This window comes from Peromyscus californicus, unplaced genomic scaffold (genome assembly GCF_007827085.1).
Source record: "Peromyscus californicus insignis strain IS unplaced genomic scaffold, ASM782708v3 Scaffold_8__1_contigs__length_139910024, whole genome shotgun sequence".
NCBI classification, from domain to species: Eukaryota; Metazoa; Chordata; class Mammalia; order Rodentia; family Cricetidae; genus Peromyscus; species Peromyscus californicus.
This window is the reverse complement of record NW_026294606.1, coordinates 38,436,874-38,508,962: the sequence shown is the minus strand read 5'-3', so window position 1 is coordinate 38,508,962 and position 72,089 is coordinate 38,436,874. Positions and strand designations below refer to the sequence as shown.

The 72,089-nt window shown below is 39.2% G+C and overlaps 1 long non-coding RNA gene across 1 annotated transcript; it reads left to right on the top strand.

The window, feature by feature from the left end:
- The first annotated feature begins 38,774 nt into the window (after window positions 1–38,774).
- Window positions 38,775–47,277, top strand: LOC128103124 (uncharacterized). The gene is made up of 3 exons (XR_008215624.1): window positions 38,775–38,848; window positions 46,094–46,273; window positions 47,044–47,277. It is a non-coding gene; the product is annotated as an uncharacterized LOC128103124 (long non-coding RNA).
- The last annotated feature ends 24,812 nt before the right edge of the window (window positions 47,278–72,089 follow it).

The window sequence follows — 72,089 nt, the reverse complement described above, 5'->3', positions numbered from 1 at the left end:
ACCTCTTATCAGCTTAGAAATGTATTTGTAGGCCAGGCTGGCCTCAAACTCCCAGAGATCTCTCTGCCTCTGCTTCCTTTCTGCCAAGACTCCAGATTCCTAACATCACCTCTTTTCTGTCCCTTTTAAGGCTACCGGCTCCTAAGTGTCCATGTTACTTCTTTGAAACCCTGGCTTTGATCTGGGCCTCTTCAGGATTTTTTTCACTTAGGGTAAAGTCCTCTCCTGAGGGTGACTTCAAGTTCCACCGCATCCCTCTTCTCTCTATAGTTTGACTCAAGCCTCCTGGCTCTCCACCAGCCTGGGCTGCATTGTGTGCTCCTCACAGCTGGTTAGCTTTCATGTATGTAGAGTTCTTTACTTCTGGAACACTCTGAAGGCCTGAGATCCTTTCTGTCTAGTTGATGTGTGGAGTGTTTTGGAGCCTATGTATGAGTGTGTGTGTGTGTGTGTGTGTGTGTGTGTGGTTTGTCTGAAATGATGTTGAATAACTATACCCTTTCTGTTTAAAAGATGAGGTAACTTTTTTCTTTCTTTCTTTCTTTCTTTCTTTCTTTCTTTCTTTCTTTCTTTCTTCCTTTCTTCCTTTCTCTCTTTCTTTTAAATACATATTGAATAACCTGCTCTCCTTGGTATTTTCCTCCTGTGAATATTTGTCCTCTCCCTGCTTCTTCTGCCTATTTGCTCACCTCCATCTTCTCCATTTTTCATCTTAGTTCTTCCATTGTACAGTAAAATAGAAACAGCCGCAGTGATTACACATGAATCTCCAGGCTTTCGAAGAGCTCTGGGCTCAGTAGGAATGAGAATCTCTCTCTCAGAACCTTCCATGTTTATGCTAAAGAAAGAGCTTGCAATTTGAATTCTGTAGTTAAGGAGGGATTACAGGATATAATAGATGTTGCAAAAAATGTACTGTTTTCTTCTTCTGAAAGAAGGGAATGCATTCTGTAAAAATCAACACTCAGGTGTGAGTAATACTTATGCATAGGTAAAGGGGATTTAAAAAACCTGTAATGTTTACCAAATACCTGCTGTGAATTAAGGACCAAATCAGCCAATTTCACATTATCGAATTCAATCCTTTCCACATTTTGCATGTCACACATAAGAATTACCCAGAGCTCCAAGGAGGGGAGATGATCGCTCAGCAAGGGTCATTTAGGTGGTCAGGGAAGTTCCTGCTAGAGGCAAGGCTAGCACAGCCCAGACCTTCCTCTTCTCATTAGCTTTGCAGAATGGGTAACTAGACCTGATAAGGTCTCTAATTATTGCATTTGTCTAAAAAAGTCAAAAAAAGGAGGTCATCTGTCTTTGTGCATCTGCCTGTGTGTGTTAGATGAACTTTCTAAGATGGTTTTAGATGCTGTTAGATGTAATCCCAGAGAACAAGGAAGCAGTGTTTTGAGAGCTTCCTTATTGAGGTATTTCTTATCTTGTCTACTGCAGGCTATAGCATCTAACCCTCTGAAAGTCCCCAATAGATTTTAGGTCAAAATGAAATCGCGTTTGTTTTCTGTGTTATTCCTTTTCAAGAGAGCAATTTATGGTGCAAATGCCACCTGGGACTGTGAGTGACAAGAAGTCCCATGCTGAGAAAGAAATATGGCCAGACCCTGTTACTACATTTGCGACTGTAAAGTCCTGTTTCTGATAGGGTCCATTCTTGCTTTAATGCTTTCCTTTATGTATTTTTTTTTTTTACAAACCTAACTAGGACTGAATGTAGTTCATATATCACTGTTGATGGAGTTTTCCATGCTTAAAATGTCTGAACCACATGCAGTTTAATGAAAGCACATGCTGTTCAGAAGAACGGCAAGACCTCTACATAGACATGATGAACCCTGCTGAATCCATGGCTCACGGGGGTGTTATATTTAGGTCTATTTCTGTCAATAGCTATGATGATTGTACAAGATATTTCTTACTCATAAGAATTAAAATAAACAATTGATTGTGAAGGCAGAAGGGTCAGCAGTTCAAAGTCATCTTAAACTATATGACAGGTTCAAGGCCATCCAGATCTTGTCTTAAAAACAAAAATAATTAAAGAACATGAGAACACCAGTGATTTTATTTTTATGAATGGATCCTAAAGTTTTATTTTTAAATGGTCCTATAATTCTCCTGATATCTAATGTATACCCACCAGAAAGAAAGAATTGTTTTTATGGCTATATCATAGGCACTGACAGAGTATGCATGCATAGTGAATGAATTATCAATAGGAAACATCTGCTGGTGGGAACACAGGGAAAAGTTGAAAAGTAATAAGTTTAAACTTAGTCAGCAGGCTAACTTTGTCTGCATATATGACTGGAACAGACAGCTTCCTTCGAAAACCCCCAGGCCCTATCACAATTGCTGTAGACTTCACTGAAGCCATGATAAATCCCAGTGACCTTGACAACTTTTCCAAGATTAACGAACACCTACCTGGTAAGTCTGCTTGGAAAGGAGCATCCTCCATACTGAGGTAGCTAAGGCAGTGGGATAGTAGCAATAGTACACATCTTAGTGGGGTCTGTAGTCACAGCGCCTGGGGTTAAATCCATACTGCCTCTTTTAAGTTTTATAATGTTGGTCCTGCTACTTTGCCTCTCTGTGCCTCAGTTTCTACATCTGGAAATTGAGTGTTTTGAAATAACACTATTTTCATCGGGTTGAAGTCAGTTAGCCATGCTGTCATTTGTAAAGTATTATGTACTATCTAGATCACAGCATGGTATATACTCAGCATAGCTTAACAAATTTCAGTCATCACTATTATTTTTGAATCTAGTCATTAGAAGTGCTAGGAACCGTCAATAGAATGTTCTCCCTGCCCTGCTGCTGTGGTTAGAGTCAGCAAATCAAGTGTAACCCAAGATATGTAGCTACTTAAGAGTTCACATAGTAGCCAAATGCAGTGGTCAATATATGTAGTTCCAACACTTAGAAGGCTAAGGCAGGAGGATCACAAGTTCAAAGATGACTTGGGCTTTGTAGTACTTACAGATTGGTCTAGGCTATATAGTGAGTCCCCATAACAAACAAACAAATAAACAATTCTCTTAGTGAATTGCTCTGGTCAATAAATCTTTAGCATTATTTCAGCACTAATAAATTCTCATCACTAACTCTGACCATTCCAGACTTCTCAAAACCATGTATAGAGACAGAAGCAAGCAAAAATGTTTGTGAACATTTGTTCACTGATTTTCATCTATGTATACTGATCTTCATTTATATATACACATTCATATCTGTCCAGTAATTTATACAAGTAATTCATGATGATGGCTTATCATAGCTACCTCTACTTAGCTATGAGAAGTCTGTTATTCTAGTTCCAGGGGATCTGGCACCTTAACACAGACATTCATGCAGGAAAAACACCAATGTGCAAAAAAATAAATAAATCTTAAAAAAAGAAATTTTGACAAACGGGCAGAATAACACTTCACAAGCAATTACTTGACTAATTTACATAAACTCTGTGAAACCAGTATTATTTTATATGCAAATGTCAAAACTGAAATAACAAAACCTTACCCTGGTCCACAAGATTGAGGTCCTCTGGTCTACCAGAAGCAATTGTGGGACTCTAACTTGATCTGCCCTAATCCAACTCCTTTCCTCATAGAAATGATGCAGATAATATCAAAATCATCCCCAAGTAGTCGAGACTTTCCCCTTCATTTGGTGTGAATCAGTATGCCATCAATTGTACCCAGCTTTCTAAAAGAGTATGGGAAGAAGTTAAGGTAATATGTATAGAGCATTATGAATTCTGTGCAGAAGTTCGAGATGAAATGTTATCATAATGGGTTCATCTTATCTGACATATTAAAGTAACTATGACATTAGGAGGGCAGAGCTGTCTCATTACTGCATGTTTAATGGAAGCCTTTGGCGGCCAGTGTGTAAAAGAGCAGAGTTTCTCAATGTGATGCTGGTGGGGAATTGTTTAATTATAACAGAATTTAACACAAAAGATACGATTATTGCCCGGGAATGGCCTGAGATCTCGTTCCCTTCTGCGGTCTTTGAAAGCTCCTATTATTGGCTCCAGTGGTGTGCTTTGGGCTGTTTGAGATGATGATGATGATGATACCAATTCATTACACTAGAATTCGAAAAAAGAAACTGAACATGCTGCAGGTGGTGAGCACTGACTGACCAGATGAGAAGTGGGTGGTCAGCTCTCACTTGCGTTTTTTGCTACAGGGTTTGATCTGTTACCAGCTGCTCAGTAACACTTCCTTTGCTGGCTTCACTGACAAATTAGAGTCCCCGCCTCTCTAAATTATGGCATAGCTCAACCTTCTTCAAGATTGGCACAGTATACCAAACTGACTGTGCCCTCAAAAGGTATAATTATTTTTTTCTTGGTGTGTGGTGTTAATGTTTGCTAATGTAGGCGTGTGTGTGTGTGTGTGTGTGTGTGTGTGTGTGTGTGTGTGCGTGCGCACGCGCGCACGCATGTTTATACATGTGGAAGTAGAAGTTAGGTGTCTTGATCATGTCTACCTTGTCTGTCTATCTATCTATCTATCTATCTATCTATCTATCTATCTATCTATCTATCTATCATCTATCTATCTATATGTCTGTCTATCTATCTATCTATCTATCTATCTATCTATCTATCTATCTATCATCTCACCGAACCTGAAGCTCATTGACTCAGCTGACTTGACAATGAGCTTCAGAGATCTGCCTGCCTCTGAGTTCTGCATGGGTGGGGTTACAGACACACATACCACTGTGCTTGTTTTTTTTTTTTTTATGTGGGTTTGGGTATCTGAACTCAGGTCTTCATGTATGAAACAGACATGACAGACACTTTACTGACTAAGCTATCTCCACCTTCTCAAATGAGTTTTTTTTTTAATTAAAGGAAACAATGCTTCTTAGATCAATGATGATGTGAACGTCACTAGGAAACCAGCTCTTTTATTTCAGCTCCTTTTCGTAAAGTCATTTCTTACATTATAAACACATATTGAAATTCCTTCACAAATTACTGCAAATTCAGGGCAGACTTATTTATTACATATACCTCTGGGTCTGCTGCTCATTAGAAGCTTATACTCATCACTTCATAGCTGATAGATTATTTTCATTACGTGGTATCTTTAAAGGCTATTTGAAAAGAAGGGGTTATCTTCAGCTAATGAGCTTCCAGTGACCAGAATGCCATCCTTCGTTAGGATACTTTGGAATTTGATTAATTGGGGACCAGCCCCAGTTTTTCTGCTAGTGTCATTCATAAATCATTTCTCATGGTCTGCAGGGAAATTGTCCACACTCTATTACAGGCGGGCTGCTCTGCAAAAACCATCTGAAATGGTCTCGGTTCCTCACAGGTTCAATTTTTTCTCTATAACTCTACCTACCTGGAATTAGGGAACCTAGATACTTTGCCTGGGATTTAGTGTAAATTGTTTCATTGAATAACTTATTGGTGTGGAGAGCATAACATGAAGACTAAAACAGAGTCATGATGAGCAGCAAGCCTTGATTTAAGCGCTGAAAAGTCTTTTGAAATCTTCGTGGCATTTTTCTTCATTTTTTAGAGTGCTTTTCAGTGTTTTTTTAAAAACAAAACCTATAGGTGAAGAATCAACTGAATGTGTGTGTGTGTGTGTGTGTGTGTGTGTGTGTGTGTGTGTGTGTGTGTAGGTGTGTGTGTGTAGGTATATGTGTGTGTGTGTAGGTGTGTGTATGTGTGTAGGTGTGTGTATGTGTGTGTGTGTGTGTGTGTGTATAGGTGTGCATGAATGTCGGAGGACAGTCTTGGGTATCATTCCTCTTTTTTTTTTTTTTTTTTTTTGGTTTTTCGAGACAGGGTTTCTCTGTGTAGCTTTGCGCCTTTCCTGGAACTCACTTGGCAGCCCAGGCTGGCCTCGAACTCACAGAGATCCGCCTGGCTCTGCCTCCCGAATGCTGGGATAAAGGGTGTGCGCCACCACCGCCAGCTCATTCCTCTTATTGGGCTGTGGTGTTCAATGACAGTCAACACTGGCTGGCCAGGGATCGCAGGGGATCCATCTGTCCCTGATCCAGCACCCAGATAACAAGCACATGCTACCATTCCTGGATTTTTTTTTTTTTGTGGATTGTAGGACTACAACTTGGGTCTTCCTTGCAAGGCAAGCATTTCACCAACTGAGCCATCTCCCCATTCCTGGATAACAGCAGACCTCTGGGGTTCCAAGTACCTAGGAAGTATCATGCCAAAACGGTTCCTACTTATTTTGGCCTGGGAAATCTAGACCATGCAGGTCTCTAGAGAGAACTGGACCTTTCCTTCTGAGTTTCTCCTTGCTACAGTGAAGCAGAACTGCTCAGCAGGTACCCATTCTTATTTGACCTGAGCTCTATCCTGCCGGGATTCCACGTGGTGAAGTCAAGAAGCCAGGGTCTATATATTCTGTCCTATCCAGTACAATCCCATTGACTCATGGACAGACATTAATTTCTTGGAACCCCAGCTTCCTGCAGAATGGGACTATATATCACAACAAATGACATTGCTATCTTTAGGCCTTTTAATGTAATGTTAGGTTTCGTGTGTTTTGGGGAAGATGCCACCTCATAATTTCAGTTGACAGTCAATGATTCACTTTCTTCTACATTAATATCTGAAAGTTATTGAAAGGGCTAACAGATGTAGGCTGTACAAACACAGGGGGTGTATTTTTATCCCTATTTTTTTTCAGGATAGTTCACACAGATTTTGCATGGGAACTTTGTTATTTCCTTGGTCTAGACAGTGCTATCGAGTCTGGTATCAAGGCATATATTCCGAGTCTCTGCCTCCTTGGTGATTTTCCACATTTCTTTGAATTTTCAAGGGGTGCACTCCTAAAGCGCACTCCATGGATGCTTTGTGAATGCTGGTGGTGTGTTCTCTGCTCTGTGCAGAATGTCCTCTTTCCTCTCACTGCTTTGGGAAATTATTTCACAGAGCTCAAGGTAGAAAGCAAAAGCTGCATTTTTTTTTGAAAGAAAAGTCTAAACTCTCCTTTAAAGCTTGTAGAAACTGAAAAGACCCATGGAGTCTATCACAATGCAATTGGTGAACATGCCAGAGAAACTGCAGCTGGAAAATAATCCAGAATTTCAAAATTAAATTTTACAGGGGGAGCAAACAAGCTGCTGAGAATTCTTCCCCTTAATAGTCTTGGCTTGGAGAAGTATCCAGGGATGTATATCTGCCTATAAATCTGGATGGAATGACATGGGATTTTGTATGGTAATTTGAAAATTAATTATTGATATATTAGAAGCTGGGGCATAGCCTAGTTGGTAGAATTTTGCATAGCATATACAAAGGTCCTGGTTTGAATCCTAGCACTACATAAACTGGTTATGGTGGTGCACATCTGTAATCAGGGTGTTCAGGAAGACCAGAAGTTCAAGGTCACCCTCAGCTAATGTAAGTTTGAGGACAGCCTGGGATATATGAGACCCTGTCTCAGAAAAACAAAACCACAAACAACATAAAACTTTTATGTTATACTCAGAGACCTGCTGTAAAGCTATCACTTATGAGTGTGAGATGCCAGAGCACTTAATTACAGTGCTGAAGATTTTTAACAGGACAACAGAGCTCCAGTTTTCTATCAGAGATCTCTTTGAAAACATCTCAACATCTGGAGGCAAATCTAAACCCAGAGAATGACAGCAGCAATGGCCCCAGCTTGGAAAAGTTGTACAGGCATGTTCCCCAGGTAGACTGTGTGCTTAGTTTCTCAAAAGTTACTGTTCCTGTTTATACGCATTCTGATCGATGTTGATACCCCCATTTGCCAGCCACATTTTTTTTTTTTTTTTTTTTTTTTTTTTGGTTTTTCGAGACAGGGTTTCTTTGTGTAGCTTTGCGCCTCTCTTGGAACTCACTTGGTGGCCCAGACTGGCCTCGAACTCACAGAGATCCGCCTGGCTCTGCCTCCCGAGTGCTGGGATTAAAGGCGTGCGCCACCACCGCCCGGCATGCCAGCCACATTTTAAAGTGTTTTGTTTAAAGGCATTATGGGGTTTGGATTGTGTCAGATGCATCCTTGACACCTGTGTAAATGTTGCAGGAGAGAATTATGGAATGGCAACATAATTAATTTTCTATTGAAGAAAGCCTAATGGATCATAGAAAACACCCAAATTGGCATGTGTAATTTAATACCAAGCTCTTAGTGTTTCCCTGGAGGTGTTAGACTAATGAAGTAAGTAATATCACAAATAGTAGCTCACTTCCCTTTGTTTATTTACAGAGTTTTGTTGCTTCATGCACCGTCTTTTCCACTTACTAGTGAACAGTTAACTTGCAACCATCCTCAAGATGAAAGAAGTCTCCTATTTGTGGATAAAGTGACATTATTTTTTTCTTTATCTTCACTGTTGAGAATATTCTAGAAACACAGTTTAACTGATTTCCCATCCTGGGACTGGTTGATTGCTTCTGTTAACTTGAAACATTAAAACTATGGAGTTAAAATAAACACTGACTAGAACTAGATTTTGTTCTCCTGAAGATGGAAATGTTGATATTAATTAATTCAAATCCTGGAAGAATGGATTTTCAAACCTTTCTTCCGTCAGTCTTTTATTCTGATTCTGTCTCTCATCACATCAAGGGGTTCATATTTGATCATGTCCATACTGCTAAATGTCACTTGGTTTTGTCCACTCATCACACAGTTCACCCCCATCCCAGCCCTCAACCCACACTTCTTCCTGTAAGTCCTCATTTGTGCAGAGTCTTCACTGTTCAGCTATGATTGTACCACTATGTCCAGCAACACTTTTGGAGACCTAGACTTCAGAAATTTGTGAAATTTAAAAAATGGAAGAGTTTACACTATCTTCATGGAAATATGAAGACTACGGACATCAGTAATAGAGACAACACACCTGGTGACCACAGACAGTAGTAATAGGAAGAACACAGCCTGGTGACCATGGGCGGCAGTGACACAAAGAACACATCCTGGTGACCAGGGGCAGCAGTGACACAAAGAACACAGCCTGGTGACCATGGGCGGCAGTGACACAAAGAACACAGCCTGGTGACCATGGGCAGCAGTATTGGAAAGGGCACAGCCTGGTGACCAGGGGCAGCAGTATTAGAAAGGACACAGCTTGGAGACTAGTCTAACATTTTCATGGCATTTCTCATTTCCTTTGGCTGTAAACAGGTTTCTGGTCTTTTTGACATAATACTAACCCGTCACCTCTGGCTAACACCAGACTCTATCTAAGGGGTGTGTGTGTGTGTGTGTGTGTGTGTGTGTGTGTGTGTGTGGATAGGATGATGTAGTGATTTTTAAAGGCCAAAGATGGCCTAGAGATTATATATTTGAATAACCTCAGGGTAATTTCAGACCTCCAACTGTGACATTAATCTCAGTATAGAGCAACAAGAGTTCTCCCTGAGCATCTGGGTACAAAAGTGCCTGTGTGTCTCTTGGCTCATCCTCCGCTCTGTGCTGTGCTGTGTCCCTAGAGAGCATCATTTCTGGTGATCACTCAAGCTCCCTCACTGTATATCCTTCAGCTGGGCCTGTCAATGAGAAACCAAAGCAAATATTATTGGAAGAGAGAGAAGGAGGCCAGGAGGGAGGGAAAGGGGAGAGGAACAGAAAGGAGAAAGAGAAGAGGAGGAGACAGGAGAGGAGAGAGTGTGGAGAGAGGGAAGAGAAAGAAGAGAGAATGGGGTAAGGGCAGGAAGGAAGAGGAGGAGAGAGAGTCTCTCTCTTTGTTCTGGTGTCAGGACTTTTAAAAAGTATCTTTAATTAATTAATTGTATTAAGTCTCTGTGTGTGTGTGTGTGTGTGTGTGTGTGTGTGTGTGTGTGTATGTGTGTGTGTGTGTCTCCCAGTGACTGTGCTCAACAGCATGCTTATGGAAATCAGAGTATAACTTCTAGGAGTTTGTCTTTCTACTCTGGGATATGGACATCAAACTCAGCTCCTCAGGCATGACATCTTGCTGCTCCTGGTGCTTCAGATTTAAATGGCAGCAACTCTGTTCTGTGTGTCTATTCCTGCAGGAAGGATGCTCTCCTGATCCAGTTCCTCTTCAGCAAATTCTGAGATAGAGGGGAAGTAGTGTGGCTTGTGAAGCATAAAGCAGTCAGCAGGAGAACTCACTCAGGTCCTCCAACTTAAAACCCAGTAAATATTAGCTACAATAGGAGTGGGAAGTGGGTTTCATCTTGGCACTCTCCTGGATCCTTGATTGTTGTTGGCTGATCATGATTTCTCTTGCTTGTTTAGTAATATCTGCCATGGGTCCTGAAAGATAAATATCTGATAGCTGTTAGAGAAGTCCATCTGATCTAGGCAAGCCTATGATACTGAAAATATATTTAACAGTCATGTGTAGATATCTCTAGGAGGAACTGTGAGATATAGAATATATAGAAGGAAAAATCTTAATTGTGTGTATGTGTTGTTAGTAAAGAAAGAAACTTCTGCCCATGGAGCTCTGTTCCCTTCTAAGGAACTCTGGGACTATTCAGCGACTGATCTGTTTGCTTTCCTTTGCTCTTCTTTGGTACCTGTGGTTCTGTTCATGTACCATTTTGGTTATGGAAATGGAACCCATTGCTTTCACCCCGATTTTTCTCACTACCAAAGCATCTCCTTTGTCTCTTTTTAAAGCCTCAGTTAATAGAACATTCACAGAAAAGAAAAGAAAAGCACACACTTCCTTTATGCACCTTCCCAGCAGACCGCCAGGTTGCAGCTAGCTCTTCGGAACACATTGTGTTTAGTATAGATTTGCCCAGTGAAAGACCTCAAAAGGGCTTCACAGGATGGGATGTGCGATTAGACACAGTTTCCTATTGAGTTTGAAAAGCATTCAGCTACAGCGTCTCTTTCATGTCCAGGGGAAAAAATAACAGAGAAGGTGAGTATGTGGCCTTAAGCCACACAGCGAGCCAGCGTCACCTCTGGTTCTGAGTATGTTTGGTGTTGTTTCTCACTGTGTCCCTGCGCTCCTTTCCCGTTAGATCAAGGACACAGAGATAGTGTCATCTTAGCTTCCCCGAAGCTCTGGGCCAGTATCTTCAGAGGCGCGGCAGACAGCAGGGAAAGGAGCCGTGTTCTACCCCCAGGGCCCTGTCTGCTTTCATGGAAGCTGACCCCGGCTTCATTTCTGGAGTGTTAAGCTCTGAAGTCTGACCGCTTGAGTTTGAAAATCAGGCTGAAGATTCGTGAGTTGCCTGTGGCCAGGGAAGAACTGTGTGGATGTCTGGGCACAGACCCTGCAGATCAGTGGGGCAGAAGTGATGCTCACACAGCCAAGGAATGTCTTGAGTGGTAAAAACTAAAAGCCCTTTCAACAGCCTTTAAATGATAAGGATCTAAGGTCCTCCGAAAGGACTTCAAGACAGGGATGTATGTTAGTGTTAGCTTCTTGGTAGGGTGACTAAAGAATTCTTTTTAAAACTTGCTCAGCTGGTGGAATAATTAGAGACTGATGCAAAAATATATAAATACAATCTGCGGGGTCTGTTTTTGTTTTTCTTGTGCATATGGTTCCAGGGCTGTCCACTTTGTATTGTGTGTTTTTCTCTCTCTGTCTCTCTCCGTGTGTGTGTGTGTGTGTGTGTGTGTGTATGTGTGTGTGTGTAATAATAATCAAAGGAAAGAGGCCATCAGTTTGAAAGTGGGGAGAATGGGAGAGGTTTGAGGGAGTGTACATGGCAGGGGCTGGAGGGAGGAAAGGGATGGGGGAAGTGTTGTAATTATGTTTTAATTTTAAAAGTGTACTGAAATGAATAATAAAAAAATTTAAAAGAGTGATGGAATTGTTTTAAGTCACTTGATTTTTTTTTTCTGCTTTTTGGCCACAAGTTTGGGACACCTTTCCCCACAAGATCTCTGTTTTAGGGTAGGAATTTCAGAAAGTTACTGACAATCTCAAGGATAGAGAAAACAGTTTCATTCAAAGCACTGTCCTCAGAAGTTAGAACTTTGGTTCTCTTTGCATCCACATGACTAAAGTCGAATTTTTAAAAAATGCCTCCTCGGGCTTTTCTGTATAAGGTTGTTGACATCGACTCTTCTACCTTATGAATAGTCCATCACAGTGACTGTAACGAGTTTCAACGAAACCCCTTCATGGAAAGACAGAACACATTCCACTTACTTTTCTTTCATTTTTAGAATTCAGTAATTTGTATAATTCTTCCAACAGTAGGCTTTGGGAAAGGAGTATTGTCCTTATTTTTTTTAGCTCAGTGATGATGGAGCTATTTCATAACAAAAGATCCATACTCAAGAGACATTGTATATCCAAGCATGTCAACCTGTATCTCACAATATCCCTCTAAATAATGGGGTGAGAGAGAGAGAGAGAGAGAGAGAGAGAGAGAGAGAGAGAGAGAGAGAGAGAGAGAGACTGAGACCACGTGAATAAAGGAAAATCCACTTCAGATAGAATTTATCAAAGTTTTGTGTGATTTTTCTGTGGCTCTTTGCAAATGGCTTTTCAGTAATAAGTAAAATGTCAGGATGACCTGGACGGAATGAGTATCTTAGCTTTTGAAGGTCATTAGCAGTTATCATAGCACTTCTGTGGTAGAGCAAGCTCTCAGAGCCGCTGTACTATGCTGCCTCTTAGGAAAGTCTGCACTTCTCTTATTAGCAGTCTAATTCCTGAAAGGGTCCTATGGACAGATGGGTTTCCTCCAGCCCATAAGTCAGGATTAAGGATCCCAGAACCATTCATTTCAGTGACCCGGGAAAGAAATAAGGATGAGGAAGTCTAAGTGTCAACCAAACTATTCTGTGACCTTTTCCAGTGATGCATGGATGGAAAGATGAGTGGGTGGATTGTTCATCTAAACTATCTGCTAACTGGTAGATACATTTAAGATACACTATAACATCTTTCATGAATCAAATACCTAGTTACTCAATAATGTAGCCATAGAAAATCGTATAATCTATCTACTATCTTGTTCTTTAGAGATAACCACTGTGGCATTTTGACAAAGCTTTCTTAATATGCATATTTTAATAACTAAAAGGGAAGTTGTTCATTGTGTTTGATACTCTGCCTTATTAACTTAATATTATGGAACTGATATTTTCTCCATGCAATTAAATATTGTCTGGTTTACTCATTTCCTATTATATCATTATTTAAGTTTCCTACCCAAATGATTATTTAGATTGTTTCTGATTTTTAGTGTTATTAGTAAGAATTTAATATTCTTATATGTATATACATATATTTGAATTTGCACTGATAATATTTTCTAAATTAATGATTGTTTTGTAAAACATCACTAATTGTCAAACCAATGATGTTGCACCAATGTAAGCTCCCACCACCATGCACAAGTATCATCTCCCCATAGCATCACCAATTCTGAGTTATTTTATGTATTTGAGAAATTCAGTCTATAAGTCTGAGAACATGAGTATGCAGGAGTGACCCAAATTTTACTTGCATGTGTTTGTGGAATAGGATGTCACCAAGGATGCTTTCACTAGAGAGAATCTTGGAGGGACACAGGTTATCTTTGGGTACACAGTGGATAAGGAGTTGAACACAAAATGTTGGATTGTCTATGCAAAGTGGATCAGAGTGTGGCGCCTCTCTGAGTGTGTCAGAGCAGCAGAATGGAGCAGAGATGAGCAACAGAGAGCTTGGGGCCTTTGGTAAACATTTAGTCCTTGTCATGTGGACCAGAGCTTCTCCCAAGGCTTTCTCCTGATCAAGTGGTATGCCTTGGTTTGGGAAAGGTCACCTTTGATAGGCAATGTTCTCTTTTCTTCAAACTCTTGTATCTTCTAATCTATGACCTTGTTTGCTATCATTTACCTTTTCATTTATGACTCTACTATTTCACTACATATATTGACTTTTTGTGTCATCTCAAAGTTTATTAAATTCCTTACTTCTCCTCAGGTGTGGTTGGGTGTTGCCACGGGCTCCTGCATAATATGCTATGGTGTTGTGAGGTTGGGCACAGAGGGACTCTGTGGGAAAACAGATGCTCTCTCCCCATCCCAAGAGGGCAAGTGTGTGTTTGTGTGTGTGTGTGTGTGTGTGTGTGTGTGTGTGTGTGTGTGTGTGCGCGCGCGCGTGTGGTCATATTTGTTGTTTATTCAGCAGATGTCTATGCACAGCATGAACACACTAAGTATCAATAGTTAATGCATTAATGAATGGAAAGGTCTCACTCAGTAAAGGAATGATAAAAGGTATTTGATTCTAGTTTATAAAGAGACCAAATGGTAACATGGAGAATGAGCTCACAGAAGATGATTATGAAGGGAAGTTAAGAAGCTGCCTTATGAGGGGTGGTGAGAGGGAGAGGAGAAGGGGAAGGAGAGGAAGGGAAGAGAGAGTGACCTAAGACAGTTGGAGCAAGAAATGAAGAGAAATTAAAGGAAAACAACTTTAAGGCGTTTGTGAGGGATGTGTGTGTCTGTGTGTGTCTTTTGTGTGTGTGTGTGTGTGTGTGTGTGTGTGTGTGTGTGTGTGTGTGTACCTATAGCGAATTGCTGAGTCGTGATCAAAAAAACAAATGTTTTTATTTCTGGCTTCAGTGGGGCAGGTGAAACGCAATAACAACAGACACAAATGTAATGGAAAAGACAATAATTAAGGCGGCCCTGTGCTTTTGCAGTCCCTGAGTCAGTGTGAGATATCGCTGGGTATCTATTAAACACTTCTCCCTTGTCTTAGTGTTTCATATGGGAAATTTATACTTCTTAGAGATGGATGTCGGATTTGTTTGCAAAATGTGTATGTATTAGAAACATTTTTTCCTGATTTATAAAATATCCACAATATAAAATATGATTATTTTGATAGCCTATCAACCAAAATTGAATAAGAGCACAGGTGAAGATCACTGCAAATTTAATTATTTCCTTCTCATCCAGTTATGTGTTGATTATTAAGATGGTTTAATTTGCTGAAATGAAATAACTCATGAAGATTAGAGATAATCCAAATCGTTCTTTATTTTTTTGCAATTATTTTTTGTATTGTTGATAGAACATTTAAAATGGCTGACAACATAAAATTCAAAATACTCATTAATCTTATATTTCAAACAATTTGATGTGAAAGCTTAATTATATGGAAATTAGAAAAAGACAGTTTATTGATTTCTTAGCATAGTCTCTAATACTATATAATTCGAAGCCACAATTCATTTTATAAAAGAAAATAGCATTGTATGACTTTTAAGTATGTGTTGAAATTATCTCAGAAAGTAATTTAGAAAATGTGATTTAAGTTTAAATATATTTATCAGTAAGTGCTTGGTTATTTGATTGTGGAGGAATATGAGTTTTGATTTGGAAGAAGTAGATTTTTTTTCAAAATAAATACAATAATGTGACATGTTTCAAAAGCGAGCATGAGAAAGACCATGTTTTTTTCTGTTATGGGCTGAGGTGATCGAAGGTGGATGTGAAAACTATGTTAATTCACAGGCTTAGATGAAAAAAGTTCAATAATGGACTTTGTGAGAGATGAGTTAATGTTATTTTGCAACAAGAGTTAACACATTTAGCATATCCTGTTAATTTATTTAGAACAAAAGCATTTTACATAGTGTAAACAGTTTCTGTGCTACAGAGCCTAATGCATTCAGGATTGGGAGTTAATTAGTAACTATGGTAACTCTCAGACCCACCAAGTCAAAATGCAAGGGTGATGCTTGACTGACAATCAGCAGCTCCATAATGTGCTTTCAGTGTTTGTGAAAAATAATAAGCTAATGGGCTTGCCAAAGAGGAGAGGGTGAGCAGGGATTGAAGATAGGATGCTGAATCTACTTAGACCTATTTATGAAGCCCCTTTCTGCTTAAAATGTCCCTATGAGCAGGCAAATGGGTCCAGATAAATGTTTCTCACTGAGGTGTTAGAAGGAATGTAACAACAGATAATGAAGGCTAAAACGATGAGGAAGGTTGGGATAGTTATGTAATGAGACAGCATCCCATGCTTTGAGAAGCTTTGCACCTGGCCTCAAACATAAAACAAGATTATCTCTCTAGAGAGTTTAAATATTACATTTGCAGGTGTTTGAAATATTCCATTTCACCAAGTAAGAGAAAGAAGAATGCATGATTTTAAAGGTCGTTTAAAAATATTTATTCAGGAGGAAGGATAGGAGGAACCAGAGGAACTATGATGGCTTCACAGAATCAATTGACTGGAACTCTAGGGGGCTGGCAGGGATCAGGGAGCCTGTAGGGGTCTGACCTAGGTCCTCTGCATATATGCTATGGCTGAGCAGCCTGGTGATCTTGAGGGATTCTAACAGTGGGAGCATGGGCGGTTGCTGATTCTTTTGCCTACTTAACAGACCCTTTTCTTCCTAGTAGGTTATCTCATCCAGCCTTGATGTGATGTTATGTACCTGGTCTTGTCGTAGCTTGATATGCAGTGTTTGGTTGATGTCTCTGGGAGGTTTGCTCTTTTCTGAGAAGGAATGGATCCATAGAGAGTGGAGATGGGGGAGGGGAGATTGGGGAGAGGCAGGAGTGGAAACTGTGGTCAGGATGTAATATATGAAAGAAGAATAATTAAAAAAATAAAAATAATATACGCTCTTAAAAAAGTATTTATTTTGGGCCTGGAGAGATGAATCAGTGGTGGAGAGCACTTGCTGCTCTTTCAGGGACCAGAGTGGAGTTCAGTTCTCAGCATCCACATGGCAGCTCATTACCATCTGAAACTCCAGTTGCAAGGGAATCTGATACCTTCTTCTGGCCTCTGCAGGCATCAACCCCCACCACACACACACACACACACACACACACACACACACACACACACACACACACACACGTGGTGTGCAGACATACATGTAGGCCAAATACCCATGCACATAATATAATAAAATATTTTAAAATAAAGATATTTATTTTATTTTTACTCCTGTGTGTGTAGGTGCCTGTGGAGACCAGAAGAGAGCATCAGATCCCTTGGAGCTGAAATTACAGGCATTTGTGAGTCACCTCACAGGAGCTGGGAACTGAACTCTACATTTTAAATTGAACTGTGATTCTTGATAAAACTACACAGTATTTGGAGGGAAAGCCAAATGAAACTATAGAATTGCTCAATGTGGGCATCAGTAAGTAACTCCCTTTTGGGGGAGTAGTCAAACAGTTTTAAAGCTACGCAAACTTCTGGTTATTTTTGAGTCACTGGAATACTTTTGTCTAATGTTGACTTTCTTCTTAGACACTGGCTGATATGAATGTGCTGCCATTTTATGTATCTGTAAATTTTTATTAGTTACTTGAGAATTTTGGACGATGTGTTCTGATTACATCCACTCCCTCCTCACCAACTCTTCCATCTCTTTCCCCCATCCGCCCAACATTGTGCCCTCCCCTCCCCCGACACCAAGACCACTTTGTGCTGCTCACATATTCCTGAGTGTGTAGTCTTCTACCAAAGCATGGTCAGTTTACCAGGAGCTATGCTCTTAGAGAGAATTGTCTTCCCCTCTCCTAGCAGTTAGAATGTTTCAGTAGCTGCAAGGGTAGGGATGGAGTTGTGTGCCCACTCCACTCTCCATGCTGGGGTTTGGTCTGGCTTGGGTTTGCACAGGTCTTGGGCGTGCCCTCACAACCACTGTGAGTTCGTATGTGCAGCTGCCCTGCTGTGTCCGTTGCACACTCTTTCCTTGTCACCCGTGGCCTCTGGCTCTTGCAGTCTTTCAGCCATCTCGTCTACAATGATCCCTGAGCCTTGGAAAGGAAATGTATAGTATATGTGTTCCATGTAGACATCAGCATTTATGTCTTATTTTCTGTGTCTTAGCCAATTGTGAGTCCCCGTGTTAATAGAAATAGAAACTTCTCTGACGATGGCTAAGATATGCATTCATCTAGGTGATATCATAATAAACCATTAGGAGTTGATTTAGGCCCATGTCCCTTTAGCAAAATAATGGTAGTAAGTTCTCCCCTATGGCCTGTGACCTTTCTAGCCACAGGTTCTTGGCCAGATAATGGTGCCAGGTATGGGTTTCATATTGTATAGTGGGACTTAAATTCAGTCAGAAAGTGGTTCGTTATTCCCATGATGCTCATGCCACCACTGCACCAGTGGGCATGCGTTGCTGGGCCAGTCGTCATTGCAGCTCACAGGACTCAGAGAGGTAAGATTAATGATTATTATTTTTTCCTTCTGGAAGCATGCATAGCACATTCCCCTTTGAGCACTATGAAACCTTGCCATTAGGGATGAATTTTTCAGGTCAGTACCAGCTCGATGTCTCCATGTTCTGCGACTCGAGTGTGTCATTTCTACAGCAATAGGGTCTTAACTGTCGATTCCTGGAGGGTAACTGGAAACATTAGCAATAGCCTGTAATGTTTGAGGTCTATGGGACCTCAGTGGCCAGCAATTCTAAATGAGGTAATTCCAAATAAGTAATCCTGGAATAGGGTTTTTAGTTGTTAATCTCTGGTTTTTAAAGTAGGAGCATTATTTTGTCCCATTAAGGAGTAACTCTATGTTATCTCTTTTTATGTATATATGTATTTTTTAGGAACCTTCTGTAGTAGTAGGTTTCCATATGTTTTTTTTTGGGGGGGGAAGGTCTTTAGTATTATTTTGTCTTTCCCTATATACCTTCTTTTACTCTTCCCTCTTTTGCCTCAATTTAGCCCTTTCTGTTCCATTATTCTCCTTTAGCCCTTTATACCACTATGATCTATTTACTTTTCCTTGGAAGACTTCTCCATGGCCCATTAGTAATTTCCTGATTCCTGTGGATGTTCCCCACACAAGTGAAAGAAAACATGACATTTGTCTTTCTGCCTCTGGGTCACTTCACTCAGCATGACTCTTTCTGACTCCATCCATTTACCTGAGAATTTTATTTTTCTTAATAGCTGAATAAACCATTGTATAAATGTGCCACTGTTTCATTTCCTGTTCATTAGCTGATGGGCATCTAGGCTGTTTTCATTTCCTGGCTGTTGTGAATAGAGCAAAAATGAACCTGGATGAGCAGGTACCTGTATAGTAGGTTATGGAGCCCTTTGGGTATGTATCCAAGAGTGGTGTAGCTAGGCTGTGTGGCGGATCTATTGTCAGCATTTTGCAAAACTGCAACACTGATTTTTCACAGTGCCTGCATCAGTTAGCATTAACAACCAGCAGTGAGCAAGTGTGCTTTTGCTACGCCCGCGGCAGCATTTGTCATTGGTATTTGCTTAAATTTTATTTTACTAGCCATTCTGACTGCAGTAAGAAGTAATCTCAAAATAGTTTTAATTTGCATTTCCCTGATGGCCAAGGGTGTTGAAAATTTTCATATTTTGAGAACTCTCTGTTCACTTCCATGCCGCATTTTTAATTGGGTTGATTGTTTTCTTGATGCTTATTTTTTTGAGTTCTTTGTGTAGTCTAATACTAACCCTTTAATCAAATGTATAACCATAAATAATCTTTTTTAACCTTCTGTGTCCTGCCCCTTTACTCTTTAGTTTCATGAGGTCCCATTTATTAATTGTTGGTCTTAATGCCTGAGCCATTGACATCTTGTTGAGAAAGTCTTTTCCTGTGCCAGTGAATTCAAGTGTATTCCTTACATTCTCCTCTGTCAGATTCAGGTTTTTAGGTCTGCTTGAAGAGGAATTTCTGAATGGGGTTCAGGAAAAAAGGTGAAGTGCTGTGGAATAAAGCTTTTGTACACTGGTTTAATAAAACTCTGATTGGCCAGTAGCCAGGCAGGAAGTATAGGCGGGAGAAGCAGACAAGGAGAATTCTGGGTAGATGAAGGCTGAGTGAGAAGATGCCAGACTACCGTCCAGGGAGCAGCATGTAATAGCACACAGGTAAAGCCACGTAAAATGTGGCAACATATAGATGAAAAGAAATGGGCTGAGTTTAAGTGTAAGAGCTAGTCAGTAGTAAGCCTGAGCTAATGGTTGAGCAGTTTTAATTAATATAAGCATCTTTGTGTTTAATTGGGTCTGAGCAGCTGTGGACCAGGTGGGACACAGGAAATCTTCCAGCTATAGTGAAGCACAACTGGTTTTTAGGCAGTGATAGTGGTGCGGGGGTGGGGTGGGGTGGGGTGGTACTTGCTCAGGTGCGTCTAATCCATTTCTATATGATTTGGGGATCATGTGGAGTTCAAACTTTTAGGCTTGGCTTTTGTTCACTCAGTACAGTTTTCTAGAGACCAATCCAGGTACCTATTAATGCACATATGGATAATTTCTTTTTACTGCTGAATATTACCCTATGGAGAGATGTATCATGGTTTGTTCACCCACTGGTGCACCTACTGAAGGCAGTCTGGGGCATTTTTAGTGTGAAGATTTTACAACCAGAGCTGATATAAACATGCTTGTCCAGGTTTCTGTAGTAAAATCTTCATCTATCTGGCACTGATGCCTAAGAGTGAAATTGCTTGGTTGTACATTTTATATTCCCACTAACACTAGGTTTCTCAGTGTCTTTGCTGACAGTTGCCATTGACATTATCTTTCATTTCTGGTAGTCACAGTTTTGCTGTGCATTTTCCTAAAGGATAAGAATGTTGTGTGTCCCTCAGTGTGTGCACTTTCTGTCTAACAAAGTTCTTTAGGAAATTCTTTTTCTTGTTTCTTGCCAAAAAATGTAACTGTTGATTTTGAAAGTTCTTTGCAGACATACTGCAGATACTGTAAATCCTTTCTCAAATGTATGGTTCTCAGGTATTTTCTCCTAGCTCGTTTTCAGCTTCCTTGACATGTCTTTCTCAAGGAAAAGGGTGTCCTTTGTTTCAAAGTGCAATCTGTCAATTTTCTATTAGTGGATTGTATCTGTGCTATTTGTGAGGCCTAAGAGCTTGCTCCTCATTCTACACTGTAAAGGCTTCTTTGTACCTCATTACTAAAATATTTGTAATTTTACGTTTGAGTTTGTGACCCAATTTGAATTAATTTTTATGTGTTTAGAGTGGGACTTAAGTGATATTTATTATTGTTGTGGTGGTTGTTTTAGTCTATGAATATCCAAATATTGTAAGTTTTTTTTCTTTGTTCTTGTTGAAAAGCTATGTTTTCTTCCTTAAATTGATTTTGTGTATTTGCCCAGAATGAATGGTACATATGTTTGGGACTCTGTCAGGGGTTTTCTGTTCAGCTCTGCTGGTCTCTGTATCTATGCCTCTACCAGGAAGTTTTAAAAAATACTAGAGTATATATAGTAAACCTTTTAACAGATAGACAGATTCTACTTTTTCTTCTTCAAAATTGTTTTAGCTATTAATTCTTCTTTTATGCACAAGTTTTAATAATTTTCCCAGTGTTACAAAAATTACTGTTATTTTGAGAAGAGTTTCATCAAAACTATATATTAGTTTGGAAAAGGACTGATATCCTTTCCATGTTGGATCGTCCAGAGCTTGAACATGGTATCTCTGTATTAATAGAGATCAAGAATTTTAAATCAGCATTGTGTGGTTGTTAGCATACTAACTTATTTTGATTTTAGTTTTGAATGATTGCAAAGAACATTGTATTTTAAATTTTATTCCCATTCACACATTTATTTCTAGTGTATTAGAATATAATTTTTGTATTGTTATTTTATATCCTGTGATCTCTCAGAACTTGCTGATTCTAGGAAGTTTTTGTTAAATTTCTTGATGATATCTGTACAAGCAACAATGCCATCTGACATTAAACTAGCCTTATTCTTCTTTTGCATTTGCGTGCTTTTTATTTTTTCTTCATGCCTTATGCACTAGCCAGAGTTTCCAGCACAGTTAAATAAGAGTGAAAATGGACATTCTTGCCCTGCTGTTAGTCTTGTAGGAAAACATTCAGCTTTTCCCCTTTAGAATAATGTCACTGTCCTTTTTTCTTAAATTTTGTTTTTGGTAAGTAATCTTTATTAGACTGTCTTAGAGTTTTTATTGCTGTGAAGAGACACTATGACCATGGCAACTCTTATAAAGGAAAACATTTAATGAGGGCTGCCTTACAGTTCAGAGATTTAGTCCATTGTTGTCATGGCAGGAAGCATGGCAGCATGCAGGCAGACATGGTGGTGGAGATGTAACTGAGAGTTCTGTATCTTAATACACAGGCAACAGGAAGTGAACTGTGTCATGAAGCCTAACTTGAGTATATATGACTTCTTAGCCTGCCCCCACAGTAACACACTTCCTCCAACAAGGCCACACCTACTCATAGTGCTATTCTCTATGGGTCAAGCATTCAAACACATGAGTCTTTGGGGCCATTCCTATTCAAACCACCCCATAGAATGAGAGAGTTGCCTGCTATTCCTTTTTTGTGCACACTTTTTTAAAACCACATATAGATGTTTAATTTTGATAATGACTTTTGTGTATTGACAAATTTTACAAGATTTCCTCCACTTTTTAAAAAACTATAGTGAATTCCATTAGTACATTTTCAGCTACTAAATCACAGTTAGCCTTGAGATAAATTCTACTTAATCATGGTATATATTGCTCTCTGTGGGTTGTTGAATTCTGCTTACTCTATTTTTTGTTAAATATTTTTGTATCTACATTCATGAAGAACATTGGTCTATGACTTTTATAACATCCTTCTCTGAGTTTGCCATAGGGAAATATTATATTCAAGAAAAAGGAAAGAAAGAAAGAAAGAAAGAGAGAGAGAAAGAAAGAAAAAGAAAGGACAAAAAGAGAATTGGAGAGGTGGATGTGGTGGTCTACCCCTGTAGTACAAGAACCAAGGAGGCATAGGCAGAAAGATCATGTGTTCAAGACTAGCTTCAGTTCCATTATGAGAGCTTCTCTTAAAAACAAAATAAAAATGAAAAACAAAATAAATAAAACCTAAATCAAACCAAAGAAATGAAAGGATGAGCTGAGAAGCTTCTTTTCATTTAATGTCTTGAGTGATTCACAGAATGAGAATTCATTCTTCTTTATCAAGATCTTCCAGCAAACTACACATACCCAAAAAGTTTTCTTTTCTAATTTTTATTTTTTCATTTTATTGAAAAAGGATTTTTTTCACATCATATGTCCTGATTACAGTTTCCCTGCTCCCTACTCCTCCTAGTTACTGTCCACTTCCCCTCCCATCCGGATCCACTCCCTTTGTCTCCCATTAGTAAACAAACAGACTTCTAAGGGATAATAATAAAATAAGATATAATAAGATGACGCCGGGCGGTGGTGGTGCACGCCTTTAATCCCAGCACTCGGGAGGCAGAGGCAGGCGGATCTCTGTGAGTTCGAGGCCAGCCTGGGCTACCAAGTGAATTCCAGGAGAGGCGCAAAGCTACACAGAGAAACCCTGTCTCGAAAAACCAAAAAAAAAAAAAAGATATAATAAGATGAATAAAAACTAACACATCGGAATTGGACAATAGAAACAGGAAGAGAAGAGCCCAAGAGAAGGCACAAGAAACAGAGATCCGCTTGTTTGTACATTCAGAAATCCCATAAAAACACTAAACTGGAAGCCATGACACATACACAGAGGGCCCAGTGTAGACCTGTGCAGGCTCTGTTCGTGTTGCCCCAGTCTCTGTGAGTCCATTTGAGTTTGAATCATGCTGCTTTGGAGGGTGTAGCTAGAGTTTTCCTGCCTGGCCCACAGTCAGGACAAATCTCTGTCACCTGCCAGTCCCACAGCTGTCAGACCCAACCAAGTAAACACAGAGACTTATATTGGTTACAAACTGTATGGCCGTACCAGGCTTCTTGCTAACTGTTCTTACAGCTTAAATTAACCCATTTCTATAAATCTATACCTTGCCATGTGGCTCGTGGCTTACCGGCATCTTCACATGCTGTTTGTCATCATGGCGGCTGGCAGTGTCTCTCTGACTCAGCCTTCCGCTTCCCAGCTTTATTCTCCTCCTTGTCCCGCCTATACTTCCTGCCTAGCCAATGGCCAATCAATGTTTTATTTATTGACTAATCAGCAACACATTTGCCATACAGAACATCCCACAGCAGGAGGGCCTTGTTTTCTTGGTGTCCTCTATCCCCTCTGCTCTTACACTCAGAAAAATTCTCTTCTGAGAGTTGCGTTGTATGCACCAGAGGGAAAGCGTGAGGCCACTGCAGCGGGATGATTTATAGGAAAAAAAAAACTGGGAACACTTTAAACATTTATTAACAGAAAAATTAAAAACTTAGGGTACAGACATAAAATATAACAAAAGTGGATGGAACAAAACTACTTTCACAAATAAAGATGATCTCAAAAACAATGCTGAGAGGAAAAGTGAAAGTGTTGTGGCATTTTTTTATAAAGCAAAAAAGTAAATGAGTGTAAATATTGTTTTAATGAGTACATATGTGTATAGTTTCTCTAAAAATGGTGAAATAACAAACATTAAATTCAAAATAGTTTTGCCTCTGGAGGCAATCTGAAAGATTACTCTGAATCATAGCAGTCCATTTTGGTTCATATGTCCTGAATTTTATATACATTATTTATATTTCTTAAATACATTTATCATAGTATAAGCATGTATAATGCTCTATAAACAACAACATTATCAAGAAATATATGTCTTGGTCCTCCTCTGCAAAAAGACACATCTTCAAAAATTACAAATTCTTTATTTTCAATGTTTAACTTCTAGGATCTGATTTTATTGAAATGTACATTGTTTTTACACATTGCCATATTAAGTGTACCGAAATTACTTATTACATGGCTTGCAGTCTGATTTCCATGTCATATTTGAGACATATTTGACAAATGGAATTTCTTACTGAACAAAATTCTTTGTCTTACTAAACAAATTCTTTGTCCTTGGTAGTGCACATGCTACTTGACTTGAATTGGTCAATAGATTTGAAAAAAATCTGTGGATTACAGTTTACATTAAAAGTTGAAGTTTATGTTTAAATATAGTTAAATACATTTTTAAACCCATATAACTTTAAGAATTTGTAGACATCGTTTTATGACCTTCCGCTATCCAGGAAAGATACAATGATTCCTAATTTGCATTTCAGAATGAGTCTTTTGTTTTCTTTTTGGCTAGGCTACTGTCATTACATGTCACTATATATTTTGGCAGCTTATTTAATGCTGTTTTAAAAATAATTCTAAGCTCTTACCAAACAAAAAGAATTTAAAAATTATGAACTAAATTTTCTTAATTGTTACATGGGAGGTATCAGATACTCTTTTACACTGACTAAGTGGGGGTAGTTTGTACTTTTTATGAAATGGCCTGTGGTGTCTAAGATGTCAAGTTTCTGTGGTGACATTTTTGTCAGCTTCATTTCCTTATGGTGTCTTTAATATCTCCTGGATCTACTGTGACATATGACTGACCATCCACATTTTATCTTCTTTCTTATGTTTCCTAGAAGTTTGTTAATTTTATTGAATTTTTGTTTCTTAGATTGCATTTTTTTCTGTTCTGCTTGTGCCAAGTTCTCTACTCATTGTGATTTCTTCTTTCCAAATTTTGAGATAATTAAAAATTGAAAAGGTATCTTACAATAGGCCATATTGCCTGCAAGGCAACACTTCACAAATTAGAGAGCTTGCACATGTATTTTGTGTTTTTCTTCATTTCAGATAGTATTCTAGATGAATCCAGTTTTGTGAAACAATTCTTGGACAAGAAGGAATAGCCAAGTTGGAGTGTGAGAGAGGATTGAGACAGGGTCCAGTCCCATGTGATCAATGGTTCAATTAGCAAGGTGTAAGAATTTTTTGAGGCCAGAAATGATGAAAATGTGCAGATAAATACATTAATTAAAATAGAACCTGGAATGAATAATACCCAAATGAGAGACAAAAGTATCAGAAATTAAGAACAATAGCATTATTAAGAGAAAATCTGATTGAACCGGAAACACACAGCATTATTAGTGAATGTTTCCTGCAGAAGAAATGAGGAGTTTCTTATAAAATGGGGCTAGAAATAAACTTGCATATTAAAACATATGAACTAGTGTGGTGGTATTGTGTTCCCCAAAATATTGTGCACCCTAATAAACTTATCTGGTGTCAGAGACAGAACAGCCACTAGATACAAAGGGTAGAAAATGGTGGCACTCACACCTTTAATCCTAGCACTCCTCTGGATCTCTGTGAGTTCAAGGCCACATTGGAAACGGCCAGACATGGTGACACATGCCTTTAATCCCAGAAAGCGAGCCTTTAATCCCAGGGAGTGGTGGTAGAAATCAGAAAGGTATATAAGGCGTGAGGACCAGAAACTAGAAGCAATTGGCTGGTTAAGCTTTCAGGCTTCTAGCAGCACAGTTCAGCTGAGAGCCATTCGGATATGAAGATATGAGGACACAGAGGCTTCCAGTCTGAGGAAACAAGAAAGCTGAGAAGTTGGCCAGGTGAGGTTAGCTGTGGCTTGTTCTGTCTCTCTGACCACCCAGCATTTCACCCCAATAACTGGCCTCAGGTTTGATTTTATTAATAAGACTCTCTAAGATTCCTGCTACAAACTAGTTTCTATAATAAGAAATAAGTCACTTAAGTCAACCCTGTTTAAAGGGGAATCGGAGACTGATCACCTCCCTATTAATGTATGTCCCTCACTCATGGATCAAGAGAGCCAGAATTTTTTTGTCCTAACTCATCTTTTTGATGTTGTCTTGGGTGCCTTTGAATTGGTAGATCTGCCTTCCAACTTTCCTACTTACCTAGAAAGTTTCCTAATTCTTTTGGAATTAAGTGCTGAAGCCACCGTTTCCTGAATTACACCACCAAGCCTGTTGATGAGCAGATTGACCCGTTACAGCTCCTCAGAGCTCCAGTAGTACTTTCAAGTGAAGAATCGACCCAAAGGGGTGCTTGTCTCTCACTACCTGCCTGACCCATTGAATATCCTATTTAAAAATAATGTAAGGAATGATTTTTCTGCCATCTTTTATTTTCACTCTTACAGTCTCTGTGTGCATTAACAAGATCTTAGAATAAAAAAATCCTCTTTCTGATTAACAAGGGAACAGAAAATGTGGCTTTAAATTTTTTTTTAAAATTTTACTCTCAAATTGGTAAGCATTTATGCAGCCCTGTCTCTCGAGGGCGACCCAAAACATCAATCCGTAGCATCCCTCTAACATTTGCAGTGCACCAGTAGTGTCAGAGTGTTAGCGGCTGGAAATCTGTTACCATGGTTACCACCTATAAAAAGGTCACCTTCAGGAAATTCTTTCTGTGTGCAAGATAATACCGGGATAATGAAACTTCCTTTGGCGAGGATAAAGCACCAAGTTTGCTGTACAGGCCTGTAATTACCTAGGTGGTTTGGAAATCTGTATATTATAATCAGTGCTCTGTGCTTCAATAAAAAGACCGACATTAATCAGATATTATCTAAGACACACTACTTCCAGAATAATACTAGCAATACGGTTCCGATGGGCTGAACAAGCTATGATGACGGGGCGATTGTTTTATAAGTTTATTTTCTCCACTGAAAATTGCTTTCTTGCTCTAAGTCAACCAATAAGAGTCCAAGGAGAGGAACTCTTTTTGAGAAAGGTTAAGCTGTTTTTTTTTTAAAACTGGTTGAAAAATACCTCAGCTGCATACATGTTGTTCTCTTAGATGCACTGAAGGAGCTACAGGAATTGGGAAATGGTAGGCTTGTTTTAAAATTATTATTGTTACCATTATTATTATTTAGTTATCAAACAAATCAATTAGTTTCACTATGACATTTTTAATACTCATATATCATTATGCATCCTTCTTCGACACCCCACTACCCTTAGCATGACTCTCCCCTTCTTACTCTTCTTCTTCGGTCCCCAAACAGCGTCCCCTCCTGCTTCCGTGACCCAGGTACTTCTGAAATGGCCCCTCTGCTACTTAGATCTTTTCCATTTCGTGCATGACTTCTCTTTTTAGAAACTTAACCAGTAGTTTCCTACACTATTACATTAGTCAGAATGCTTTACTGTAATTGTAAAAAGCCTTAATGAAATATGTTGCTTAGTCTGGTAGAACCAACATTTCTTTCTATACTTACTTCTAGCATTTCCGCATGGACTTGCCATGTTTCGAATGCGCAGGCGTGACATGGGCTCAGTCTGTGGCTTTTGCACGGCTTCCCCATCCGGTCTTCATCTGGACATGGCGAACACACTAGCTGTGATTCTGTTTGGTTCTCCCGCCGAGCTTACGAACTCTAGGAAGGAGCTGGAAGCTTCTGGGCAAGTGCTGAATGTGTTCTTGGCGCTCCTAAGGGGGCTGTGCACTGCAGCTGGGGTCAGCTAGTGACAAGGCCCTCAGTGCTGCTCTAGCTGAGCTTCCCGCCCCGCCCCGCCCCGCCCTGAGGAAGGAGACCTGAGAGGTGCTAACAGTTGGAGGTGTCTTTGGGGAAAAGTGAGAACATGTACCTTTTCTCTTTGCAGAGTCCAGCTGAATAAGCATACAAATCAGTTTGGGAAGTCGGGTTTTCCCCATGGTTGGTTTTCACTGTTGTGTTGTTTTTCAAAGAAATCATGAGCTGTCACATATAAGATTTCATACCTACAGACAGAACATAAAATATCTTTTTGCTGTGTTTTTGAACAATTCTCTTGCTTAGGCAGCCAGACAAAGTTTAGCAAGAAATGATAGTGTATCGGAGGGCACAAGCTTATGACTGCCCTTGCTGAGCGGGGCTCCATTTTCCCTGCTAACTGGATGTCTTGGTGGCTTCCTGACTCTAGAATTTCAAGACCCTCATTACTTCGCAGTATCAAGTCGTTCAGTTTAATTGGCCAAAATTAGTCATATAAAATATAAGTTTTTAGAAAAGAATTTGTTTCAGACTTCTAGTTCTCAGGAAAAAAGCCACACCTGTGTGAAAGAGTCCATAAGACTGGCAGAGCGATTGGAGCATTATGACTTTGGAGACTTGGAATGTTGCAGGCCTCTGATTATCTTACGTTTTAGTCCTCTAAGTAGCCATCCATTGCTTACTTCCGTGTCTGACGTAATATCCGTGGTACTATCACATGAGGCCTTCTGGGAAGTACTAATAGACCTCTGGCTCCCACCAACCCCAATGCTAAGTATGTTATCAGGTAGCATCTGAAAGCTATGCCAGAGAATTTCCCATGTGGTGGGATCTTCTCACTAATGTATTTGAAACACAGTTATAAAAATTTCCTTAATCTGTTTCCATGTTGGGACATGATATTTGGAGTAACTTATTTCCTGGGCTGTGATCACTCGTATTTGGCTCCAGAATAAATCATCTTATTCTTTTTTGAGATGAGAGCTGTGTTTGGAGTCAATAGCTGTAAACTGAAAATGGGCTAAACTTTAGGAGGTGGTCAGTATATGAAGAGATACATGCTAGGCAGAGCCATGCCGCCAGCTGTCTCTCTGCTTGTGAGTTTAGGTGAGGGTAGGATGACCCATGAGGGGAGATGCTCTCACAGGGTGGAGTCTAAATCACCTGCTCACTGAAGTCGGCTCTAAGGGTGCTGTTTCTTCTTTACACAGCAGCTTACTAATGCGTTTGACAGGGCAGGACTCACCCAGGGCTTGGTGCTCATCACCTGTTTTCTACAGTTTCTACTATGCACTTCCTGGTTCTTTATTTTCTTGTTTCCTTATCATCACACTCTTAGTCTTAATTTACCAGCTTCTAGTGATGTCACTAGTTAGAAACCCCTGGAGAGTGGCTGAGAACCCATGAACAAGTTTGTTTGTAAGCATGGAAATCAAGCGACACTGAGTGTGCCGCCAACCTCTTTAGTTTTTGATGAGACTGTTTGTTCCTTGTGTGCTCAGGAGCTAAACCCCCCATTTGAGATAAGAAGCAGATGGGTTACCGGGAAAGACTGACTTCCTGGCAGAAACAAATAAGAGAAAAGCCTGAGCTGGTCAGAACTCATGTCTGAATAGTGAGGCAATAACAGAAAAGTTAGAAAAAGTAAAAACAATTTTATTTACTTAATTAGTCCAGGTTAGGCCCTGACCAAAGCTGGTAAATTCAAAGACAAAGTACCTGAAGCAATGTGACTGAGTGAGGACATGGATGTTCACTGCAGTCATATGAGGAGCTAGATCTCTGAATTAAGAGCACATAAGTTCTTGCATTACCCTCTGTAAAACCTGAGGTATGTTACCTATATATACTTGATCCTATTTAAGAATTTAAACAGAAATATGCATAACTTAGTAAAATGTTCCTGAAAACAATGACTTAGAAAGTCCCAGGCTGATAAGATGGCTAGGTGGCCAAAGATGCCTGCCATAGGGCTGAGACCTGAATTCAAACCCTGAAAGCACACACACACACACACACACACACACACACACACACACACACACACACTAATAATAATAATAATAATTAAAATAAAATATCTCATAGAGATAAATCTTATTTATCCCAAAGCACTTAATTCTATAGATTGTTTACTCATTTGTGCTAGGTGCACTAGCTTCCAATCATAAAACCATGAGCATATACTACTGAAGAATACATTTTCCAAGAGGTATGATTCTATTCACTCTCTCTCTCTTTCCCTCTGGTTCCTAAATAATTAAACTCATGTATCTACATTTTTAAGACACTGGGTTCATTGGAATAATGGCCCCATGGTAGTGCTGGGGAAATGACTGGTGGGTAAAATGGGCCTTAGAATTTGGACTCTGCTTCTCAGCTGTGCCATCTGGTAACTTTTACCCACCCACAGTACAAGAGTCCTGTAGAAGTGGGTGGAGAGTGGAGGGTTGCTGTGGATGTGAGTTCAGTAGCTGCCTTGTCAACTCCAGTGAACAGTCTTGGGGTTGGTGCATGTCACCTGGCCCTTCTCCAGGTCACAGAGATCACAGCACCAATCTTGGAAGCATCCTCAGCCTCTCATAACTCTCAGGTTTGCACTGACTTCTTATAACACTGCGTATGCTCCAAGACCACTGTCACCTGATCCACTCACTGTCCATCATTTGGGACCCAAACCACAGTTCAGAGATTGAATAGGCATCGGTCACATGGAGTCACACTGTTGTTCCAGATCCTATTTTTTTTCCAGTTACCACTGAGTTTTAGACTAATGTAGGGGAGAAGACAGAATACTCTGCATGGGACCCTGACAATGCATTTATCACAATAGGAACCTATTGTACGAAAACCTTCAAACAGAAAGGGATACAGAAATCCTTCTCAACTTTACAAGGGTCCTCAGTACTACTACATCAGTTTGTTTCTGAAATGACCCATTGTTTTATTTAGTACTCCTGCACTCATGAAGATCAAGCCTTATAATTTTTGTTACTACCACAGAAGCTTTTAAGAGTGAGGTGAAGCAACTACTCAATTTTACCCGCCCCCCCGCCCGCAAACTGACAGTCAACCTTAAAGTTTTTATCTGCCTGATTGTAACATTTTTGCTTTCAGTATAATAACTGCTACACTTTTCTACATTTTACAGAGTACATATGAAGACAAAACTCCATCTGAAAGCATGTTATAAATATCTACATATATTCAGCATTCAACAATATCCAAAATATTCAGCATATTTTATATAAAATGCACGATATATTACATCTAGCATACATAATATGCTGTATTATATATAGGAACTAGAGAATATATTTACATATTAATTTATAAATACAGATATATACAGTAAATAGGTTATTTGTATATTTTTCCTGTATGACCACAGAGTTTGGAGAAAAGGATTATGTAATCTCCTCCATACATTGTCTTCATTCTTTGTGATTGAAAGGATTGTGTTAATTACACTCTATTATTTTAGTATTTGAGGAGAGATAGCAGTTGCGCATGTATGCTATGAAATCACACAGACCAGAGTGTTAACAAAGTGTTTACATTTCATAATCTATGTCTTTGGGCAAAATATTTAAGATGTGACTTTTTTTTTCAGTCTGACCATAGAAATGGCAAGAGTTACCGCACAGCATGTATGAAAAAGGCTGGCACAGGGCTTGGGGGTTGCTTAGCCCCTGCTCATGGTAGTTCTGAGTGTGCCTGCAGATGATGCCTGTGAAGGCTTGGTCATCACTAACTTTTATTAACAATTTAGCTATGACTCTAACAAGGGAAGTCAATTTTAGAAAGACAGACAGAAAAGTACAAAGGAGATGAAAATTACCCATAATTCCACTACCTGGGGTGATTAGGTAGACCTTGCCTCCACTTTCATAATCATTCACACACATACTTATAACTGTAGTGTTTAAATCTTAAATATACATGATTTTCTGTTTTGCTCCTCCGCTTAGTATTATTATATGCATTTGTTAGTATAACAAATTTTCAAAGATACAATGATAGCCCAGCTGGATTTAATCAATCTTTTTCTGTGTTAATTTATGTTGTTAACTAGCTTATTCACTGGCTCCTTTGCTTTTGCTATTTATTATCAATAGTTTGTTCCTAAGGATCTTGTATGTACATTTCTAATCACACTATTAGTTATTTCCCTAGAGCAAATTCACAGAGGTGGTGTTGTTAAATCAAAGGCATGACATGTGTGGAGGGCTCCTGCTTCCAATTAGAATTATTTTATGTAGGTTTTGCCAACTAATACCTCTTCCATTTGGTTATAGGGGCTCAAAGTGGACAGGTTTGTGTTCTATGTGTTATCGAGTACTTTCATAACTATTGTCAAATTTTACTCCCACAAAAATTATTTGAAAAATGTTAGCAATATTTTTCTCCATGCTACAGACAAAGTGACTTCAAAAAGCAATAAAAATAAACCTGAAGTTAAATGTCTTGCCCAAAATGGCAGAGACAGAACTGTACCCAAGAGCCTCATTCTTCATGAGCCACCAGGGGGACATTAGGGGTTCCAATAAATCTTGTTTAGTGCCTGAAGTTCGGTGCAAGGGAAGTCTTATTTCATGAAGAGCGTGAACAATGCCCCTTGCCCGGGTGTGTTGTCAGATGGCAAGGCTGCTCCAAGTGCCTACCTTCTGACACTAGCCACTAAGTCTGGAGACCACACCCCGGATGAAGTAGCCACCAGGAAGCTAACAGAACACCTTTCTAATTTCTTCTGACATTATTATTAATAAATAAGGACCTTTCCCCTGCCCCAAATTTCCATCTCCTTAGTGATCATATGGAGACTGAAATTGGCATTAGTGAACTTTTTCATAAGGAAAACCCATGAGCATTCACTTATTATGTATGCTTTTATTAAAAATTGTTCTGTTTTTGGAAGGAATGATTCTACAGCTTGATTTGCTTTCTGATAGCAATTTCTGTTTTCCTTGTGTATCAATAAGATAAAATTTTTCTGGGAGGACAATAATAGCATATTCTTGCATGTGTTACATAGGATGGTTTTGTTGTTTATTTTTTTGTGCAGAAGAAACTTTCTCATGTTTGAGAGAAAAGTTACATTAGTAATTATTGAAATGGTAATTTTTCTGGGACCTGACGACTTACATGTTACAGGCAGCTAGGTATTGAACTGCCAGTGCAGAAGAATGAACAGAAAGATAGAATCAAATGCTTGTTACCATGTCCATAAAAATAAGTGTTTGGATGGCACACCAAATTGTATAGCTCCCAAATGTTCTAAGATTTGTGTGTATGGCTGAACGCTCTTAGTAACAGATCATCGACTTTCACAGAAGAGGGATGCAGAGGGGCTCCTAGAAACTCACCTCCTCTCCTTCTGCTGATTAGGTGGCTGTGGGAAAGTCTTGTATTTTCCAGCCCATGATTGTCTTTGGTAAAATAAGGGTAGTGAACTAGTCTTGAAAATCTGCACTCAACTCTAAAGTTCTATAGCCCAAAGATGTCTTCACGTGCTTGCTAACAGGGTCATCAATCTGAGCAGCATCAAAGCCTTCCTCACTTTCAGACCACATTCTGAAAACAATCTCAACTATTATACTAATAAATATTAGAGAGAGAAGAGCCTGGCCAGGCACTCTTGGGGAATTTTGGTCAGACAGATGTATGATGGAGATAGATACACACACACACACACACACACACATATATATATATATATATTGGTGCTGACTTGGGCTTTGCAAGCTTTGACTTTGAGAAACCTAGTTTTCCATGCTTAGGGAGGAGGAAAGATAGTACACCTCTTAGCAGAGCATGTAAGCCATGGACAAAGCCTAGAGGTGACCATGTAGGAAATCTTGGTGAATGTTAGCCAACCACTCCTGAAAGCTTTCCTTCACTGTGTTGACGGAAGCTAGGGCAGCAAAAGCACCTGTGTTCTGTGTTCACGGCCACTGTAATCGCAGTTCTGGAAATGGCACTGGGTCCACTCCTTTCAGAAAGTGCTTTCAGTGTCCCCTGACAGGCGTCAAGAGTGTGTTACAGGCAGAAGCTGTCAGAGTAATTGTGATTGACGGACAGTACATATACTTGTGATTCATATAGTAGGGACCATTGTCTCCATCTCATTCCAGATGAGCCCAAGTCCGGTTGGTTGACAATGTGCACGATTGCTCTCTCCCTCTCAAAAAAGAACATTACAGTATTTTTAAATGACAGCTGTTGGGTAAACAATGTCCCTCGAAGATATGAGGTTGTCAACTAAACAGGCTAGCATCATTCGTTTGTCACCAAAGCTGCTAAGCTTTGATAACAAAAAAAACAAACAAACAACAACATTGATTTATGAATATGTTTTATCCTTGAATGAGTGATTGAGAAACACCTGGAACTTCTTAGTTTTGAGAACAATTCCTCCTCTTTTCTTCTGAGGATCTATGTTTCATGCAGAGGTCAGTGGCTCTGGGCTGTGCTTTTCAATGTCTGTCTAACTGAAGTATCATTACTTCTGTTTTTAGGATGCTCAGCCTGCACCCCCCCCACCAAGTGTACAAGCTTCATTTCTCAAGGAACTTTTCAATTTCAAACTACATGTACAAATACAGTTTTCTTGATAGACTATTTTTGCACATGGAGTTTTTACTTTCTCCATTTTCTTGTTTCGGTTTCACTTTGGAAATCCTCAGATACGAAGCTGCTTTTTAATTAGTTGACTCACTGTGTGTAAAAGCCTCTGAGAAGTTGCTAGTAGCAGAGACCAAGAGATTCGCATAGCTCTTAGTCAGAAATCTAGGACTTTGAAAATGGCTTCCTTACTAAGTATTTTGCTAGACTAGACATGGATTTAAATCTGTTATCTTTTAGTACATGTGTGTTTGCTGTTTTATTTATTTATATTTGTATCTATAGCAGTCTGACATGATTTTTTTTTTTAAAATTGTAGTATCTGCTTGATCCCACAATTTTATTTTTATGTAGCTTTTCTCTTTTCCCTGATACTTTGGAATTTCTACAGTCTATCCCAGAAAATCCATCCTTAATTCTCTATTCCTTTTTGCCGTGAAAAGTAAAAATATATACCCTTGAACCCTTCTTCCCTATTTCCTTCAGCTCCTCTTTGCTTCCCTCCCATGCTGTCTCCCCCTTTCCATTCTCTTCTTTTCCCTTCCATCCTCTCTTCCCTTCTCTTTTCCTCCCTCCCTCCTTCTTTGGAGAAGAACTCATTATGTTGCCCAGGCTGATCAATGACTCTGGAGCTCGAGGAAGCACTGGACACAGCCTCCCCAGTACTTGGACCAGTAAGACAGAATTCATTTAACATTGTATTTATTTATTTGTGTTTTTCTGTGTGTCTTTGCTCAGGCATGTGTCACTGTGTGCCACTACATGCACATGGAGGTTGGAGGACAGCTTATGAGAGCAAGTTCTCCCCTTCCATCCTGTGGATTCCCAGGATTGAACTCAGATCTTCAGGCTTGGAGGCAAGTGCCTTGACTCTCTGGGCCATCTTGTCAGCTAGCCCAGGCCTCAAGTTCTTAAGAGACTTTCTTACCCTTCTCCCTGCTGTTATTTGGTTGGATTTATAACTCAGGACTTACAGTGCAGACTACTACTTTTAAGATGAAATAGTTTGTTTAATTTTCCTCTTTTGATTTTCATTTTTTTTCTTGTCTGAGTCTCTTTATTCATTTAACATAGTAATCTCCGGTTCTCTGCAAGGTGCACCTTTTTCAGTTCTGAAACCTTGACAATTTTGGCTAGGCCTATGCTACACAAGCAACTATGGGTGTCTGATTGACACACCAGTTCTTTTCCTTTGTATATAACCATGAGAAGAATTGGATCATGTGCTCCTTGTGGTTTTAGATTTTTGAAGAGCATCCATGTTGTTTGTTATAATGACTTTACTAAACGTCATTTCAACTAAGAGTGTAAATCTTCCCATATCTCTGCATTCCCACAAGCTTCTAATGCATTTTGTGGTTTTTTTTTTTTTGTTTTTTTTTTTTTTGTCTTTTTGGTTCCAGCTATCCTATCAAAATTGTATTTCTTGTGATTTTGGATTGTATTTCTCTGGTTGTTACTGATACGTCTATTGGACACCTATGCATTCTTTCTTGAGAAATATCTATTTAGGAGCTGGAGAGATGAGTCAATGGTTAAGATCACGGCACAGGGACAAATAGCCAAACAAATGGAAACACATGAACTATGAACCAATGGCTGAGGGGTCACCAACTGGATCAGGCCCTCTGAATGGGTGAGACAGTTGATTGGCTTGATCTGTTTGAGAGGCATCCAGGCAGTGGGACTAGGTCCTGTGCTCATTGCATGAGTTGGCTGTTTGAAACCTGGGGCCTAAGCAGGATCGCTTGGCTTGGCCTGGGAGGAGGGGACTGGACCTACCTGGACTGAGTCTACCAGGTTGATCTCAGTCCGTGGGGGAGGCTTTGCCCTGGAGGAGGTGGGAATGGGGGGGTGGGCTGGGGGGAAGGTGAGAGGGGCCGGTGGGGGGAGAACAAGGGAATCCGTGGCTGATATGTAGAACTGAATTGTATTGCAAAATAAAAATTAAAATTAAATTAAAAAAAATGAGATTCTGATCAGAAAAGGAAACTTGCTAGAGTGAGGAGACAACCTACAATGTAGCTTATAAGTAAGCTGTTCATCTGGCAAGCAATTAGACCTCAGAATGTAAAACAGACTCAACTGACTTCATCCTTGTGTTGGACTAGGTCTGTCCCCAACATGGTATGACAGCCTGTGTTGACTACCCAAGGGAAGTCTTAGGCTCTATGATCAGGGGATGAGGGTGGGGTGGGGGTAGGTGAGGAGGAGTGGGAGAAGAGGAGGGAGGGAGAATAGGAGTTGGTATGAAAAAGGAAAGAAAACTTTAAATTATATAAAAAAATTCTGAATTCAAAATGGACAAGTTATCCAAATAGATATCTTTTCATTTTATAAATTTTTATTTTATTATTTCATGCATATGTATATTTTGTCTCTATAGATGTCTGGTGCCCAGGGATGCTAGAAGAGGATTTGAGCCCTTCTGGAGGGAAATACAAGCAATTTAAGCCTTTATATGATAGTTGACATTTGAATCAAAGTCCTCTGGAAGAGAAACCCGTGATCTTAACCATTGATTTTCATTTTTAAGAACTCCATTCCATAGATGCCTAGAGTCATTTTTATTAACATATTTATTTGGACTTGTTATTTAGCTGGCTTCAGTGTTCACTGAAATTTTGTATTCTAAATTATTCTGGATAGCAAATGTATTCCTTCTTGTAAGCCAATGTGCTTAGTCAGTTTCCAAAGATTTTACAGGTGAATTTTGGAAATATCTCCCTTTGCTTTTGCTACAGTCAGGAGGTACAGTTCACTAGGCAAAACCTTTCCTCTGGAAACCATCACTGCTCCAGCAGGTACAGATGCTTTATTTTTATTTGCTTGGCCATTTGTAGCATTTTCTCATGTATCCATGTGATTGCAAACGTGCATATAAAAGCTGAGAGTTTAGAGTGAGGGTTTCCACTCTGTACTTATACATCTACCAGGATGCTCTGATGTCGCAAAGTAGAATCATGATGGGTTACCTACACAGATGACAGTCAGGACTGAACAAATAAACTCTGATTCTTTCTTATCTCAAGATTCTTCACCTCTGTAAAACAAAGACTTGATATTTATCACAGTTTAGAGTAATTGTGGCATATTTTAATGCAGCAGGTAACACAAACAGTACAAGAACAGAGCTGTAAGGTTGGTCTACTCTGTCTCCTCATGGACCCTGTGTTCAACTCTGTGGAGCTTCACTCTATTTACCACTATCCAGAGTCCACATAACATCTACAGCCCTGTCACTGTCTTACTTCGTAAGGATGGTCTGTTCTTACCAGGAAGTGGCAAGCTTCACAACCATTAACAAGTTGTAAAATGGTTGTATGTCCCATCAATTTCCAAATGGACAATCATATTTTACTTTTTGCTAGAGTAAAATTGTCTAAAGGATAATACTTTCAAGGTGAAAGTTTGTTTCCATTTCATGGCTGTTGTGAATAATGCTGCTGTTAACATGGGGATGCAGTTGGTCTCTTTTTTCCCCCTCGAATGTGTAGTTGTATTGTTGGATCATACTGTGATTTTCTTTGTAATTTGTTGAGGATTTTCTCCAGCAGCTATACTAATTTACATCTCCAGGAAAAGCATTTAGAGGCTCGTTTTCCTCCACATCCCTGCCCACTGTCTTTCATTTTTCTAATGATAACCCACTGTAACAGGAATGAGATGCTGCTGCACTTGATATTGCCTCATATTTCCCCGATGACCAATACCGTGGACTGTTTCTTCATATTCCTGATGAACTTTATACATCTTCTTCTGAGTAATGTCTGTTTAAGTGTTGCTCATCTTAAGTGGGTTATTTTTTTCCACTGTTGAGTTTTTTTGAATTTTGTATGGACTCTGAGCATTAACTCCTTATCATCTGTATTGTTTGCAAATATTTTCTCCTTCCTGCAAGTAGTGTCTTCATTCTGTCGATTATTCTTTTTAGAGCCTTTCCCCAGAAATCCAGTGTTAAGAAGCATTTCCTCTGTAGAGTTTCACAGTTCTGGATCTCATATATGTAAGTTTCCATACATTGTGATTTTATTTTTGTAATTAGTGAGAATAAGGGGTCTACTTTTATTCTTCTATGCTTGTATGCCCAGTTATCTAGTGCTACGGATTAAAAGAAAGAAATAAGAACATGCCTTTTCTGTAGACTATTCTTAGCATTGTTACTGACAGTCGTTTATGCTATAGATGCGTGATTACCTTTGGGTTTGTATTCTGCCTCACAGGCTTATATGTCTGTTTTAATGACAGTATCATGGTGTTTGGATTACTAAAACGAGTGTGTGTGTGTGTGTGTGTGTGTGTGTGTGTGTGTGTGTGTGTGTGTGCATGTGTGTGGGTGTTTTGAGACAGTGGCACATGTAGTCTAGACTGGCCTTTAATTACTATGTATTTGCGGATGACTCTGAATTGCTAATCCTCCTGCTTCCACCTCCTACATGCTGGATTACATGAGTGCATCACCACCCCTAACCCCTTCCCCTCTCTCTCTTGGATTGCTCTGTATAAGAAAGATAGGCTGGAAATGAGCCAGTAAACAGCACTCCTCCGTGGTTCTTGCCTCAACTTCTCTCAGTGAAGTATTGTGACCTGGAAGTGTTAGCCAAATACACCCCTTTCTCCCCAGTTTGCTTTTAGTCATGGTATTTTTCATAGCAATAGAAGGTAAACTATATCATTCATTGTTGGTGTGTAGCAGTACTGCTAATGTTGGCATGTTTATCATATCCTGCAACTCCTCAGAATTCGCTTATTAATTATGAGAGACTTTGTTCATTGTTTAGGGGTTTTCTGTATATAGTATGAGGTCAAGCCCACAACATGACTTCTTTGCCAATTCATATTGCGTTGTTTCTTTCTCTTGCCTGATTTTTTTCTGACTAGGACTCCTGGAGTCCAGTGAACAGAATTGGTAAAATTGGCCAACCTTGCCTTGTTCCAGATTTTAGTAGGAAAGCAATAAGCTTTGTCTTACTGCTGATTTGTACATTGAATCATTTTTGCAACCCTGAAATGAGTCATCCCTCACCATGGTAAATTCACCAGCATACTGTTGGGTTTGATTTACTGGAATTTTGTTGAGAATTTTGTAGTTATATTTATCACAGATACTTCCCTCAGTAGCTTGAGTCTTTCTCTGGTTTTGTCTTAGGGTAATATTGCTCTTATAGTTTTCAAGATTTCCCTTACAAATAAAAAAATGGTGTTAGTTTGTGTTTGAGATGCTTGGTAGTATCCAGGAGTGAAGCCATCTGGCTCTGCATTGTTCCTTGATGGAAGACTGTTTTTGTCACCAATTCAATCTCATTTACTATTAGTCCATGAAGTTTGCTGTTTCTTCCTGATTGATCCTAAAAGGCATGTGTATCCAAGAATTTGTTCCAGTTTTCAAAGCTATAAAACTTGTTGGAATCTAGTTATTGACAGTAATTTCTGGAGCCCCCTTCATTTCTGTGGTGTTTCAAGGTCTTTCCTTCTACCTCTGACTTTGTGTGTGTTTTCTCCCATTTCCTCTTACCTCTCTTAGCTGAGGGCTTCTCAGTTATCAATTTGATCTTTTTGAACAATCGACTCTCCATTTCATCAATCTTTAGAAGTACTTTTTCATCTGGATTCCATTACCGTCTGCTCCGATTGTTATCATGCCTACTTTCCCAGAAATTTTAAGTTTGGTTTGTCCTTGTGATGGGTCATCCTTTGAGATCAATCTGATTTCTTTGCAAGCATTGCTGAGTATCTAGATCCCCCTTGGGGCCACTTTCTCAGCTTCCTGGGAATCTGGTAGACCGTGCATCCACTTTCATTTGCCTGGAGCCAATCTTTTAATCCCTTTCCTTCTTTGATCCACTGTTGGTCCAATAGTTTGTTTCATTTCCACGTTACGTGTATGCTTTCAAAAGTCCCCCCCCCCCCCTTTGGAGGGTACAGACTTTTAGTTTTATTGCTTAGCTTCCAGAAGACATACTTGATTTGATTTCCATTATATGAATCTTTGAGACTTTCTTGTCATTGACCATATAATTTATTCTATGGAATGCTGCATGTGCTGATGAGAAGACATGTTCTGTAGCTACTACATAGACTATTCTGCAGCTGTCTGTTAGGTTCCTCGGTGGAGGGTGCACTTTAATGCTGCAGTTTCTTTAATGGCTTCCTCTTTGCATGATATGTCCCCTGCTGAAAGCGAGGTACCTAAGTCACCTACTGCTGTTGTGCAAACTAATTTGCCTTTCTCTTCATGCTTATTAATATTTGCCTTATGTACTTAGATGCTCCAATATTAAATGCAATTAGAATTTCAATTTGTTTTTGCTCAGTTGATCTCTCTATTGTTCTATAGAATGATTTTCTCTCTTTATACTGCATTTGATCATAAGTCAGTTTTACGAGATATAAGTACATCTAGCCTGCTTTCTTATGGATTCCATTTCTAGGAAATGTCTTATCCCAGCCCTTTACTTTCATTCATTTGTGTCCCTGAAGAGGAATTGAGTTTCTTATATGCAGCAGATAGTTAGGTCTTGCTTTTGATTTTCAGCCTATTCATCCACTCTATGTCTTGTAATTGGAGAACTTGATCCACTAACACTTAGGGTGCAAATCATACCGCAGCCATCTTGTAAGTCATTTTCCAGTCTTCTCGTAGTTTCTTTTCTCTCTTTCACACTCTCTTACGTCATTGCTTGTACTTACTTACTCTAACAGTATATTTTGTAGTCAATTGCTCTACCACTGAGATATATCCCCATCTAGTATTGTGTTTTGATTCCTTGATTGTTTTTTAGATTTGTCTATCATGAATTTTTGATATTTTGTTATCAATGAGACTTTCATATACGTTATTTTTTTTAAAAAAATGTTCTTTTGAGGATAGTGTTTCACTATGTAACTTTGCCTAGCCCCCAACACAGAGCTCCCCCCTGGGATTAAAGCATGATCCACCATGCTATTTTTAACAGACTTTACTTATTTACTTATTTATTTATGTATTAAAATGTTTTCTTTTATTTTTGAGATTATAAAATAATTACATCATGCCTCCCTTCCCTTTCCTTCCTCTAACCCTCCCATATACTCCCTTCTCTCTTTCAAATTCATGAACTCATTTCTTATCAATTGCTTTTACATGTGTATATGTATACGTATTCCTAAATATAACCTGCTCAGTATTTATGTTACTTGCATGTATGTTTTCAAGCCTGGACATTGGTACTGGATAAACAATTGATGTGCTCTTTCCTTGGGAAAATGGTTTTCCTATATTCAGCATATTTTAGTTGCCTGTAGTTCTTTTTGCAGGCTTGAGGCCTTGTGACTTTTCCCCTGTGTGCTTTGCTGTGCCTATTGCTGTTTTCCATGTTTAACTAGTCATGTTGGTGAAACTTTATGGGTGTAGCTCCTGACATTACTAGGAGACAGTCTACCAGCAAACTCCCTGATCCTCTGGCTCTCACAATATTTCTTCCCCCTCTTCCACAATGAACCTTGAGCCTTAGGTAGGGGACTGTTTTGCAGATATATCTATTGGGACTGGCACCACAACTCTGCATTTTGATTTTTTTTTTAAGTTTTCTGTAATGGTCTCTGTTTGTTGCAAAGAGAAATTTTCTTGATGAGCGGTGAGCACTACACTTACCTGTGAGTGTAAGGATGAATATTTAGAGTGTAGTTAGGGATATGCTAGTTTAGTAAGATGGTGGTTATACGTTCTTCTTTAAGATCCATGACTTTGCTAGCCCTGGGTAGTTTGCTAGGTTTCCAGTACCAGGTATGGTTTTTCTCTTGTTGACTGGGTCTTAAGTCAAGTTAGAGACCTGTTGGATACTGCCAATGTATGTGTGGTTGCACTAGGGTTATCATGCTATGTGGATTAACAGGCTGTTATTAACCAATAGCAATGTACTACAGTTATTAGGAGGAAGTAAGCAAGCAGCGGCTTTTTTGTCATCCTTCTTTCTCACCTCCCCCATTTTGACCTTTCTGTGCTCCAGTCTGTATGTTTCTGTAGTGACCACATCTTAACCACATCTATATTAATCAATCTAACTAATATAGTTACTACTATTTTTGTTATTAAGTCTTCATCCTAAAGATATGATAGCACATTCTCAACTTTTCATAATTATTCTTGTCTAAGAGTTTTATGCCTTTCAATGTTTTCTTGTTTATTAATGGAACATTTGGTCTTAGAATTCCTTTTAGTTCTTCATGTACAACAGGTATGGTTGGTTTATAGTATCTTAATTTTTGTTTGGCAATGTCTTTACTTCTCGTCTATTTCTAAAGGATAGCTTTGCTGGGTACAATATTCTCAGTTGGGAGTTTTTTCCCCTTAGTGCTATAAAAATCACATGCCACTCTCTCCTAGTCCCTCAGTAGATTTGAGGCATCCATATGTGTTATTTCTCCTCTTCTGCACCCCTGAGGATCTTCTCTTTTACATTTCAACATTGAAAGTTTATATCTTGGAGCAGACTCACTTGAGATGATTTTGATTTGCCTTATTTAATCTTCCTGTACCTGGATGCTTGTATTCGTCTATGAGCCTGGAAAGCTTTACTCCGGGCTCTCTCGAGGGCCAGTGCCAGTGTCCACTCTTTATGCTTCTCTGATGCTCCTGCAGGTTTTCTCCATCCATTTTTGTTCCTCAGCTCCACCGTGCATTTTCAAACAGTCCATCTTTTAGTCCCCTACTCTTCCCTCTCTTTCATCTAGTGTACTAGTGAACACCTTCTCTCGTGTATTTAATTTTATTAGTGTATTTTTTTCAGCTTAAATATCTGTTTGCCTTTTTAAATGGATTTACTCTCTTTGTTAAGTTTCTGAGTTAGAAATTTCTGTTTTCTTCAAGCTCATCGAGTTTCCTTTAAAGGGGTCTCAATCCAAGTGTTAACTCATGTTGGTGTGATTTTATCAGTTTCTGGTAACTTAATTTGACTGTTGAATGAGGTCATGCTTTCATGAGCTCTTTCTCTCTCTCTCTCTCTCTCTCTCTCTCTCTCTCTCTCTCTCTCTCTCTCTCTCTCTCTCTCTCTCTCTCTCTCTCTCTCTCTCTCTCTCTCTCTCTCTCACACACACACACACACACACACACCTGTGATCACTTTTATTGTTTCAGCAGAATGGTGCCCAAGTTCAAGGTCATTCTGTCTACTGTTGGTGTGCTGTCACTCTTTTACCACTAGAGGGCAATCCAAGCCTAGGATTCTCCTAATCCTGAAGTTGATGTCCTGCCCAACGAGAATTGGGAAACAGCTCAGAAGGGTGTTTCCTTCCCCTCCCTGGGGTTCATCTGCAGTCACAAGACCATATAGTTGTGACTTTCTGACTGGCTCATGGTTGAGGGGTCAGCTGCAGGTTCTTATGTTACTCCTGTGGCCGCCAATACTGCGTCACCCATTGAGCCCAGTGACCTCTGAGATGAGCCCTGAGGACAGCAAGGATCACAACGCTACGAACTACCTGTTGCTGAGGTGAACTCGTGGCCCAGAACTACTGCAGTCAACAACAGATTAGCTGAAGTCAAATGGACTGAGACCACTCTGTCACTGATGCCAATGCTATTCTAAAAGTTCTGTCTGAGGATATTGGTCTGGGAACGGAGACTTCTAGGATCTGTCCACCATCCTGGCATTGTGATCTAAGGTCAAATCCTATGCTCTATATTCCACTCTGTCCTACTATAAATGAATGGAGTCTTGCTTCATGCGGTGCTGTGTAATGCTGGCATAGTCACCCATCACTGGGGTGGACACAATTGGATTGAGTCTTAAGTTTCACATCTGCAAGGAACTACATGATCTCTGGGGGGCAGTAGGCCCACACCAGTTGTTGCTGATGCAGGCATAAATGTGAGGCTGTCTCACTGGAACTCAGCTCTCTGCCTGGAATAGGAAAGACTAAAGGCTCTGTCTTTGTTCACTGACCTGGTGCTAGCTCTGCTAACTAAAGTTGGGGGATTGGTCAAGGAGACAATTTTTTGGCTACGAAGCATGGTACTAGCTGGATCACATCTGAGTCTTAGAGCTAGGGGCACTTGTGAAGTTGAGGATGGTTGCCCTGTGACCATCCCAAACAATACTGAGTTGGAGTTCACCCACCATGGGTTCGAGATTAGCTCGAAACAAGGAACAGAACAGGGATGCAGAGCTACAGTAGAGACTGTATGTCACAGTAACATTTTAAATCTCCACTCTGGAGTGTGCATGTTTGCACTATAATAAGCCACAATTTACCTTTTGACACTCAGAGGACATTTCCCTCACTGCCAACTTATTTTTGTTACATGCTAATTTTGCAGCCTTTGTGTAAGGCATCCCAGACCTTACTCTGCCATATTCCTCTGTTTTACAAGATGCCAATAATTCCAGTTTCTTTCACTGGTACACAGGTGTGTGTGTGTGTGTGTGTGTGTGTAGCACGAATCTTAAAAGTTCTTATTAATAAAATCAAACCTGGGGCTGGGTATTGGGGTGAATGCTGGAAGATCAGAGAAGCAGAACAAGTCACAGCTACCTCACCTTGCCAATACCTCAGCCGATCCTGTTTCCTCAGACTGGAAGCCTCTGAGTCCTCATCCAAATGAATCTCAGCTGAACTGCTTTTTGAAAGCGTAAAAGCTTAACAAGCTCTAGTTACTGGTCCTCACACCTTAAATACCTTTCTGCTTTCTGCCATCACTTCCTGGGATTAAAGGCGTGTCACCATGCCTGGCTGTTTCCAGTGTGACCTTGAACTTACAGAGATCCAGATAGATTTCTGCCTCTGGAATGCTAGGATTAAAGGTGTGAGTGCCACCATTTTCTAGCCTCTGTGTCTAGTGGCTGTTCTGTTCTCTGGCCCCAGATAAGTTTATTAGGGTGCACAATATTTTGGGGAACACAATACCACCACAAGTGTGTGTGTGTGTGTGTGTGTGTGTGTGTGTGTGTGCGCTATTTGGGTAGGTATAGAGGTTCCCTGTGTGAGTTCTGGTCTATGTGGCCTGTTGACTATTTCCTGGTGTTTCGTCTCACAGTACTGAATGCATAATGAAGTCTTGTGGTAATTTTTATGCTGTGTACCCAGTAGGACAGTCTCGCCACTCTTTCTGCTGTCCAAGGTTGAAGGACAGTTAGGTGGTGAACTCAGGCAGGCATCATTCTAATGTGATTCCAGTGGTTCAGTCTATGAGTGCTGACCTGGGGGTTGGGAGGAACAGGATCCTGTTCAGCACTGGATTTCATCTTGTCACACCTGGTTTCTCTTCAAACAGGACAGTGTAGCTGAAGAGTGGAAAGGCAGCTCTTTCTCTGGACCTTCTTCAGGCATCTTTCAGCAGTATACCAGGATGTGATACTGTTGTCTCTCTCCTGCCATCACTGTGAACGGTTTGGTGTGTGAACAGCTGTGCACACTGGTGTGTCTACTGGAAGACTATGAGAGAATGAGCACGGTCAGCAGCCATTGTATTCCACTTGCTCCATATCATCTAATTTCTATAGCCATTTCTGGAACTTAATTTCTGTATCATTCATTTTATTTGAGTGTTGCTACAGCCTTGCCAACCATGTTTGAGCATCCTTTTACCATAGCAAAAAGGATTATTGGCTTCCCAATTCAGGCCACCACCTAAAATTCTCTCTGTCTCTTTCTCTGTGTGTCCATCTGCCTGTCTGTCTATCTGTCTGTCTGTCTCTCTACTGACCCCCTTGCCTAACTTTCTACTGGAGCATAAATCCGTATTCATTTCGTCTCCATGAACTCTGAGATCTTAACTATCATATCAGCTGCTATGGTTTCAACAGTTGAAAGAGGCCTGTCATGTAGAAGACAGTCAACAGAGATGTGCTTTTAAATAAATGGATCCTGATTACTTCATTCTGACTCTAAAGTATTTTCCAAAGCTCAATACAGTAAATTTTGGTTCTAAATGGTACAAATGACTGTTTTTTCATAAAACAAAGCAAAATTACAAAAAGAACACAAGAAAAATTCTCTTTTTTTGTCTCTTTCCTAGTCTGTATAAAAGCATAGAATTGTATCTAGATTTTTTTTTTCTAAAATACATGGTCCCTAATAATATATTTTATTTTGAATTCACTAAAAGTCACAGCATACTGTTACAGGTTTTTTTTTGCATCTCTTTCATAAGGTAAAACACCTCTTTGACTTCATTACTAATAGTGCATATTATATTTTTTCTCACCCATCTTATATTTTCAGGCCTAAAGAGGACCTTGTAACTCTTGTTACCTTGGAAATCCACTGTTGTGATCTGCTCTTTGCTGGGTTCTGCTGTATCTGCCCATGTGGGAAGATGAAACCTGGGTGGATTGGCCAGAAATCTAAACCTACTGCTGGGTGGAGGGAATCAATAAATCAATATAAACCTGCACGACATTGTTTCTGTGTATCAAGAGGATAAGGGGAAGAAACATGCATTCTGTCTAGAAAGAGTACCTAGGCTAGGATGCATATGGATGTTTTAGAAGGGATCATACTTTTAGTTGGTGATGACAGTTACTAATAAAGAACAGAACAGCAAAAATTGGTTTGATCTTTGCTTTTCCTGGAAGAAGTTTCTAGAATGCAGTTCCTGTGAGTAGGTGACTTACTGACCAAGGTGATGGAAGTACAAATAAGTTAGGTTCACCCCAACACTTGCCTGTTAGAATAATGTATGAAGCTGAGGGGAAATATGGCTACTGAGTGATGGACACAGCATTAAGATCCCACATAGAGATTATAGAGATTACAAGTTAAATTAGGGATGGAATAGATGATTTCACTGGCACTGGAGAAACCTCAAATTAAAAAAAATAGCTTAAGATCTTGAATGCCTGACTGGAGACAAAGATGAAGGAAAAATACAGCAGTGTATGTCCATAAAGGAGAATATGACAAACAAGACCAATGCTCTCCCTGTCTCCCTTCTCTCCTTCTCCATTCTTCTCTCTGCATGCGTGTTTCTAATCGTGGATTAAGTTAGACATCAGTTGGAATGAGTGGTGCCCTAGGACTTACGAGATTGACAGTGACATACTAATCACAGTGGACATGTGAACCCTAGAAGGGTCTCAAATCACTTCTGCTGCTGGACTTAGTATTCCCCTTCCTCCTCCTGGACAGCCATCCTTGTATCACATACTGGGGTAATTTACTACAGACTCTCATGGTGCTATTTCCCTAAAATGTGAATCATATAGCTTCTTTAGGATAGTAATGGCACATGCTATAGGGCATAATGGCATTTATTTACAAAATACCCACTTTCCTAATAGCTCCCACAGGCAGAAAAATACAAACATGAAAGTAACAATTGTGATTACTACAAACTTTAGGTTTTCTTTTAGTGTGTATGTGCTCTTATTTGTGTGTACATGCACATGTGTGCATATGTATTTAGAGATCAGAGAGCAATGTCAGGTGTCCTTCTCAGATTTTCTAGCATTTGTTGAGAGTATGAAGTTTTATTTTCCAAATAAACAATGATGTAATGGTAGTCACAAACACTCTTGACACAAACAAGCCATCGTGTGTTCTCCCAAATTCAACACGTTTATTTTAGTTTAGTATTTAATGGCTTCATAAAGCTCTGACAAACCTAAGAGCAGGTGCAGTTTTAGAAAGAGAAAAGGCCTCAGAACATGCTGACTGTGGATGTTTGGCCTCATCATCTGTAGCCTTGAAATTCCCTTAGCTTATTAGTCAAAATTTTCAGTAGCACACAGTAGGGACTTGTAAGAAGAGTAACATATGAAATACTGTGAGAAATCTCACAGATTTTGAGTATGTAAGTGGGAAAGAAAATATTCACAAGATGATGTTAGAATAGACATGCTCGAAAAGACACTCTCTTGACTATATTTATTTTTGAAATGTCAGTTCCCAGCTTAATATGATTGTTTTCATGGTGTGTATGAGATGCAGCATTTCAGTCACCAATGCAAACATTCAGAAGGGTACATTAGAATTGTCAGTGTTTTGAGCCCCTTTGAAAAGTGATTATAAAGCTGCACATGGCTATTTAAATATTTTAAAATTAACAAATTATTTACTGAGCTCTTCCTATTTTGGGAGGAAATTTAGAAATAAGTAAAGCAGAGGCTTATCCCACAAGATTTTTCAACCTTTTGCTTATGAAATCAGTGAAGAGTTTAGATTAATCTTATGGTAAAAGATAGGGCTCAATATTGAGAGACAGACACACATTTCTGAGTGAATATAAATTCCTATAGCATTTAGGGAAATACTTAATTTTTATTGAAAGCATGCATTACTCTTTTTAGCATGCATGTAATTAGCTGTGCATGCAGTCTGATTTACGCTCAGCTGTGTTTAACAAGTACCGATCACATGGTGGATCCAAGGCAATCTAGAAGTTAAAAAGTAGGGTCTGTTAATTCACTGGAGTGAGGTGGACATCGGCAGTGCACACATATGTACGTATGAGTACAGACACAGGGAATGCACACTCCTATGCAGCCTCATTTCTGAGCATGAGGCTCAGAGTACTGTCCTACCCAGCTTGTTCCCTTTGTTCTCGGCCACAGACCTAAGCTAATTGGGATTCTTGATGTAGCTGAGTGACCTACATTCCATTTCTAATGCAACTGTGCCCTCACATCTGTTTTCATTTGCAATTCTTCATTAACTTTAAAAATCTTTATTATTTATTTACAGTATTGGCGATTGAACCAAGGGCTCCACACATGCTAAGCAAGTGCTTAACCACTGGACTCCATCTTTAGCCCAATTTTGCAATAGCCTTTACTTCTGGACCTGAAAATACTAAACTACACTCTCTAGAAGGCCTTGACTTCATGTATAGGTCTAAAAGCCTTAGTATACTTTGAATATGATTGGTCCCCATGGACTCATGTGTCTGAGCATGTTGTCCTCAGATGGTGGCTCTGTTGTGGGGGGTTGGGAAACCTTTAGGAGGTGAGCCTAGTTGGAGGGAATGAACTATTGGTGTGTGTGGTAGAGAGCTTGATGTTGATAGCTAAGCCCTGATCATGGCCCTCTTTCTGTTTCCTGCTCTGCTGATATGTGAGAAAGTGCCAGTCAGATGACTCCAACTGCTGTAGAGCTATCTGCAATCATGTGTTCTCCACAGCGGTGGGCTGTGTCTTCTCTAACAGGGAGCCAAAAGAAAGCCTTCCTCCCGAGGTTGCTTCTTGTGAGATTCTTGGTCACAACAACAAGATTAATTATTTCATGCCCCCTTGTTTAGCAGCACCCCGACTTCTTTGATATAAATAAGAGTGAGTGTTTCCTCTAGCCTGCGATATCAAGGCATATCTTCACAGGTTCAGTGGCTGTGGACATGATGAACAGACTGCAGCCCTAACTGTAAATTTTCTAGAAGTCCAGTTACCATCTCCATCTCAAAGTCTTGTTCTTTTTGGGGAGAACTTACAAGAGAATTAGAAAATCTAAACGATATAGGGAGAAGAAACATAATACTAGAGAATGGATGATGGTTATCTGGAGCGGTGTTGGAGAACCCCTTAAGCTTCAAAGCCAGGAATTGCAGCATTATGGCAAAGATAATACACTCCATTGATAGGGATATTTGCAGGGTAAAGTAATCTAGCTGCTTCTCTGGTCACAATATCAGTTACCCAGAGCTTCTGCTGTTGAGATGTTCATCATTGAAAATTTGGAAAGTTTTGGTCATTAAATTGTTGCTTCTACATCTAGGGAATAATCAAAGATGTGTTTCAGTTGCTCCTTGGATCACTGCATCGCCATCTTTACCCCTCTTTAGGCTAAATCCACATCAGGGAACCATATGTGCAATGTCTCTAAAGTGTCTACGAGAAGGAAATACCAAAGTAAGGACACAGTAAGTTTCCCTCTGCATCGTTGGCCTGTCTCAAGAAGTAAGTGTACATGATCTAAATTCATCTGCTTACCCCCTGCTACAATAATTCAATCCTTCCTCCGAACTACTATCCGGAGCTATAGGGACTGGTCGAATGTTAGCAGGCCAGTTGTCTTTGGTGTCATAGATACACCCTAGCGTCTGCGTACACTCTAGAATAAAGTGTGTATCGGGGGGTTGTTATAATTAGTTGTATTTCTGGGACTCCTTTGGTCTGAAACATTGCTCACCTTTCCTTTGACCTTAGTATTGCATCTTTTAAGGATGAAATTTTCTGGTGTGTGATTTTTTTTTAAATTTGACTAAGATCATATTTTTATGGCAAATATATTGCAGGCACAATTCTCTGATTCTCTCATTATGTTCTATCATGTTACTATTTTTCATATTCTCATTATTAAAGATGTTCACTCTGTGTACTCGTCATCACGGTGTTTTCTGAGTTCTCTGTTATGGCTGCTCTTACACTTCGTGATTTTTTTTTGGACGTAGGTATTTGAGACTTAGTACCTTTGTGATTAAACTTCCAGTTTCTTCATTCACTTTTTTTCTATATCAATTTCTTGTAGCTTTTATATGGAGAATTATAACTTATTTATATCAGTTCTTTATCCTTTCTTGGATAATGATACTCCATGCCTCCATTTCCCTTTACGACAGAGTGTATTTGATAGGAGAACTTAATTCTTCTCATATGAGCTCGACTTTTAACCTAGCTTAACAATTATCAGACATTTCTCAATGTTATTAGCTTTAATGCTTCATTTCTGTTTGGCTCAAGTCCAGCCATGAACAAACATGTCTCCTAAAACCCATTCATAACCTACTTAAGTTGGGCAGTGTGTAGACCCTGGGTTTGTTAATTCTGTCTGTGTTTGTTGAATTCATTTCTCTGGAATCATCTGGGTTTGCCTTAACTGCACTGGAGCTCCACTTGCCAAAAAAGTTTACGTTGGACATACTCCTTCTTTAACAGGCTTTACTCACAGGTTTCTTCCCAGAGGAAATCAAACCACAATTAGTCAAATATTTTAGCCTTTTTCCAACTGGCTCTTCACTTAGACTTAAGTCGTGTCTTTTCTCAAAGAACTCTCATTTCTGTGATGTCTTCTTACATCTGACTCTGTAGCACAAATGTTTTCAGTTCTCCTTTAACAAACAATAGCTATGCCACCTGTCTTCAGACACTTCCATGCAGGGAAGCTTGTGGAGTGGATGTTTTCCGGCTGATCTACGATTCAATCTCTTCACATCATTTGTGAGATAGAATGTGGAACTGCACAAACTAATTATCTGCTAGGTGATGTCTCATTTCCTACTTGAAAAGTGCAAAAGATTAGCATGTTTAAATTAAAGCAGACCTACTCACAGAGGATTAATTACTTGGCATACCGACAAGAAGTCATTGTATTATTAGTACGACGAATAAGGAAAACTGTTTCTATAAGAAAGAATGATAATGAATGATCCCCCACTAAAACACCAGTAGAGAGGAGAGGTGAACAGTGACAGCATGGATAGTTGTTACCCAAATATAAATTTTAAAACAGGACTGGTCTTAATTATTATCCCATTATCCAGGTCTTATTTTTAATAATTCTGGAGTGAGATACCATGGATTTATGTAAATGATGTCAGAAGACTAAGTCTGCACTGTGACTAGTTCAGACGCTTGTCATCACCCTCATTAGAATATCGTACAGGCTGTCAGTTGTCATGACCCAGACGATGAGGTACTCACAACCTTTCTGAAGGCTTAAATATTCATCATGAATCCACCCCTGGGGTTGAATTCAGAGATATGAAAGATAGAAGATGCCTCAGAGCCCTCATCTCTAAAGAAAACATTGTGACAATCTGACAGCTACAAAAACAAATATGCCAAGAGCACCGCAGAGAAGAAGGGGATGAAAGCATCCCGACCAGTCTGGAGAAAGGGCTGTGGGGACAAACTGCCTTCTCCTTAAACACATGAGACCGTCAGAGGTTTTCTTTAATTTTGAATTCGTTTCATTTGAAATATGACTGGCATTTTATAAATTCTGAGTGCAGAAATTATATTAAATTATAAAGAACATAATTAAAATAATTTCCATGGCCTCATCTTTAAGAATACTTTCTTTTGTTTTTGTAATGTTATAAATAAATAATTTCATTTTTGGAAATAATTATAGAAACCACATTTATCCTAAAATGTCATTTAATATTGAATTATAAACAGTTTATTAGGTTACAAAAGTTACTTGAAAATTTCATTAACAATGGCTGCATTCAATTCCAACAAATGAATGCATATTTCTCTATGGTCAAGCATTCAGATTTTTTTCATAAACTTTCTATTTTAAATTCTTTTTTAAGAACATTTCTGTATAAAAATCTGTCCAGATTCATGTTATCTACTTTAAAGAGGCATCTAGATATATAACACTGGATATTAACATGTTGTGGCTCTAGATAATTGTAAATTTCTAGTTTAAGATCCCACAGCATCCCAGAAATTATAACACTGTAGTTGAAACATATTTTTGCTAGAAATAGTTACCGAATGTAAGAGACATAACTCTACAGAGATTAAGCATAGTTTCTGTAGGAAGATAAAATACAATATCGAGAAATCCAGCAGCAAAATGGTATCTGAAATAAGAAGGAAAATAAATCTCGACAGGAAATATAATAAAATTATATTACTGAAATGCAAAATAAAAATTAAAAGGAGAATTGTGATGTTAACAGATTGGACAAGGCTGTAAAGCTTATATATGACAAGAAAGCTAAGTTTGAGGAAATATCCAGAATTTGATATAGAGAAATGGGTACATGGAAAATATAGAGGAGAAGATAATTTGTTTAAGGCATCTAAGAAGAGCTGTGTCCAAATATTAACTGATGCCTGTGATGATCAGAAAAAAAGCTTTGGTGAGTATCACTAACCAAAAGAGAGACATTATAGAATTAGGATAATTAAGTCACTACCAGTCAAACATAGTCAACACCTCAGTAAAATACAACCATAGTAATATCGGTGGGGAGTTTATAATTTCCAGAGCCCCCACATTCGTTTATTTAAAATGCATAGTGTTCAGCAGTAAACCCCAAGAGTTGTTTTAGTATATAAGACTCTCAATGATTTGTAATGTTGGTAAATGTAAGACAGGTATGGACAGATTCATAACTAGACATATCAAACTCAAACTACTAGTTCCAAAGAGAAGGAATCTTAATCTAATGAGAACAAAGCATTTGAAGTTAACACAGGGTTGTCAAACACAGGACCACCATTGCCCTATAGAAAACATCATAGGTCACTATGGCCAAGCCAGGCATGATGGCGTACTAGGGAGGCCCAAGAAGGAGGGTTGCAAGTTTAGTCCCATTTGGTCACACAGTAAGACCTTGTCTAAAACAAATGAACAAAATCTGCAGCCCAAACAAAAATGATCAACAGCAAAACCCTGGATAGCTATGGGCATGGAGGGGTAGAATTCAGTGTGTCAATGTAACAAATGTTGAAAGTAAAAGATGATCGGAAATGAAACTCTAACACAATGAAGAAGAAATAGAAGTTCCCCTCGCCCCCAGGCAAACAAATGTGGACAGAATTCATCACTAGCAACCTACTCTAGGTTGAAAGAAACTGGAATCAACAGAATACCAGGGAAAATGATTAGACAGACTTTGTGAATCTAATATGTTCCATTTTAATTCATTAATTGCTTAAAAGGTAACTTCATACAACAATAATTAAAAATCTGTACTATGTGCTTGCAATGTATAGAGCTGTAACTCATAAAAGTAGAAGCATTAGAGGTGTGGAAATGAATGAGCTGCCATGAGGTTATGGGCCATACACTGCTTTTTGATTGGTGGTGGAGTGTGACAATAGTAATGGTCCCCATAGGATTGTACTGTGTAGTAAGAAGGAAGCTTTCTTAGTTTAATTAAATATATCCCATGAAGTTTATTCAATGAAAATTTACTTAATGACATATTCTTAGAATATACTACATGGATTTATGTATGATCCTCCTTTCCTGGGTAAATAATTTCTTCCACTTGTGTGGTGATATTGTGTCCCCCAATATATTGTGCATCCTAAAAAACTTATCTGGGGTCAGAGAACAGAACAGCCAATAGATAGACATAGAGGCTAGAAAATTGGTGGCACACACACCTTTAATTCTAGGGTTTTGGAGGCAGAGATCCATCTGGATCTCTGTGAGTTCAAAGCCACACTGGAAACAGCCAGGCATGGTGACACATGCCTTTAATCCCAGGAAGTGATAGCAGGAAGCAGAAAGGTATATAAGGCATGAAGACCAGGAACTAGAGCCTTTTTAAGCTTTTAGCTTTTAGCAGCAGTTCAGCTGAGATCCATTTGGATGAGGATTCAGAGGCTTTCAGTCTGAGGAAACAAGATCAGCTGAGGAATTGGCAAGGTGACGTTGGATGTGACTTGTTCTGTTTCTCTGGTCTTTCAGTGTTCACCCCAACACCTGGCTCTGGGTTTGTTTTTATTAATAAGATCTTTTAAGATTCATGTTACATACTTGCCTCCCCTTTCCCTGACATGCTGTCATCTGCAAATCCACAAGCCTATTGCCAGACTTATTGACATTAATCTTCCTCATTTGTAATCCTCCTTTGCCTGGACTACTTCTAGATCAGTAGTTTGGGAGTCATCTTTCCCTGGTTCAAATAAACAGCTCATCCATGAGCTTTATCTGGCTTCACTCAGATTGCAGATCTCTTGTACTGGCCATTATCTAAGGAAGTCCAGATTCTCACATCAGACACACACAAGGCATGGTAGTATCCAGTCCAGGAATATCCTTCCCCTCTTCCTCTCATCCTGCCCCTTCTCCTCCTTCTCCTTTTCCTCCTCCTCCTCATAATCATCATCATAATAATAACTAAGTTGAGAACACTCAGATCAACATACACAGTGTATCTGAGAACAGATTTGCACTTCACTTTTTCAGTTCCTTGGTCTATAACAATAGTGTCCCACACTCATCAGCAGGCACCCTTTTACCTGGGTTAAAGCACCTTCATAGAAAACACTTTTGTCCTTCCCAACACTGATTTGGATCATACAACTCTTCCATTCTTCACCCAGAGCACCAGCAGCTCCTTTCTGTGGCTATGTACTTCTCATAGAAAGTATGACGTTTGCATTCATCAGCCACTTCAGTGAGTTTCTGGCAGCTGGTGGCTGAGAAGAAGATATTGGACTTCATCTCGCACAGCTGACCACCTATGAGGTACCACAAGAAAAAGCTGGATGAACTTCTTGATTCATTCAAACTATCAAAATTAAGCCAAGAAGAGACCAACAACCTAAACAGTCACCTAACAAAGGAGGAGATTGAAACAATAATATAAAGTCTTGATATTAAAAAATCTAGGCCAAGATGGATTCACAACAGAATTCTAATAGAGTTCCAAAGAAGAATACAACCTTCCTTATACTCTTCAAAAAACAAAACTAAAAGCAGAGGGAACATCCCACACTGGTTCTATGTAACAGTAGTACTGTAATACCCAAGCCAAGTAAAGACACATCAGAAAATAAAACTACAGACAGATATCTCTGATGAACATAGATGGAAATCTCCTCAATAAAATACTAGAAAACCAAATATAAACACATATTAAGAAGATCATTCACTATGATCAAATTGACTTTAATCTTGAAAATGAAGAGTTGGTTCAACATACACATGACAATAAATAAAATAAATCATATAAATGGACTTAAAGATAAAAGTCACACGGTCATTTCAATAGATGCAGAAAACATCTTTGACACAATTCAACATTCTATCATGATGAAAGTCCTACAGAGAGTAGGAATGAAGGGAACATACTTCAACATAATAAAGGCTACATATTGGGAAAATAACCCCCCAAACTTCTGATCAATCATATTAAAATCAGGAACAAGACAGGGCTGGCTACTATTCCCCACTCCTTTTCAAGATTGTACTCAAAGTACTAGCTAGATCAATAAGGCATAAAAAGGAAATTAAAGGGAATTCTCAACATAAGAATCTCAAATTCTTAAAGACATTTAAGGAATTGCTCAATGTTCTTAGTCATCGGGGACTTGCAAATCAAAATGACTCTGAGATACCATCTTACACTTGTCTGAATGACTAAGATCAAAACCACTGATGGCAGCTTATGTTGGAGAGGATGTGGAGCAAGAGGAACACTCCTTCACTGTTGGTGGGGATGCAAACTTGTACAGCCACTTTGGAATCTCAGAAAATTTGGAATCAATCAATCTTCCTCAAAACTCAATGATACATACCACTCTTGGGTGTATACCCGAGAAATGCTCAATTATACCACAAGGACACTTGCTCAACTATGTTCATAGCAGCATAATAATAGCCAGAACCTGGAAACAACCTAGATGCCCTCAACTGAAGAATGGATAAAGAAAATGTGGTACATATACACATTGGAGTACTACTCAGCAGTTAAAAACAATGACATCATGAAATTTGCAGGCAAATGGATGGAACTAGAAAATATCATCCTGAGTGAGGTAACCCAGACTGAGAAAGGCAAACATGGTATGTACTTACCCACAAGTGGATACTAGAAGTAAAGCAAAGGATAACCAGACTACAACCCATAGCTCCAGAGAATCTAGGTAATAAGGAGGACCCTAAGAGGGATGCGTGGATCACCCTGGGAAGGGGAAATAGATGAGATCTCCTGGATAAACTGGAGGTGAGGGGTGTCAATGGAGGGAGGGCAGGGAAGGGGAGGGGACAATGGGGGAATGGGATGATTGTGCTGGAACAAGGGTGGAGTGAGAGAGCAATGAGGGAGATATCTTGAGAGAGGGAGACATCATAGGGATAGGGAGAAACCTGGTACGAGGGAAGTTCCCAGGAATCCACAGGGATGACCCTAGCTTAGACTACTAGCTGTGGTGGAGGGGGTGCCTGAGCTGGCCTACCCCAGTGATCAGATTGGTGAATACCCTAACTGTCACCATAGAGCCTTCATCCAGTATCTAATGGAAACAAATGCAGAGAGCCACAGCCAAGCACCAGGCCAAGCTCTGGAAGTCCAGTCAAAAAGAGGGAAGAGGGAGTCTATGAGTAAGGGGCATCAAGACCATGATGTGGAAACTTACAGATACAACCAAACCAAGTGGGAACTCATGAACTTTGGACCGACAGCTGTAGAGCCTGCATGGGACTGGACTGAGCTCTCTGCATGGGCAAGACAGTTGTGTAGCTTGGTCTGTTTGAGGGGCCATTGACAGTGGGAATAGGATCTATCCATGATGCATGAACTGGCTTTTTGGAGCCCATTGCCTATGGTAGGACACCTTGCAGAGGGAGGGGCTTGGACCTGCCTCAGCTGAATGTGCTCGGCTTTGCTGACTCTGCATGGGAGGCCATACCTTTCGGGAGGAGGGAGGACAGGGGAATCCGTGGCTGATATGTAAAATTAAATCAAATTATTAAAAAAAACCTAAATAAACATTTGATGTGATCAGTACACAGTACTAAAATATCAGAGTATACTTCACAAAGACATATTGTGGCTTTCCAATAAAAAGAGAATTATGTGTTCAATATCTGTTTCTTAGGCTTTAGGTAAGCATAAAATTGATATGCTTATTTTACTTATCAGATTGGCAGGCCATGGGAAAACAAAACTGACATCCAATGTTAATGGGAACATAATTGAGTATAAACAATCTTTGTAATCTTTAATGCATGTTAGAAAATTGTTAAGTACTATCTCTTAAAAATACATTCTTCTTCAATTCTTAAATTTTAAATAAATAATTTTGCTCAAAAAAATTTTTTTTGATGAAATGAAAATCTGATAAACTCATTTATGCCTATACTAGAGATAGAAATGCAGAGGACCTGGAATAGTCAGGACAGACTTGAAACAGATCAAGTTGGAGAATTCATGCTCCCTGCTTTCCATACTTCCTGCAAAGCTGTCTCCATGGACTGAAATGAGGAGAGAAGTAAAAATCAATGAAAAAGAATTGGGGGCCCAGAAACAACTGTTCCCATTTATGGTCAGTTAATTTACAACAAGCTTTCCAGGAAAATCCAAATGAGGAAAAGAGATGTTAACAAATACTGTTGGCACAAAGACAGATGTAGAAAGAAAGAAGAAAAAGGATTTGGATCTGTGCCTCATATTATGCTAAGATGTAAAATGAAAGTGAACTCAGTGCACAAATTAAAAATTACAACTGTAAAATTTTTAGTAAAAGTTACTGTCATAACGTATTAATCAGCTTTCAATGACTATGACATGGTGTTCTCACAAACACCTCCCCAAACAAGTTGAAATCTGGTAGTTTGTTTCTTGTTTTTCAACTGTGTAAGTGTTCATCTTCCATTACTGTTTATCAAACTCAAACAGTTATGCATTTATTATTATCTGACAGTTAATTTCTGAAAGATCGTTTTGTCACAGAGTTTCAAGATACCCTAACCAATATTTACTAAAGTCTACTTTGGTCTCTTGTTGATTCCATATCTGAGGTGAGTGGACTTTTTTTTTTTATATATCTTTCTGGGAACCGTTCAAATACCATAGCCTTATGTTAAGTGTCACCGACTGTTTTATTTATTTATTTATTTTTTAATTAATTAATTTATTTATGTTAAATCCCTACCATGGTTTCCCCTCCCTCCTTTCCTCCCAGTCCCTTCCCCTACCTCCCCTCTGTCCCCCCTCCCCCAACTCCTTCGTTTCTATTCAGAAAAGGGCAGGTTTCCAGTGGATATTGACAAAGCATGGCATATCAATTTGTAGTAAAACTATGCACCTCACCTTGTATTAAAGCTGGACGAGGCAACCCAGTTTGAGGAGTAGGGTCCCAAAAGTCAGTAAAAGAGTCAGAGATGCCCCTGCTCCCACTCTTAGGAGTCCCACAAGAAGACCAAGCTACACAAATGTCACATACACGCAGAGCACCTACGTCAGTCCCATGCAGACTTCCTGGTTGTCAGTTCAGTCTCTGTGAACTTTTATGAGCCCAGATTAGTTGATTCTGTGGGTTTTCTTGTGATGTCCTTGACCCCTATGGCTCCTACAATTCTTCCTCCCTCTCTTCAGCAGGATTCCTCCAGCTCAGCCTAGTGTTTGAGTGTGGGTCTCTGAATCTGTTTCCACCAGTTGCTGGATGAAGCCTCTCTGATTACAATTGGGCTAGGCACCAATCTATGTGTACAGCAGAATATTGTTAGGCATTGTTTGTACTCATTTATAAGTGAATATTAGCTGTAAAGTGTGGTGGTATTGTGTTCCCCAAAATATTGTGCACCCTAATAAACTTATCTGGGGTCAAAGACAGAACAGCCACTAGATACAAAGGCTAGAAAATGGTGGCACTCACACCTTTAATCCCAGCATTCCAGAGGTAGAAATCCCTCTGGATCTCTGTGAGTTCAAGGCCACATTGGAAACAGCCAGGCATAGTGACACACTCCTTTAATTCCAAGAAATGAGCCTTTAATCCCAGGGAGTGATGGCAAAAACAGAAAGATATATAAGGCATGAAGACCAGAAACTAGAAGCATTTGGCTGGTTAAGCCTTCAGGCTTTTGAGCAACAGTTCAGCTGACATTCATTTTGGATGAGGACTCAGAGGTATCCAGTCTGAGGAAACAGGATCAGCTGAGGAACTAGCAAGGTGAGGTTGGCTGTGGCTTGTTCTGCTTCTCTGACCTTCCGGCATTCACCCCAATAACTGGCCTCAGGTTTGTTTTTATTAATAAGAACTTTTAAGATTCATGCTACAGTAAAGTAAAGGATAACCATGCTACAATCCGTAGACCCAGAAAGGCTAGGTAGCAAGGAGGGCTCAAGGGGATGATAGGATCTTCCTTGGAAGGGGAAATAGAAGAGACTTCATGGGTTGAATGAGGGTGGGTGGAGATGGGAACAGGGGATCAGGTAGGGTAGGATGTCGGGGGACAGTACTGAAAGAGCCGACTGGAAAAGGGGGACATTTGAAAGTCAGGTAGAAACCTGGTGCAAGGGAAACTTCCAGGAACCTAATAGGATGATCCCTGCTGAAACTCCAAGATACAGAGGATACATAGCCTGAACTGGCCATTTGTGAATAGGCAAGACTTCCAATGGAGGGATTGGGACACTGACCCAGCCACGTAATCATTGACCTATAGTCTGTCCAGCTTACGGAATGTGCTGAAGTAAGGGTGGCACAGAGATTGGGGGAGTGGCCAACTAATGACTGGTCAGCCTGAGACCCATGCCATGATATTAAGTCCAGCCTTGACACTTGCTGGAGCACTAGGACCCAGAGTCTGGATGTCACAGAAACCTAGGATAGAACCAAACATGACTGCAGGAAAAAAAATGTCAATGAAGTTTTTTAAAAGTGTTGCCTTTTAGGATAAGCAAATAATAGCTTAATAAAGCTGTCACAAAAATAATCACAAAGCATCATTATTTATTGTAAACTAACTACAAATTTAAAAAATTATTCATAGTTACTAAGAAATGCTTACCAGGCAAAGTATAAAACATTCTTGCTGAGAATATTTTCATGTGTTGTGTGCCTTTCTGAGGATTCATGAACAAGTGTTTGTTAACTTCAGCTAGGGCAAGGATGACCAAGTAATGAGAAGGCTCCACTCAGAGAAGTTTAGTTTGGTGAATCATGAGTTTATTGGGGTTACTTACAGAAATAATTTATAATGACTCAAAGGCAGCTGCGTCAACAAAGCATCATACCAGCATGACATATGACTCCCCAAAACTATATCCTGTGCCCTGCTCAGTCTCCTCTTAGCCCAACTGTTTGCTACTCAACATCACCCTAGGGAGGGGCCTTATGTGTCTTGTAGCTTTTTTGAGTTTCTGAGCCTTGTAAGTTTGATTAGCCCTCTGAGTCTTAGAAGCTCTTATCTCCTTCCAGAAAAAAAAAATGTTCCAATTTGGAGAAAACACCTATATAACAGCATTTAAGAAATAACAAACATCAATGGATGAGGTAAATATTAGTTAGGGTAACTTCAAACTCTGTGACAAAGAGTTCTTTAGGAAAATTAACTATCAGGTAATAATAAATGTCACAATGGTTTGAGTTTGATAATCAGTAATGGAAGATGAACATTTCCACAGTCGAATAGCAAGAAACAAAAATAGTATCCTTGGGTATGAATCAATTGGATAATATAATAAGAGTTTTACTTTTAAGACAGATTTTACAAATGAGGAAACAATAGCACATTAGTTGGGAGGATAATAAGAATATAGTTTGTAAAAGCATAGGTTTTAGGAGGAATTTGAGAGTGATACTCAACATGATGTTGCTTTCAATCATACAGTATTTGAAATTGAGACAGCAATACAGTTGCTGAATTTCAAAGCAAAAAAAAAAAAAAAAAAAACCCCAAACCAATTACACATAAAAGCAAAAGAAATGACAATGGTCTCATACATCATTTCGTTAAGGTGGTAAACGGCCAAGCCAAAGCAGTAAAGAGATAAGGGAAACTATGACCTGAGAATTGAAAATGCTGATTTACTATTCTAGATTAAAGGCAAGAAAATCAATATTCTCCATGGACACTTCATTCAATATGATCCATCACTTAAAGGTTTTTGATGACTACATCTTGCCAATGAATAAATGACCAAAGCAAAAGTGAAACAAGGCTTGAAAGAACTTGTAGTTGCTATAGCAACCTTATGTAAAATGTCAATGCCAGAGAGTTGTTGAATTTAAGATTAGAAGATTTAAGATCTGAGTGTAATTAATATTAAAATATAAACTGAGGGCTGGATAGATAGCTCAGTGGTTAAGAGTGCATGATGCTCTTTAGAACTTTTTAAACTTATTTTTTATACAGTATGTGTTGATCATATTCTTTCCCTTCCTCCAACTTTTCTAGATCCCCCCACTTCTCTGATCACCCAACTTTGTGTTGTATCTACTCATTTCCATCCCTATCTCTATCTATATTTCTGTTCCTCAAAAAATCAAATAAAACCCCCAAAGTAAAGGTCAAAACAAATGAGCAAACAAAAAGCACACCAAGACCAAAAATACCAATCCAAGACAAGGAGTGCACAAGCAAACAAACAAACATGAAGTCTGTTTTATGTTGGTCAACTATTCCTGGAGTTTGGATAATATAACCAGTGACACTACATTGGAGAAAAGTGATTTTCCCCTTCTCTACAGCTATCATTTACAGATACTTTCTTGGTTAGGGGTGAGACTTTGTGCTCACTTTCCATGCTGGGATTTTGTCTGGTTTGAACTTGTGCAAGTCCTGTGCATGCTATCACAGTCTCTGTGAGTTTATGTGTATCAAAGCTGCTATTTCCTTGGACTCATCCACCACTTCTGGCTCTTACAATCTTTTCCCTCCTCTTCTGCATAGATCCCTGAGCCTGGAGGGTAGGGGCTTAATAAAGTCATTCCCTTTAGGGCTGAATGCCCTAAGGTCTCTCTCTGTGGGAACGATGTTCAATTTTGGACAAGAAAAAGCCTTTCTGATGAGTGAATGATGCACTGATCTATGAGCATAGAAATATGTCATGAAGAGTTACTTTACTGCTATGCCCACTTAACAGAATAATAGTAACAGGTCTTCCCCAGGCCCATTACCTATCTAGCTTCAAGTTCTTGACAAATTTATGTAGCTGAAAGTTTTCCTGTGTCCTGCCTGTCCCACGGTCAGGACAAATCTCTCTCACATGCCAGTCCCACAGCCACTTGTACCCAAGTAAATACACAGAGGCTTACATTATTTATGAATTGTATGACCATTAGCTCAAGCTTATTACTGACTAGCTCTTACACTTAAATTAACCTATAATTCTTATTTATGTTTAGACACATGGATTGGTACATTTTCTCAGTTCTGCCTTCACATCTTGCTTCCTCTCTGTCTGTCTGGTGACTCCTGACTCAGCCTTCCTCTTCCCAGAATTCTCCTTGTCTGCTTATCCCACCTATACTTCCTGCTTGACTACTGGCCAATCAGTGTTTTATTAATCCAGTGTACAAAAGCATCATTCCACAGCATTTCCCCTTTTCTGTTTAATTAAAAAGGAAAGTTTTAACTTTAATGCAGTAAAATTATATATAACAAAACAGTTATCAAGAAGGAATTACAGTTACAATATCTAGTCTATTTATATTTGGCAAATTCGAAGAAAATGTTCTATTTATCCTATATTTGTGAGTCTAAGGTTTCATATCTAACTTATCTTTTATCATAACTAAGGAAAACTATAACTGTCTAGTCTTCAACTACATCAAAGACCTCAGAAGGATGCAATGCTACCTAAGTAAACAGGAAGAACATTGTAAGGAACTTCCAAAAATCTAGAATGACAGAGACAGCTGCCTGCCTGGACAGTCATCCAAAGTTTCTCTGTAGCTGAAAGTTTTCCTGTGTCCCACCCAATCACAGACACTCAGACCCAAGTATACACACAGAGGCTTATATTAATTAGAACTCCTCAGCCATTAGCTCAGGCTAACTACTGACTAGCTGTTACACTTAAACTCAGCTCATTATCTAATCTATATGTCACCATGTGTTTCATGGCTTTACCTGTGTGCCATTACATGCTGCTCCCTGGATGGTGGGCTGGCATCTCCTGACTCAGTCTTCCTCTTCTCAGAATTCTCCTTGTCTGCTTATCCTGCCTATACTTCCTGCTTGGCTACATAGCCAATCATCATTTTATTAAACCAGTGTACAAAAGCATTATCCCACAGCAGATGGATCAGATTTGATTAAGCCAGACCTCCTGAACCTTAAGAGATGGTACCTATCAACAAAGGTTGTAGCCAGTCTTCCCAGGACTTGACCATTATCTCGAATTTTCTCAGGATCCCCCATAAGACTACCAGCACCCCCTATTAGCAGGAAGTAGCCTAGAACACTACACCCACATTCCCAAAAATGGATTATGGATGTTTGTAGCTGGAGATTTCTCTAGACCCACCTGGGCCCACAGCCACTCAGACCCCAGTAAACACACAGGGACTTATATTACTTACAAACTGTATGACCATGGCAGGCTTCTTGCTATTTAGTTCTTATATCTTAAATTAATCAATTTCTATTAATCTATAAGTTGCCACATGGCTTGTGGCTTACCGATACTTTACATCTTACTTCTCATGGTGGCAGTGGCTGGCAGTTTCTCCTGACTCAGCCTTCCACTCCCAGTGCTGGGGATGTCTTTCTGTATGCTGTGACTGTGTTGTTCTGATTGATTGATAAATAAAACGCTGATTGGCCAGTAGCCAGGCAGGAAGTATAGTATAGGTGGGATAAGAAGAGAGGAAGATGCTGGGAGTGGAAGATATGTTTATGTAACTCATTTGAATTATAATGTATAGTTGATAAATACAGATTAATAGTTATCATCTATGATAATCAAACTTGTAGTCATGTTAAGTTTTCTAGGTATACATAGATATAATTCAGTTAGATAAGTAATCTTCAAACACTTCAAAGACCTACAGATCTTCAAACACTTCCAAGACCTACAGAATATCACATTTAAAATGTTTTAAAAACTTAGATTTTCCTGGACAATGAGACACATCTGCTCCTGGCAGCACTGACTTATTTCAGAGAAGAGGATGGACATTGAAGACACTCCATCTTCTTCTTCTTGGCAAAAACAGCCATTTGGGCAAGAAACTGTTCTTGCCTGGACTACTTGAAAAAAATGTTGTATCAACTGGACATGCTGGACCCATAGGAAGGTAACCACTTAACTTTGCAAGATGAAATGGTCCTTCAGGTTCCTGCTTCACAGAGGAGACTGTCAGATATTCTACAGGACACAGGAAGAAGTGACTGAGAGACTCTAGGCATTCAGGCTGAAGAATGGATGTCCCAACTTTGCAGAGGAATGCTGTTGGATAATGATTTTGTACACTGGTTTAATAAAACACTGATTGGCCAGTAGCCAGTCAGGAAGTATAGGTGGGATAAGCAGACAAGGAGAATTCTGGGAAGAGGAAGGCTGAGTCAGGGGATGCCAGCCTGCCATCCAGGGAGCAGCATGTGACAACACACAGGTAAAGCCATGGAACATGTGGCAACATATAGATTAATAGAAATGAGCTGAGTTTAAGTGTAAGAACTAGTCAGTAGTTAGCCTGAGCTAATGACTGAGGAGTTTTAATTAATATAAGCCTCTGTGTATTTACTTCATGTCTGAGTGGCTGCGAATTGGGTGGGACACAGGAAAACTTTCAGCTACAAATGGTGCTTAGTGCAGGGCAAGAGTTTCCACCTAGAATCAGAGAAAGCTTTAAAAAAAAAAAAGATTCTAAAACAGTGCTAAAAACAGCTTCCTAGTTATCTCTCAGACCAGCTTCAGCCTGCAGGTTTGAGCTACATATAGTATGGCAGGTTTGTAGCATGTGGGCTTGGCCTGAAGCATGGTTGATTCCTGCCAAGTTACACAGAAGTTTCTGCAAGCGGTGCAACAAGGTGCATGGTGGATATAGCTGTTTCTAGTACCAGAAACAAACAAACAAACAAACAAACAAACAAACAAAAGCAGGTTTCTGGGCTATATGCTGCTAGATGGAAGCATAGATCCATTGCTTCCCAAAGTCGGAGGTGAGCTTGGTTCTCATGATTTCTGCCATGTTGGAAAACAGAGGTGGGTGGAGCCAGCAGCCAAAGCTGCCATTTCAGTCCTAGTAATGCTGCAGTTTAAAGCAATAGATTCACAATAAGACAGATTCAGATGGAATAAACCTCTAAACAGTTTACAGTATGTGTAAAAGTGTATGTAGGCTTGGAAGAGAGAAGAAAATGAATATAGACAGTTATATAAAGAAATAGTTTTAAAAAATACAGTCTTTAAAGAGACAGTAAAGGTAGTATAAAAAATAAGCCATGTAAAGATGGACATTACACAGAGAATCTGGATTATGTTGTCTTTGATATTTTTAACTTCAGAAAGACATTTGATTGTAAAGGCTGCTAAATTAAGCATATATATATATATATATATATATATATATATATATACTTTAAAGGTATCTTGACTTCAAAATTTGGTTCTAACTGAGCAGCCTTTATAATTCTACATTGTTTTATAAGCCTGGGCAGACGCTTTTCAAACCTCCTCTTTTTCCATTTGTCTCCCCGACTGCTCCTCTCAGAGGGCATGAGGAGAGAGCCTAAAGTACCAGAGAAGTATCCTGACTTCTGTTTTTCTTCTCTGGTCTCTGTGCATCATCAGTTTATCGTTTCTTTACATTGGCAATGATGGTTCTTTGTAACTGTAAGTTTCTCTGGTCCTGCGTGGCCCTGCAGCCTCTTATAAAATAATCACTCAGAGGCTTAATATTAATTGCAAATTATATGGCCTATAGCTCAGGCTTCTTAGTAGCTAGCTCTTATAATTTAACTCAGCCTGTAACCATTAATCTATGTGTTGCCATGTGTTCTGTGGCTTTACCTGCGTCCCATTACATGTTGCTCCTTGGATGGTGGTTTGGTGTCTCTCTTTTCTCTCCTTCCTCCTTTCACTGTCTCTCTTGGATTTTCTCAACTGGCTCCATCCTGCCCTGCCATAGGCCAATGCAGCTTTATTTATTAGCCAATGGGAGTAACACATATTCACAGCACACAGAAAGACATCCCACAGTAGTTCTTCCAAAAACTAGCAGTTCTGCAGCAGAGCACTGGTCTTCATGTGTGCAATTCTAGGTTTAATTCCTAGTAGGGTAAGACTCCAGGCTGCAGGGCCCCCCTCCCTCAAATACCAGCCTTACTTGAATCTTGAGAGTCATCAGTAACTGTTGGATGATGTTCCTTTCTCGGTGGTCCATTCCAGCTCCTTAAACTCCTTCTGAGGTGCTTGCCACCTCCAGAAAGAACAGATAGCTCACCTGCCTCATGGGTATGAAGTCTAGCTCCTGATTCCAGCTTCCAGAGTCTTTCTAGTCATCCACTCAGCACTGAGTTTCATCTTCCACAGTCCTCAGTGCTTCTGTTTTTTTAAAGCATCTTTTATTAATGTTAATTAGTATTTGTAGACGAACATTTTCTGTTCTCTGATACTTGGTGACCACTAGTTTATATTACATTCTCTCTGTTAAAATAAGGGGTCCTAGAGCTAAAATGAGACATGGACACACAATTCTGTCCCTAGCCTAGAAGCTATCTCTGACTGATGGCACTTGCAGATGAAAAATTAGTTTTCTCCAAGGGAATCTCTCTGGGGAAACAAACTACTCTTGAAGGTAGGTCCCAAGCTCAGGAGTAGATGAAACAAACTCAATGGCACCTTTGGAGGTTCTTTACCTTATAATGTTGTCAGGATATTATTTCCTACCTTACAGGTCTCTTGTGCATATATTATGGCTTCCAGTTTGGGCTTCTTATGGGATTCTTGTGTGTGTATGAATGTGTGTGCCTCTGAATCTATGTTTCTTGTGCTTTTTGTTTGGCTCCTTTTCTTTTTTGTTTGTTTTTTATTTATTTAATTTAATTTATTATTATTCCTTAGAAGCCTGTTTGTTTGCTAAGGAGAGACAGAAAGGGTGTGGATCTGGATGGGAGGGGAGGGGGGAAGAAACTGGGAGGAGTAGAGGAGAAGGGATGCCATAATCAGAATATATTGTACAAAAAATCTATTTTCAATAAAAAAATACAATAGGTATAATAATTTCTATTTCCACACAAGACCTTCCTTGATTGTTCAGGTTCTTCTGCATACCTGATACCTGATACTCTAGGCACTTCTGTAAATGATCATCAAGTGACTATGTTTCCTAGTTGCCTGGATTGATACAAATAACTTCTAAGTCTGCAGGTACTGACTTTCCAGTCACTTGCCTTCAGAGGGGCATCTGGCTAGACCATGCCACAGCCTCCTATAGGAAAAGTTAGCACTCATGTGCTATATCTCCAGTACACAGACAATTTCTCAATGCCCAACTCAGTTTGATTCATCAACTGCCCTTTCTGTGATATTATGGATGATACAACTGTAGCGAGGTCCAACACACTGTGTCTCCTAGATACATTGTTCACTCTGGAATTAATTTTGTCTCAAATAGCCACCACAGTAGGTAATTAGTATTTTTGTGGTTAAGAATCATTAACTTTTTGTTTCTTGTTGCATGTGCTGATGAAGGTAATCATAAATTTCAAAAGATGCTGTGCTCATATTTTAAAAGATAAGATTCTTGAATCATCATTTTCTCAATGTATATTTAAAAAGACAGAGCAAGAAAAGGGAAAGGAGAGATGTAATTAAAATTCATTCTCAAAAATAAACAACAAAGAGGCTGGGCAGAGATAGCTGTGTGAATACTGCAGCATGATGATACTACTTTTCATTTTCTCCTTTCGAAATTGTTATCTTTTAAAAATTAGCATACACAAGATTAGTTTTCGTGATGACATTGTAAAACAGTATTTATTTTAGTTGAGTCTCCTCCTCTGTCACATCACCTCTCCCATCTCCCCTCTCGCATCTTGTACACTTCTACCCACCCTCATAACCTCCTCTCACTGTCACGACTCATATGTTCTGCCTTCCCCTCTTCCTCAACACAGCCATTTCTGCTTTTGTGGTCTCTCTTCAGTTTTCTATCCTACACCCATACTCACTTGCACATCTGTGTTCATGTAGACATCATGTTAGGATCCACATAGGAGACCTCTGAGCATGCTAGCTTTTTTCTGAGTCTGAGTTACTTTGTTTAATGTAGTAATTACTACTTCTATTCTCCCCCCCCCCCCCAAATCATGATGTGTCAACTGGCAAATGGATAATTAAAATGTTGTGCATGTATGCATGCTATGTATGTATCTCTCTCTCTCTCTCTCTCTCTCTCTCTCTCTCTCTCTCTCTATCATCTATCTATCTATCTATCTATCTATCTATCTATCTATCTATCTATCTATCTAAACATAGACTAGAATTGCATTTGTCTGTAAAGGAAGTGTTCCTCTTGAAGTGTGAGTTTGGAATAGAAGGTTTTGAAGCAGAGACAGTCGATTTAGCTTACAGTGATTTGGACAAAATTCAAGGATTAGAGTTTGACATCATAGGGAAGCAGGAATTTGCTGTAGCAGACTTTCTTGGACCGCCAGCTCCCAAATCATGTCACAGAGACTTAGTTATGAAATGCTCAGCCTTAGTTTAGGCTTGTTCCTAGCTAGCTTTTTTTTCTTTTTAACCTAAATTAACCCATTTCTATTAATATATGTGCTGCTCTGAGGCTTATTTACCTCATTTGTGTACTGTCCATCCTGCTTTCCTGCTTCCTCCATGTCTGTCTGTCTGGACCCCAGCTGGCTGAACTGGTTCCCCTTTTCTCTCTGCCAATCTGCCTATCCCTTCTCTGCCTAGCTATTGGTCATTCAGCTATTTTTTTTTTTAGGCCAATCAGGTGCCTTAGGCCGGCAAGATGAAACAGCAATGCGTCTTTACATAGTTAAACAAATGCAGCATAAAGAAAAACAACACACCTTTATATAGATAAAATAATATTCCGTAACAATTTGCTATTAATTGACATGAATTGTATGGTGATATCCTGCACATTTTCATAGGAAAGAGTAATTACATTTATTTTTAACTGATATTCAAGAAGGTGGGCCACTTATATTCTTAGTCCATACTTATAGTCCAGATCTAGGAAACAGGTCCCCAGAAGATGGAAATTTGATGTTCTGGACTATAGAATCTTCCTGGGACTGGGACTGGTGTAGACATCTATCACTCTTCATTTGAATCTTCTCAGTTTCCACTGTTCAGAGGTTCTGAAGAATTCCACTTTGTGGCAGGCCAGGAACATAATAATGATCCTTGAGTATTTAAATATCCTAACGAGCTCTCCATGACTCCTTTGCTATAACAGAAAACACTACCTGGTAGGACTGAACCACTTATGAAATACAAAGAAGCAGAGATGCTTTTCTATGTGCTTAGCTTCTTAGAGAAAAATATGGAGATTTCAATATGTCTTAGATGGTTCAAAGGGAAAAAAGCCATAAAACTCTAATATATGCTTACAGAAAATATATATGCACACAAAAGCCAGAGGAGATTGAGTTTAAACAAAGACATTCTTTCAAACAGTGAGACATATGTCTATAAAACCTAAACTGCATAATGTGATTGTTGTGCTGTAACCAGAATTTGTATGTATTTTTCTCTCTTATTTTTCCAGTAATCTATATTCCAGGATTAGAGAACACAAATTTAGTTCATTTAATTTTATATCCATTTTATCATAAAAGTCATGTAAAATTATAGTGCAATATGATATGTTAATGGTCTGAATGTTTGTGTTCTTCCAGAATTTGTATGTTGAACTCACTTTCCAGTTAATGCAGAGTGAGCTGAAGCCTGTGAGATGGGATTGGGCTAGAATGGACTGCAGCCCCTATGAAGGAATCCTGATGAAGGCTCTTTGACCCCTTTACTGTGTGGGGACTAATCAAGAATGTGCCCTCTCTGGGGCAATAATCTGCTGGCCATTGGCCTCTAGCACTATCAAGAATAGGTTTCTGTTCTTTAAAACCTACCACGTGTATGGATTTCTTTTTGTTATAGATGTCCAAACAAAGACACCACATGTGTTTGTGCTCTTTGTGCATGTGTATATATGTACATAAACATTCACACATGTAGCTATGAGTATACATAAATATAAGAATTTTTTAGAGGGAAATGTATTTGCTTAAAATCCATTGTGTATATATCATATTTTACTTTGTCTCTGTGATATTTATTTATTCTTTTTACAATGTTGAGAATTGAACATTTTAGCTGCTTGTGAGCATGTCACTAGAGGCAAACCTCAGAACTGGAACTGTGAAGTAAATGTATGTGGACTTTTACTCGTGAAGAGTCAACACAGCATTCCATAAGACTCACATCAACATCCTTGTCAGTGTGTAGCCTGAAACAATCCATCAGTCTCCTATATGTTTTCATGGTCTACCATTGGGATTTAAGGATAATGTAACACACGTTTGCATTGAAGTGGTATCCATTTATTCTCTATTTTCTTTCTAATGTGCTTCTATGATGTATACCATTTTCTATCTCTTCATTGTCCCATCTGTCGTTTGTTGCTTTTACTTATTACTTATCTTACAATAGCATTTCTCATCTCTACTCTTAGTGCATTAGTTGCCTCTATTGTCTATTTTAGAGGTAATTAACATTTAGAATACTGCTCTCTAACTCTTTATAGTGCATCTACCAATGATAATAGTTTATTAAGTGGAGACCCTTATAGTATTAGAGCTCTACTTTCCTTGTTCTATGTCTTATTTTGTTTGTATTTAAACATCCATAATTATTTTATCTTTGCTTTTTTATTTTA